The 72,089-nt window shown below is 36.5% G+C and overlaps 1 long non-coding RNA gene across 1 annotated transcript; it reads right to left on the bottom strand.

Moving 5' to 3' along the window:
* Nucleotides 1–19,183: 19,183 nt before the first annotated feature.
* LOC114077501 lies at nucleotides 19,184–30,636 on the bottom strand. The gene is made up of 2 exons (XR_003578739.1): nucleotides 30,462–30,636; nucleotides 19,184–19,467 (listed from the first exon to the last, which is right to left on the bottom strand). It is a non-coding gene; the product is annotated as an uncharacterized LOC114077501 (long non-coding RNA).
* Nucleotides 30,637–72,089: the final 41,453 nt, after the last annotated feature.

Raw genomic sequence — 72,089 nt, 5'->3', positions numbered from 1 at the left:
AGAACAATATAAAGGCTAAGTTATGATTGAGGAAGGAAAAAATGGTACACCACTCAAATCCAAAATAAAAATTTTAAATTTAGTGTTTGGCCGTTACGTGTTTTTGTTCATCATTATTCTTATTAAACTCATTTTCATTGATGGAGTAGTTTTTATAGGGTATTTGACAAGAATTCGTATTGATGAATATGTTGGGATTTTGATTTCTGTTCTTATGCTTGAACTCGTTGTAGGAGTTTGAATTAAATTGCTACTACGTTCATTGTCTTTTTCATACAAAAAAATAGTATCTTATGAATATTGTTGCATACTCTTGTGAGATATTGGATTAATATATTGTCTCTAAAATAATTGAAAGATCCTGTTTTTGATTATTAATTGAATCTAAGAGGAAAAAATAAAAAGGACATTTCTCCCTTAAGAACAATCCATGAAATGTTCTTGAATATTAGTATCACTAGATTATAATAGTATATTCTTTAACTTGGGATCTACTCGGAAGAGAAATCAAAATCTTAAAGATACTCTAATTTACTATCGAATTCGAGAGAATCAACTGAACAATATATGTGATAAATGAATTATCTCAAATTGCACCTAACATTATGCTCTTGTTTCGTCTTTTACCCAATTGTTATTAATATCCAACTTTGTAATTATCAATTGTTCTAATTAATAATTTAGACTATAAATTTGGTTCATAACCACAATAAACTCTCTTATGTAGATGAACTGAATAATATTTAGCAAAACTTCATTGAATTATTATGTACTAATTCCTGTGGTGACGATCGTTATATTATACTATCTCTGACTAGTGAACTATACTTTAAGTGTGTTTGTACTCATCAAATTTTGATGTCGTTGCCGGGAATTAACAACAAGTAGTTATTTATAAAGTTTTGTGTATTAATTCAGATATTCTTTTCTATTATTGTTTTTAGTTAACATCTTAAGTTCCTAGTATTACAGACTACATGTATTCACCACAACTTTAATGTATGACACAATCCACCTCAAAAGAAGATATCGAATACAACCCAGAATTGAAAAATATTTTACGCTTGCGCAAGAAGGAACTTGTTGAGAGGGTTCTAGTGCTGGCTCATAGGCAGAAACAATAATGGATGATGTTGGAAACATGATTTTGAATTGTCATAGATTGTAATGATCTGGTAGGTCATTTTAGGAAAATTTTTTGAATTTATAGGTTTGCCCCTCCCGATTGTGATCCTGAGTTTTTGGTGCTTGAGTTTTGAAAGTTTGTTACGAACTTTGAGTTAAAATTTAGAATTTCGTAAGATTTAAGTTATAAAGTTTAATGTTGTTAAGAAAGTAGTTTTTGAGTTTCAAGTGTATGAATGAAATTTTGTCGATTGAGGATTTGAGCTCATAAGGTAGGAAATTACGGAAATTTGACCTTTGAACTGACTTTTGTAAACATGGAGGGTTCAAATTCTCGGTCTGAAATATTAAGAGTTCAATTGGATTCGGGGGATAGTAGTTTTGACGGATGTATGGTAAATGAGACCTCAGATTTATGTTTCAACGGTCCCATTAAGTCCAGAACTCAATTATAATTTGATTACATATTTGATATTTGTGTACAGGGTTCAAAACGTATTCTGAGAATCCTTTTGATATTTTGAGTATTGGTTGATTTTTTGGTTTTTGTGGTCTAGTGTATCTCGCATTTCGTCGGGTGGCTTACTTTCGCAGGGCCCGTGCTAGTGAGGTTTTGACCACTTATGCAAAGGGTAAATTCCTAAAGACCTTCGCATTCACAAAGAATCTGCCATTCGTGAAGGGTGCATTTGTGATCGCGAAAGTCTTGACATTTGTGAATCCATCATAGAAGGGTTTATGTCAAAAAAAATTCGGGGCTTTAGCTCATTTTCGATTTTTTATCTTGGTAAAACCTTTGGAGGAAATTTTGAAAGGATATCTGGTGCGAAATCATTTGGGTAAGATTTATGATCCTAAACTTCATTTCTCCTTAGTTATTTAAGGATTTTTACATCAAAATGAGGGATTTGATTGGCAAATGAAAAGGCTTTTAAGAAGTCAAGTTCTTAATTAAAATGCAGATTGTGGGATGATTTTGAGTCTCTTGTCAAAATTATTTTCACCAATGAGTTGATTGACCCATTTTCAATGAAGTAAATGTAGATATTGTTGTTTTAAAAAAATTACTTTGAAAACTTGATTAATATATATTATGTGGCTTTGGGTATTGGAAGGGGAAGACTTAACTTTTTAAGTGACTAGTTTGTTGAATTAACACAAGTGATCTCCTAAACCTTTTAATTTAGTAGAATTCATGCATTTTATTTGTTGTTTGTGTTCTAGGGGTAATGGAAATGACGTGAGAGATTTAGTGTTCCACTTGATTAAGCTTGATGAGTATAAACGGGTTAATTAAAAAGGTTATGTGTTTATATTGTTGATTTGTAGATTGCCTTGTTGTGACCGGTATTTAATTGATTAATAAAGTGCTTTTTATGACATGAGAGTGAACTTGAATTGTTGTATCTTCTTTATTGTGTAAATTTGCTTATGTGCATTGATTGTTGTTCACTGTGATGAGACACATGAGATAAAGTCGCTGTTAAATTGTTTCATCTAATGAAATAAAATATATTCGATGGGAAATAATTTGGACTAGTGATTTGATATAAAACAGATGGGAACAGATTATGACTTGTTAAATGTTATAAAGCTTATGGGAAATTGTTTCAGCTTGTGATTTGATAAAAAGCTGATGGAAAATTATTACAAGTAGTGAAATGATATAAATCCAATTTGAATGCTTTCAGCTAGTAATATTGTGCCCATCAGAAACAGTTTTCGCAAGATATTAGTTATGGTGGTTTGATACTTATGTTTGACTTATTTGTTAACTGTGTGATTTATTCTTGTGTTACTTCTGATTGAACAACTTGACATTGAGATTGACTTACTTGATTCATGCTGGCTTATCGCATTGTATTTATTGGATGTGATTATTGAGCCTTATGAGCTATGTTTTGTAGAACTTTTTGTCTGAACTGATTTATACGCAAGTTGTGGTTTGAGGAGTTACAATTGGGATGAAAGGAGTATTCGTTTTCTAGATATGTTACCTTGTTTATAATATTGCTTGTTGGTATTGTGTTGTTGATACTCACTCTTTTCTACACGTGTGTAGGTGTTATTTTTGTTTTGATGATTTGACAAACAATGGAATCTTGTAAGGGGACTTGACCTTTGGTGCTACGCGCAAAAATGACAGTTGGAAAAAGTACAGAAGTTTGGTGCAAAACTCTCGAGCGTGAAAAAATATCTCATCCAATAGCAGGCCTCCAAGGTCTTGACTATTATTTTATAATGTTCCTTCCAACAGACAAAACTTAGTTTTTCCATTCCTGAAATTCTCAATAACTCAAGCAAAACCCACTCTATGGAGAAGTATTTTCCTCAAGAGAAACAGGGACCTATTAGAGCTGCATGTGTCTTAGTTGTCGTTGGATTTGTACTTCAGCACTTATCTTGTAAATTAATTCTTGTGCTATAGAAGAATTAGATCTAGTTTTGTTCCAACAAATGTTTAAGTCAGTTAGGGTTAGCTGGGTTGGTGGGCAACATTGTTGTTGCTTAGTCAAAGTCTAAATTATCTAGAGTTAGGTGGTTTAGTGGAAAAATTTTGTTGTTGCTTATTTTAACCCTAATTCCTAGAAGCTTTCTCCATTTTCATGTGTCAATTTTTTCTACGGATTTCCACAAGCTCTCCATTGAAGCTTCAACTCCCTAATGGAAAAGTTCGAAAGAAATTTAACTCGACATTCAAATTTTCCAAAAAATAAGTTACGTAGAACAGTTACTAACTGTCTCTCACACACATACACAGATTGTGTGACAGAGTGGAGTGAGAAAGATAATAAATCTCAAATTTTGTTAAGACTTGTAAGAAGATGTCCAAACCCTACCTGAAATGTTGTTAGGGATGTAAATTTTTTTGGATGAAGTAATTTGAAGCAGAAATATAACAACTTCAAAACCCAACCTCCTTGTAGGGTTGACATAGAAGATGTCAAAATCCGCCTCGCTGAAGTGTTGGAGAAGAATGTAAAAACTTGTTTTTCCAACCTAATGCCAAAATTGATTAAGGGAAAATGTTTGGAAAGAGGCGTTTTCTTGAGACTTGGAGAGAAAGACGTGTTCTACATACTTGGAGAGAAAAGGTGTGATTTTTTTTCTTATTTGGGGGAAAACAAAGTTTTTATGTTTTATGAATTATATTTTTTGCCCAATAAATATTGCAGGGAGATTTAAAAATGTTGGAGGGGATATAACATTTTAGTGAAAATTTTAAGATCACATTTGTAATGTATTATTTTTACAATTAGAGAAATAGAACACTTCAAAAGTGTGGTCCTACATGTAAATAGTTGTTGTCAATTATATCATATTGTAACAATGCTTATATAGTGTAGTTTATACCATTAAAGAGTACACTTTACAAGTGTTGTCAATATTATTGCAGCCAAAAGTAAAAAACTTGGGCTACTCTTTAAAAGTGTGTTCAGATTTTGTGTGGCCACAACCTAAAATGTTGTAGTGAAGGATGCATGACTTTCTAATAGCTGAGGGCAGTAAGTTGTGGGACATAGTTATGGATGGTCCCTCTATTCTTACTATGGGAGTGAGGATGAAGAAATTATAAGAGTTTTTCTTTTAATATACTTTCTGGAAAAAAATCTTTTGAAACTTATAAATTTGTTTAGTCTTAAGTTTTTCCTAATTAAATTAATAACCAATAAAAATATAGGAAATAAATTGAGAAAGGATTCTGTTTGTTACTATTTTGTCCATTACTTCTCAATGGTATAATAGATATATCTCATGTGTACAAAGGAATATGAGAGGTTGATATCATTTTCTCAGGTACTTCTACAAAAAAAATTATTATTTATCAGTATATAATTATATTTATTTATTTAATTATCGTTACACTAATTATTTTTCTAAGATAAATTATTTTAACCGTATGAATTGTTTTTTTGATATTCCTTCATGATTTTCTTAGTTTTTTCAACATTGTATACGTTTTTTGTTTCAGAAAAAAGTAAATTCTATTCTTGTGTTCTTGTGGAATGTTGTGAACAATGATATCAATTTGAAGAATTCAGGAAATCCTCAATAACTACTTTACCTTAGATTTCATCAAGTGTTAATTACTTGTCTTAATAAGTGGAAAAGTAATATATTACATGTATTCATAATAAAGCGGACAATGATATGAGAGCAGAAAATATCTTTAATCATTTAAAAATTGTTAATATATCTATTCAACAAGAAGAAAGATAATTTAAGCCATATAATACGATACAATATTGTAGTATGTATGTGTGCTCTTTGCTTAAATTTTCTGTACTACTAAGCCAATGATTACTACTCCTTCTGTTTCAAGTTGGGTTTTAAATGGTGTAAATGAAAAATTAAGAGTTTTGACTTTTATGAAGAGTTGTGACTTTTATGAAAAGTTACGACTTTTATGAAAAGTTGAGACTTTTATGAGAGGTTGTGACCTTTCCGGTAAGGAATAATAAGAAACTTTTCACAATACCATTTGTTTTCTATAACTCGAGGGATTTCCTCTCATTTTAGTTGATCCAATTTTCTTCACTTCTTCTACTAACACCGCGGTTTTAGGTACCGATACACAAAACTTTCTTTACAATCTACTAAATATGCTTTTATGGGTTATAGTACTTCACAAAAATGTTTTATTTGCTATGATCCATGTTCTCACAAATTTCGTATTTCTAGAAATGTTGTTTTTTTAGAATCAATATTTATTTCCTATGATTGACGATTCATCTTCTGATTCTCCTGTTCTTCCTACTTTTGAAGATTTATCATCTTATTTTAAGAGGTTCAAACCTGGATTTTTGTATGAACGACGTCGTCCAACTTTATCCTATCCCGACACTGATCCGCCGCCTGAAACTGTACCACAACTAGAATCTTAGAATTCTTCAAGATCTGGTCCTCTTGAGCCTATTCGGCACTCTACAAGAGTATCGCGTACTCCCAATTGGTATGGATTTTCCTCTACTTTATCTAACATTTATGTTCCAACTAGTTACTCACAAGCTTCCAAGCATGACTGTTGGCAGAAAGCAATGGAGGAAGAACTTTTGGCTCTTAAAGAAAATGACACATGGGGCATTGTTTCATGTCTTTCAAATATCCGTCCTATTGGATGTAAATGGGTTTATTCAGTCAAACTCCATTCTGATGAAACTCTTGATCGATACAAAGCTCGATCGGTTTTCTTGGTAACAAGAGTATGGGGTGAACTATTGATGTACCGTGGTTTCACGGTACTTTCAATGCCTTTTCCTTAATTTTAGTGTGTCTCTAAAGGCTTTTTGAATTGATTTTTGATGTAGATTTCTCTTTATTCGCAGGAAATCTTTCCAAAGGAGAACGTAGAGGATTTGAGCAGAAATTACCGAAATGACCACCTATGGAGCATATGACGGTCCGTCATGATTGTGACGGTTCGTAGGTGGCACCGTAGTGAGAAGAAAATGGCTGCTGAAGGAAGTTGGTAAAGTCTGACAAAGTGTGGGACTACGGAAGCTCATGACGGACCGTCATAGCCACGACGGTCCGTCCGGCATATTCATCGTGGTTGTCAGAGAGTAGTTCCTGTACCCAATTTCAAGAATGTTCTAAGTGTTGTGCAACGGAACCCCTCGACGGACCTTCGTTCTTGCAACGGTCCGTCATATCTGTCCGTCGAGGGTAACAGAGAGTTGATGAAGAAAGCTTTAGGAAATTATGCCAAGTATGGAACGACGGAGCCCACGATGGTCCGTCGTGTCCATGACGGTCCGTCGCAGGGATCGTCGATTTAGACGCTTTTTGGACAGATTTTCCTTAAATAGAGTCCTTCTTTTATTAGGTTTTATTTTATTATAAATAGTTCAAAAAACCTCATTTTTGGGGTTAGACTTTTGGATATTTTTGAGTTTTATTATCTAAGTATTGATCTCTTGATTTTGGGGATTTGATATTATTTTTTCGGAATCAATTATTGGTGTTTGTTGATTTATTCAAGTAAATTTATGGATGTTGTTCATTCTCATCAAAGTAAGTGCATGAATTATTATATTATCAATATGAATTGTGTTATTATTAGCATGGGTAGCTAAACTCCATAACTAGGGTTGTGGGAACCATGGTTAAATAACAAGGTAAAATCTAGCTAAATAACAATTCTAGAATAGTGTCTTGAATTATTGCTAATTCTTTCGCTTAGAGGTCTTTTTAACGGATGACCAACGTTAGAACTCGCCTTATTGCTACTTGTCGGACCAAGGAGGTAGATAATAGGAAAAGTATCATCAACATACATTTAGTGTATACTATCTAATAGGCCTGTGTCGGTTGGTACGAAGTAACAACTTAGTCAAATATCAAATATGATTCTTAATATAAGGTAAAGATAAGGTTTAGTAAAGCAACACATGTAGGCGGACCAAGGTGCAGAGTGAAATTATCTAGATGCCGGACCAAGGATTTATAGATACCTGACTTATCACTTTGCACACAAGATACTAGGAAAGGATTGTTATAGCTAGAATTACTGAGATAGGATTTTGTGGGGAACACTTACACCCTGGTTACACTCGTTACTTGATTAAACTCCAATACATGAACCTGGCACTTGATTACTTTAATTTAGCTAATTGTTTTTATTAATCAAAACCCCCTTTAACTATTTGTTTTGGGAAATAATTGACTAAATAGAAGTAACAACAGAATAAAGTCAAGTCTGAACCATTTTCCTCGTGGGAATGATCCCAATCTCACTAGTTGGGTTCTTTACTTGATGCGACCGTTTTTACTTATTTTCGAGAAGTAAATTTGAGTATATCAAATTTTGGCGCCGTTGTCGGGGAAAGTGGCTTTTACTTACTTTTTCTATTATTTTTCGTCTCCTGCAGGTCAAACTTCCTTACATGCCAAACACACGGAGTAGAGGAATACCCGTGATTGAACCTGACCCCGAACTAGAGCATACTTTAAGAAGAATCAATCAGAATTCGGGCATCCAAGGTGATGAGGTCGACCCAAAAATGCCACCATTGGTCGACGCTCGTGACCCTGTATTACCTGATATTCGTGTGGAAGGTGAAATACGGAGATAACCTCCCTCTCCACTCCCTCAAGAGTAATATAGGGGCTATGAAAATATCGCAGACTCTGATGGGACACTCGTCTTGCCCCCTCTACCACACGACCAAACTTTTGTGTTAACTAGTAGTCTGACGCAAATGCTCACTGCCAGAGGTTTGTTTTCAGGGCTACCTTCTGAGGATCCACATGCCCACATCTCTAAGGTAAGGGTAATGTGCAAAAGTTGTGTAGGGAGGTCCGATTTGAATATGGATGTAACCGGCTAAGAGTTTTTCCTCGCTCACTAACGGGAGAGGCTACTATCTTGTTTACTGAGCTCCCCTATAACCCAATCTTTACTTGGAATTAGCTGAGGGATTCTTTCTTAGCACGCTAATACCCGGTGTCTAAGAAACTAAATCACAAAGACAGAGTGAACAACTTTGTTGCACTACCGGGAGAGTCAGTTAGCAGTTCTTAGGATAGGTTAACTTTATTCTTGCGAAGTGTTCCAAATCACTGCATAGATGATAAGTTTCTTAAATAGTATTTCTATCACGGATAAGATAATAATAACAAAGCGGTGTTGGATACAATAGCAGGTGGTTCTTATGGGGAGTGTCCTTATGCCGAGATTGCTGAAAAGTTAGAGAAAATGTCCCAAAATAATAAAGCTTGGAGTACTAGGAAGTCAGATACTAGGAGAAACAATTTTGCAATCCAATCCGCACACAACTTAGTCGCAGATGATCTTCTTGAGGAGATGGTTCAAATGATAACTGAGCTTGGGTTGGTGTTGAAACATGTGACTGGGGGTGCGGAAAAGGTAAATGCAGTGACCTACTTGTCTAAACCACCACTGCCGAATGATGAATATTACTATGAGGAGGACTCCTATGCAGTGAATGATCAGACGGGGGGTTTCTGATCAAACGCCCAAGGCTCCAATCAAGAGAATTGGCGCCAAGGTCAAGGAAACCAATGTCGGGAACTATGGTAATTATAACGGCAAGGGTCATTATGTCCGAGATGGGTATAACAACGCGACAACAAATCGTGAAGTTGCTCCTAGGGATGGTGGAGGTAGTATGGCGCGAGTTGAGGATATGATGCAGATAATGATGAGGAGGTTCGATGCTAGTGATGATCACACTAAAGAGTTAAGGAATGACTTAGCAGGTATAGGGCAGAAAGTTGATACACATGCAATCTCGATTACGCATCTTGAGTTGCAAATGGACCAATTATATGCAACTGTGAACACACGGCAACCGGGCACTCTTCCTAGCAACACTATCAAAAATTCAAAAAATGATGGCCATTGTATGGCAATCACTACTCGGGGTGGTAAGAAAACCATTGATCCACTTAATCCGTCTTGTGTAGAAAAGGTGATAAGATATGATGATATAGTGGTGGAGGTTAGTGTTGAGTTAGAACATAAAACGATAAAGGATGTTGAGGTGCCCCAAAAGATGACCCCCATGCCTAGACCACCACCTCCTTTCCCACAAAGGTTAGTAAAAAAGACTGAGGATGGTAAATACCAGCATTTTATAACGATGTTGAAACAGCTTTCTATCAATGTCCCTTTGGTAGAATCTCTTGAACAAATTCCAAGTTATGCCAAGTTCATGAAAGATTTGGTTACAAAGAAAAGATTACTAACTTTAGAGGATGATGTTAGAATGCAGCACTATATTGCCATTGCTACAAGATCTCTACTGATAAAGAAAAAAGATCTGGGTGCTTTTACTATTCCTTGTACAATCGGGTTATTACATTTTGCGAAAGCATTATGTGATCTTGGGGCAAGTATAAATCTCATGCCCCTCTCGATTTACAAGAAGTTGGGTTTGGGTAACCCAAATCCCACTGCGATGCGTCTACTAATGTCCGATCGAACGGTAAAAAGGACCATTGGTATACTCCACGATGTGCTATTAAAAGTGGAGTCGTTCATATTTCTAGCCAATTTTGTGATTCTTGATTGTGAGGCCGATTTTGAGGTGCCTATTATTCTTGTGAGGCCATTCCTTGCTACGGGTAGAGCCTTGGTTGATATGGAAAAGGGGCAGATGAAATTCCAGTTGAACAATGAAGAAGTGACCTTAAACATTTGTAGGTCCATGAGGCAGAGTGGTGAGCTCCAATCGGTATCTACTATATCCTACACAGTTGAAGAGTCATCTGAGGTACAGATTGAAGAGCGTCTGGGTGTAGAAGCATTGGCGCCAGTGATCATGAATTTTGATAGTGATGGCATTGAAGAGTATGGGTCATTTGTTGCGGCACTTGATCGAGGTAATGTTCGTTTTAAACTAAAGAAATTTGAGTTATATATGCAACATTGCGAATCTCCACCTGCGAAACCGTCTATTGAGGAGGCCCTAAAATTAGAACTTAAGCCTCTACTACCTCATCTGAGGTATGTATTCTTGGGAAAAGATGACACTTTGCCGGTTATTATTGCATCAAATTTGAATGTGCATCAAGTTGAGAGTTTGGTGAAAGTGTTAAAAAAGTTGAAAAGAGCTATTGGGTGGACTATTGCGGATATTATTGGGATCCCGCCCAGTATTTGTTTTCATAAAAGAAAATTCATGCCCGATCATAAGCCAAGTATTGAGCATCAAAGACGTCTAATCCACCTATGCAAGAGGTAGTGAAGCAGAAAATTATTAAGTGGTTGGATGCTGGAGTGATATATCCAATCGCTGATAGTAGTTTGGTATGCCCTGTTCAGTGTGTACCTAAGAAAGGGGAATGATTGTGGTCCCCAATGATAAAAATGAGCTTGTTCCAATGAGATCGGTGACTGTTGGAGGGTGTGTATGGATTACCGAAATTAAACGCATGGACCGAAAAAGACCATTTTCCTATGCCCTTCATGGATCAGATGTGGGATATACTTGCAGGAAAGGGGTGGTACTGTTTTCTTGATGGTCATTCGGGGTATAATCAAATTTCTATTGCAGCAGAAGATCAAGAGAAAACCACCTTTACTTGTCCATATGGGACCTTTGCGTTCAAGAGAATGTCGTTTGAGTTGTGCAATGCACCCGCCACATTTCAGAGATGTATGATGTCGATATTCTCCAATATGGTGGAGGACATTATTGAGGTGTTTATGGATGATTTTTTGTGGTTGGTGACTCATTTGAGCGGTGTTTGAGTCATTTGTCTGAGGTTCTTAAGAGGTGTGATGACTGCAATCTAGTATAAAATTGGGAAAAATGTCACTTCATGTAGAAAGAGGGTATAGTATTGGGTCATCGCATTTCAGAGCAGGGTATAGAGGTTGATCGATCTAAAGTTGAGGTAATAGAGAGGCTTCCCCCACCTATCTCTGTCAAAGGTGTGAGAATCTTTCTTGGGCATGCATGTTTTTACCGGAGGTTCATCAAGGATTTTTCAAAAATTGTGCATCCTTTCTGCAAGTTGCTTGAGAAAGAGTGTCAATTTTATTTTGATGAATCATGTCTTAAGGCATTTGGTGAGTTGAAAGAAAAGTTGGTGTCTGCACCTATCATTATTTCGCTGGATTGGAGCAAGCCATTTAAGGTAATGTGTGATGCTAGTGGAGTTGCTCTTGGTGTGGTATTGGGGCAAAGTAGGGACAAAATCCTTCACCCCAATTACTATGCTAGTAAAGGCCTAAATAAAGCCCAAAAGAACTACACCGTGACTGAGCAAGAGCTCCTTGCAGTAGTCTTTGCTTTTGAGAATTTTTGCTCCTATTTGCTTGGCACAACGGTTATAGTGCATACTGCTCATTCTGCTTTGAGATATTTGATGGCAAAGAAGGATGTGAAACCGATGTTGATTAGTTGGGTATTACTATTGCATGAATTTGACTTTGAGGTGATTGATAGAAAAGGGACCGAAAATCAAGTTGTTGATCACTTGTCCCATTTAGAAGATGAAGCAATGAGAGAGTTGGGGGATAAAACTGAAATTGATGATACTTCCCCCGATGAGCATGTATTGGACGCCTCTCAAGACTTTATTTCATGGTTCTCAGATTTTGAAAATTATCTGGCTAGCGATATCATCCCACCGGACGTGTCCTTTCATCAAAGGAAAAAGTTCATGTATGATGTGAAAAAGTTATGAGTCATACTTGTATAGGAGTTGTGCAGATGGTCTTATTCGGCGTTGTGTGCCAGAAGTTGAGATGTTGAGTGTTTTAGAGGCATGACATTCTTCACCCGTAGGTGGATATCATAGTAGTATTCGGACTGCTCACAAGATCTTACAATGTGTCTACTATTGTCCAACTATTCATCAAGATGCTCATGAGTTCCCCAATGCATGTGATAGATGCCAAAGAGATGGCGACATTTCAAGAAAGAAAGAGCTCCCTTTAAATCTTATTCTTGTGATTGAGTTATTTGAGGTGTGGGGTATTGACTTTATGGGCCCTTCTGTGACTTCTCATGCAATGATATCACACTCGTAAATAATAAAGGGAAGAGTGTCACCACGTTCTTGAAAAAGAATATATTTTCCTCATTTGGCACACCAAGGGATATTATTAGTGATGGGGGATCCCACTTTTGCAACAAATTGTTTAAGGGATTATTGGAGAAATATGGGGTTCTCCATAATGTGGCCACTCCTTACCATCCTCAAACTAGTGGGCAAGTTGAGGTGTCAAATAGGGAGATTAAGCAGATTTTGTCGAAAACGGTGAACGCTAGTAGAACGGATTGGTCAAGGAGACTTGATGATGCTTTTTGGGCCTACTGGACAGCATACAAGTCTCCCATAGGTATGTGCCCATACCAACTTGTATATGGGAAGACTTGTCACTTACCAGTCAAATTAGAGCATAAATCCATGTGGGCAATGAAGAAGTGGGTTGGAATGAGGCTACAGAACAGAGGTTAAATGGGTTGAATGAGCTCGATGAATTTCGCCTAAAAGCTTATGAAAGTTCAGCCTTATCAAAGAAAAGATGAAGAAGTACCATGACCAAAAGATTGAGAAACACGATTTTATGGTTGGGGATTTGGTGCTTCTATGCAATTCTAGGTTGCGCTTGTTTGTGGGCAAACTCAAGTCCAACTGGACTGGCCCTTACTTGATCATCCAACTATTCCCTCACAGAATTGTTGAGTTGGAAAACAAGGAGGGTGTGTGGTTTAAGGTGAACGGACAACGAATCAAAATCTATTTATCGAGGCATACCATCTTGATGAAGTCTGAGTAATCAAGTGTCCTTCGTCGTGCCACGACATTGAATCAAGCACTGGTTGGGAGGCAAACCAATCAGTATCCTCTAAGCCAACTATAGGTTTTTATGACATTCTAGTAATAGTTGCATATTCGTTGCTCTTCTTTTTTCTGTTAGAAGTGTTAGCTAGAGCGTATTTTAGCCAAAAAAAATGTCCAGAAAATAAAAAAAGAATAGCTTCATGGGTGTTAAAATTTGCAAGTAGCAATTCACCATAAAATTCGTCTGCATAACATTGACAGACCGTCACGCCTATGCTAGACCGTCCCAAGCACCCGTCCAGCCCAGGTAAGTTTTTCCATTTTTTCTAAATTAGGGCATTCATGACGGACCCCATGACGGACCATCACACCTGTGAAGGACCGTCAACGGGGACTCATTGCATCAATACCCATAAACGTGACCCGACTCGACCGACGAATATTAAAGTTTTTTAGACCTTATAACTTCCCACCTCTTCATTCTAACCGTTTCTTTCCCTCACTTTCCCCATTTTCTCCCTCTTCAACTCCCTAACATTCTCTTCCTCTCCCCAAAACATCAGATTCCCCACCCCTTCCACAATTTCACTAATCTTCCCTCTTCCAATATCCCTGCTTCTTCAAGTAATGTGCTGGTCGGAGTAAACTATTCTTCTGTTGATCACCAGAGTTGTGTGCCTTACTTTGTTTCCATGTTCTCCAAATATCAGGTATGTGGTTATGATATCTAAATCATCTACATTTCTTTCTTGTTTTCCCATGCTACATGCTTCATTCTGAATGTTGGATCTTCAAAATTTGACCCCTATTGCATGCTACGAACTGACTCCATTAATCATACATGCCTTAAGACCCTTCACATAGTAAACAGAATGGGGGTGTTGTGTTATCTAAATCAAATGGGGGTGTTTTTGATAATTTTTTCTGACCTAGGTTGATAGTGCTCCAAATTGGCATTCTAAAACTCGAGAAATTATTGCCTTAGGATTGCTAGTATGCAGGATAATTGGGTTAGAAATTGTAGGTTCATAGGTATTCTTTCTATTAGAATTTTAGGGGATGATTGAGGCATCGACGGACCATCGTGCCCTCGGCGTACCATCGTGGGTTCCGTCCCACTAATTCCCATTTATTTTCTCTAAGTGTCCGTCGACGACCCCTACGACAGACCGTCGTGCCCTCTACGGTCTGTCTGGTGCAACCATCATGGTTTTAAGAGACCCTATTCCTAAGGGTCTTAAAATTTTCTCCAAGTGTCCAACGACGGACCTCTACGATGGACCGTCGTTCCCTCGACGGTCCGTCCTGCACAACCGTCATGGTTGTCAAAGACCCTATTCCTAAGGGTCTCAAAATCTTTTCTAAGTGTCCAACGACGAACCTCTACGATGGACCGTCGTGCTCTCAACGGTCCATCCTGCAAAACTGTCATGGTTGTCAGAGTCCCTATTCCTAAGGGTCTCAAAATCTTTTCTAAGGGTCCAAAGATGGACCTCTACAACGGACCATCATGCTCTCGACGGTCCGTCCTACACAATCGCCATGATTGTCAGAGACATTCTTTGTCAGAGTCTCCAATAAATTTTTTAAAGTATTTAATGACAGACCATCATGATGGTCCGTCATGCTCACAACGGACCTTCAACTGGTCTGTCGTCCAGTGCAGAAGCTACAGTAATACCATTTCAGTTTTTGTTTTACATTTTTGTTTTCTTCTTTGCATTTCTTGTTTGTTTCTACTGGTACTAATTGTTGTTCTTTGTAGGTACTATCACTTATGGCACAAAATCTAGATCGCGTGTACGCACGAGGGTGCTCAAAGTCCGTCGCCCCATCTGCCCGACTGGTCATTGGCTCTGACGATGAGCGAGACCCCGAATACGTGCCCCTAGACATTGTCACTCCTGTACGGGCTGCACGTACCACAAGAGCAACCCCCACAAAGGTGGCACCCGGCGTAGTCACTACCTCCTAGTCTGAAGAGGAGCGCATACTGACTGGCACACCTTTTGGGTCTGCTACACACTCCAGCGATGCTTCCGGTTTTGAGGACGTATTGGGTTCAGAAGAAGTCTCAAGGTCTGACGAGGCTTCTGCTCCAACCACTGCATCCCAACCCGCCTCGTCTGATGAGGCCGATAGTGCTGATCCACTCCAGCTGATTGGAGTCCCTGCCCCAGTTGCGGACCAGCCCAACCGGTGGTGTGTTGAGGGGACGTTTCAAGTGTACACAGACGCCAAGCTGCCGAATGTTAAAGGGGCTTTGACCCGGACCCTTGGAGAGGCAGGTCCTTACGGGGAGTCTCCCCACCATGCCGGTAATCCATGTCCTCTTTACCAGGCACTCGCCAGAATGGACAGCTCGTGATGTGGGCCGACACAGTGAAAAGTTGGTTAGAGAGTTCTACGCCTCATATGTGGCGACTTTCCGATCCCAGATAGACTGGCGGGCTACCCCCGCCAAACAGGCCCCACTAGAGCACGTCCGAGTCCGCGACAAGCGGGTAGACATCTCCTTGCCAGCCATACGCCGGTATCTATACGACGAGACTATTGATTCCAACTGGACTCTCACTGCCGAGTCCGAATACCGATGGAAACTGGTTAAACATTGAGAGTTCCTGCGTGATCCAGAGTTGAGAGAGACTACTAAGAGGTGGATTGCCCGGTATTTGTCCGTTTATGGAGAGGCTGCTGACTGGGTACTCGAGCCGAAGGAAGACATCAAGAAGGCTAACCTGACCTTCACGACCAAGATTTTGTGGTTGATAGTCCTCCACTGCCTTTCCCCACTGCTGCAACAATATTGTTACATGGGATCGAGTAGTTCAGAATTCAGCGATGATTGCAGGGTTCGAGGTGGACTTCGCTTGGCTTCTTCAGGCGGTCTTGCACGAGAGGGTCTTCAAGGTCACTACTACTTACCCATTTCCGTGCATGGTGTTTGCGTTGTGCTGGTCCGCAAGTGTGCCCATTTGTCACTTAGATCAGATCAAGACCCCGCTGGGCACTGTTGATAAACGCCTTATTACGGATGAGGCCAGTAAGTTGGCTCCACACCCCACCCGGAGGCACCTCCGCTTAGTGAAAACCTGGCGGATACAGTAGAGCAAGACCAAGCGGCTACCCAGGCTACATCTGAGCCTACTGACATCACCCCGATCGAGTCTATCCCGGGTGGTAGGACCACTTCGAGCTCCTCTCGCTCGACTCCCTCCGCCACTCTGGTCCCACTTGCTAGGGTCCAGAAAATTGATGCCTAAATGGCCACTCTTCTGCATCACATCCAGCCTTGGATTCAGAGGTCTATTGCTGAGGCGGAAGAGCGCATGGAGAGGAAGATGGACCAGCACAAGGAGAGGAAGATCATGGAGGTTCATCAGCGCCTGGATGCTTTTGAGTTGCGTGTGCTAGCCCGGCCAGCCCGACCAGTGGAGGCCAGGGTGCCCGAGTCTGTGTCCCCCTCTACAAAGCCCGCCGAGGATACTGTTTTAGAAGCCTTATTCTCCACTGCTGCAGTGCCACCACCTCAACCATGAGAGAGTGCCAAGAGGCATAGAGGTCGAAATGAGAATGAGTCTAGGGCAAATAAGAGAGAGCATCGAGAGTTGGAGGCTGCTAGGAGAGCATCAACTGCTGATGAGGAGGCCCGTAAGTTGAGGGCTATTGAGTTGGCTGCTGGGGTGTCTAGCTCCAGAGTTTTTAAGGCAGAGAAGAGCACTGTTAATTGTGTTGTGATTGTTGAAAGAGGAACTAGTGAGGGTTCTTTTGATGTTGAGAACAATACTGAGGGTTTCCAGACTATAGAGGGAGTGGGTTCCGGTACACCAGACCCACCAGCTTGTTGGTCGACGACGCTTTGCGCCTCAGGTTTGCTTCACTTACCACTCTATTATTTTGGATTCTTTTATGCATTGGGGACAATTGCATATCTTTTTGTTGGGGGTGGGGCAAATGGAGAGTGACTGCTAGGGTGAAGTTTGAGTAGCCCAACTCACGATCCTCTTTTGGGGTTTTCTTGCATGTGTTCTTTTTTCCCAAGAGACTGATTATTTGTATTGTTGAACCAGCATGTCTATATCTTGTGTACATAGTATAAATCTGAAGCATGATGGCTAAAATAGATATGATATCCTGATGTAATGAAAATGATGCATGATTAGGCATAGTAACTGAAAAATGTGTGGCTTTAAGCATGACATAGAGATACACCACTGCATGACCCTCAATCTAAGACTCGAACTAGGTTTCTGATAATCTGGTAGAGTAATGAGATGTCAAGTGAGTGTGAGAAAAATTTGAATAGTCCACTATTTGTACTGAGCTAGAACTTGCCTAGTTAGTCTTTCTAAAAGTAAGTCGTAATAGACAATTAGGGTAGGATCATAGACCTTGTTCAATATAGCCAATCTTTAGCCTAAATAAAATAAAACCGAATGAAATTTATCCCTTTTTGATCCAAATGATTTGAGCTTAAAATAGACCTTTCTTTTTCACCCCAACTAATCTTTTCTGGGAACAATGTGTTGGCCCTGCTCCCTCCTTGGACATGTGCACCTCACCTTATGCCAAAAGCATAAGTTGAGGGTGTCAAATGCAGAAAACAACCTTGTCGTGGCCTGACCCAACTTTGGGTATTGTTTACTTTGACTCGTGGCAAAGCCATGAGTTGAGGGTGGCTATTATGAGGAATGCTCCGGAAAGTGGGGTTGAAAGAACAAAGAGAGAGAAAGAACAAAAGAAAAGTGACTCAAGAAAAGTTGAAAGAAAAGTGAAATAAAAAAATAATAATAAATACAAGTAAGAAAATAAAAGAGTCCCTTATACAAAAGAAGAAAGAATGGCAAATAACAAGGTGAAAGAATATAAGAATATAGGAAAAATGGCGGAAATAAAATGATGAAAAGGTAGGACGCTTAACCGATATGTCAAGGAGGTCAAAAAGTCACTAAAATATACCTAAATATACCCTACCTTACACTGAGCCTATGTTACAAGCTAAGAAAGTCCTATTGTGATCCTAAGAGTTGTTATGGCGAACTTAAAGCAGTGAAAATAAGGGCAAGCGTATGACAACATGTATAAATGAGTTATGAAGTTGTTCTGAGAGCGAGTGTGGAAAAGTAATCCTTATACTCAAACTGAAATCAATATGTGAAAAAATGAGGATGTTATTTGAAGTGAGGACACTAGTTGCAATACCGGAAAAGTTAGCACCTAGGTGAGAGATTGAAGAGGATAGATGTCAAGTTGTGGTGAGTCTGTGTCATAGTCTGATCCACATAATTCAAGCCTAATAGTGATAACATGTATGAACATAATAAGATTAATCAGGATTGATAGCCAAATTATTGCGAAAGATAAAAGACGGATACTCCTGTACAAAAAATTTGTAGTGAGTCATAGTGCGTCCCTTGAAGACAAACAACGAATTTAAGTTGAGGGTGTTGACGTACCGTGGTTTCACGGTACTTTCAATGCCTTTTCCATAAGTTTAGTGTGTTCCTAAAGCCTTTTTGTATTAAATTTTTATGTAGGTTTCTCTTTATTCGCAGGAAATCTGTCCGAAGGAGAACGCGGAGAATTTGAGCAAAAATTGCAGAAGTGACCACCTACGGCCCACGTGTCACGACAGGAATCTAAACTCCAGACGAGACCGGCATCGTTGACCTCTCAGAGGTCGCAGACAATCCTACATACGTCATTCTTACTTCATCTAGGTTAATTTTAGCGGAAAATTTGAACTTTTTGTTTTCTTATTTCATTCTAAACATTTTAAACTTAACATCATGGGTGTTCACAAATCAACCATCTATTATAGAGATAATCAAATGAAAGAAACAGTTCATAATTGCATTAAACATATTTTTGCCAAAACGGCACCAATAGAAAGTCTGAAAAGAAAGTGCAAATTAAATATAATGAAACATGCTCCACTAGCCAAAGCCTACATCTAAGATAGATAATAACGGTAGACATCCTCGAAAGCATGAGGGCCTACCAAGTCCGGATGAAAGCTCCACGTCCGGATAGCTGCAACGTCAACTTGTGAACTCTAGCGTCCATCTGTGCCAGCAGCTAAGAATATAGAGTTTTATGGGACTAGTACATACTTATACTAAGTATGAGTATATGCAAGCACACACCAAGGATATGCATGAGAAAGGATAGCTCTTTCTTAACAACATGATTATGGAAAGTCAAGTCTGTGGACTTGCCAAATTGAGATTAGGAAAGTTAGTGAACCTTCCAAATTTGGATTAGGAAAGTCAGTAAGCTTTCAAAATTTGGATTAGGAAAGTCATGCCATGAGAGTAACATGCATCATCATACTTATCATTTGCACACATCACATAACATCTTACACATAGCACATATCATATAGCATATAGCACATAAAATGTTTTATAACACTCATTCATATGCCATGATACCTTGGAATCATGGACTTGACATTAAGACTTTCCAAAATGAGGGCTCAACATATGGGACCTCAACAAGGGAGTCTTCATTAGCAAACACAGAGTCTGCTTCATTCATTCATACGTACTTCATTTCATTTCGTTCATAGGATAGTGTGAACACCAGTTATACCTAGGATGTAGTTTAAGACTTTCATCGAGTTTGTTGTTCAATGATCAAGAATAACCTAGTGTCATTACTTGAGTCTAGCTCACCTCTTGATTATCCTATCCTAACACCTTTGGTATCGTTCATTTCATTATGTGAATCATTTGAGGCTGGCCTCATTCATCCATTGGGAACTTTAAGTTTAACCGACATAGATCATCTGAGCATCATGAAATTCAGTGTCTCCCCCACACCAAAAAGAGGTGGAATCACAGGCCAAAGTGACCCAAAGCATGCTAGCGTACATGGGAATTTAACCCCGCCAGATCCCTATATTGGCAGTATAGGTTCAAAGACTAGGAAATATAAGGAGACCCATACCTGTCATGTCAGACAGTCTCATCTCATGAGAGTTATGTGAACCTCCGCCCTTCCCGAAAGAAGTCATCACCGCTCATAGCTAGTCTATCGGTGCTCAGCATAAAGTTCCATTACATTCAACTCATACGTCATGGAAGTTGGCTTCTCGTATGAGGACATCATAGCTCAATAGATGATTTCTCATCTCATCATTAGTATTAAGTTTTTTAATCTCAATACTTTCATTAGAGTGTTCATAGAGACTGGTCTCTTTATTAACTTTATACTCTCATAGGTGAGTACGTTCTAGTAACATTTACTTAGGCTCATTTGAGATTGCTCTCGTCTTTCACATTAGCCTCATATCATGTTGTCACCATATTCATTAACATTAGCACATTTTCTCTTCATAATTACTCACCCCTTTTTACGTGAATGTTCATTTCATCATATGCCAATGCACTTGGCCATTTAGTGTGTTTCACACTCTTACTTAACCCTTCTAGGGTTTCATCACTTCATTGTTCATTTCATTATTTCATTGTTCAATTCGTCATATGCCAATGCACTTGGCCATTTAGTGTATCTTACACTCGTACTTAACCCATCTAGGGTTTCATCATTTCATTACATACATCTTAGGTTAACTTATTTTTAATAGTATGCTAGACTTATGGATCTATACATACAACTCATGAGGCTTCATTCATAGTTTGTTAATTGACTCATATCTTCCAAAGGTTATGTAGTAGAAGACTTATTTATCTTGTATGTATGCCAAGATCTCGATTTCGATATAAGTAGGTGGCATTATTCTTGAACATTTAATTCACGTATGATTCATGTATCAATACGGAAATTTGGGCAAGGAAACCAATGTTTGAACCTCTTGGACAATACTTACATTTTTCCTTGTTTTTTTTCTAGTCATCATCACATTGGGACCCTAGATTGAGACCCAACATCAACATACTCTCTTTATTTTTCTCTTTGGATTCTCCTCTTATTTGATCGAAGGGTTGTGGAATCGAACCCCCACAACCCCTTTTATTTTTCATTTAAATTTGTGTTGTCCAATTCGCCTAGACCAAGAGGTTGTGGAATCAAACCCCATCAGCCTCTATTTTACTCTTTATTTCGCTGGGAATTGGGAGGTTGTGGCTTCGAACCCCCACAGCCTCCTTAATTTATTTTTGTTTAAAATCTGCCTTAGCTATGCGTAGGCAGTGAGTTTTTGGATCGAGCCCCCACAGCCTCACTTTATTTTCCTATTTAATTCGCCCATCCTTCCTTCCAGCCTTGAGGTCGTGGGTTCGATTCCCACGCCTCACACTTCCTTTCTTTTACTTTTCTTTCACTTCACTTGCTGCATGGAGGTCGTGGGTTCAATTCCCATGCCTCCCATTTTATTTTATTAATTTTTGCACTCAACTTCTTCAGCCAGCGTACCCCATTTCAATTCCCCATAATCCCATTTCTTTTCTTGCGATTTCAAGGCAGTACACGGGTGAGGTCACAGGTTCGAATTCTGGTGTCCTCATCCCTTTATTCTAAAAAAAAATCCAGATTTATTCCTCTACATTTACCCTCAATTAAACTTGTAAGTTTGCTGGAAATTTAGTCATTTTTTTAGCTTATTTTCACCAACATTTTCACTTGAAATCTTAGAGAAATTTCATAGCTCTTTTAACACTTTTTGGGGTTCATTTTCATAGGTTCGTTTAGCCAAAATATTGAAACTCAAATCAGCCACACTTCCATTTTAATGAACATCACGATTTACATAAGTTTATGCACGTAAAATGACAACCAAAACATTATCAATTTGAAGCCTTATGCCGAGGACTCCAATTACAGTAACATTTTTGCACACGCACATACTTGCACAAAATTTCAAATACATGGTTGTCTTTCATATGATTTCAAGTACACAAACATATTCATATTCATCACAAAAACATAACATACACCTAAATCTACCAGTAATCATATCCAACCTATGATTCATCGGGAGCTCGTGAAAGGGGCATGCAAAAGGAGAAACAATCCTAGTTTTCGAATGAATAATATGAACATTAAGGGTTCTCTTGGGAAAGGTACCAAGAGAGAAGAAAACCAATACTTTTGACGTTAAACCCTTGACTTGCTGCCAAAAAAATCCTCCCAAGAACACGTCTAAGCCTCCTCAATGTCAACTGCACTCGAATGAAAACCTCTCTTAGGCTAGTGTGCGATTAGCGTTTGTTTTCTTGTAATTTCGTGTGAGTTCTTCAAGTGTGAAGAAATTGGTTTATTTTTATGCTTTTGTATATTATTTTGTCAGAGAATTTTTTTATTAAAGAGGAAGAGAGATTGAGCGTGTGAATGGAGAGATAAACGTGAAAGAGAGTTGGAGTTATAGGAGGCTTAGGAGTCTAGTTTTAGGACATAGTCAATAGGGTTTTATTTATTATAAAAATCTGATTTTTATGTTATTTTAAATCATCTAATGAATAATAATGATTAATTAATTACATTAATTCAATAGCTTAAACAAAACTCACTTTAATTCATTGCTTCCACCTAGGTTTGAACTCGGGTGAAGCAAGGCTTCAGTTCAAGAGCTCAATTTCGGCTCTCTCTCCCAAAATTTCCCCTCCACCTTATCAATTGAATAATTAATTATATATTTAGGGTAATTACGATATTACCCTTAGGCTGCAAAAAGCGCATTTTAACCCTAGACCCTTCAAACCTAAGATTTCTTCATTTTAAGTCCGGTAAAGACTCCTTCGAGTAAATCTTCGTATTCGAGAGACCTATATGGTTGGACCCAACCTTTCCAAGCTCGCCTAACTACCCAAGTTAGTTGGATTGGCTGTATTAAGGGTTTCGAGGTCTTGTTATACGTGCATCAATCAGTGTGAACCCTGGTCTAATCATAGGCATTCTTGACACATTAAGCATTTCTTATCTTATTCATTTTAGGGTTGTTACACCACGATGGTCCGTCATGACTGTGACGATCCGTAAGTGGGATCATAGTGAGAAGAAAATGGTTGCTGAAGGAAGTTGGGGAAGTCTTACCAAGTGTGGGACAACGGAAGCTCATGATGACCGTCATAGCCACGACGGTTCGTCCTGCATATTTGTCGTGGTTGTCAGAGAGTAGTTCCAGTACCCAATTTCAAGAAGTTTCTAAGTGTTGTGGAGCGGAACCCCTCGACGGACCGTCTTGCTTGCAACGGTCCGTCATATCTGTCCGTCGAGGGTAGCAAAGAGTTGATGAAAAAAGCAGCAGAAAGTTATGACAAGTATTGAACGACGGAGCCCACGACGGTACGTCGCAGAGATCGTCGATTCAGATGCGTTTTGGACAGATTTGCCTTAAATATAGTCCTTCTTTTATTAGGTTTTATTTTATTATAAATAGTTCAAAAAACCTCGTTTTTGGGGTTAGACTTTCAGGTATTTTTATGTTTTATTGTCTAAGTATTGATCTCTTGATTTTGGGGATTTGAAATTATTTTTCCATAATCAATTAATGGTGTTTGGTGATTTATTCAAGTAAATTTATGGATTTTGTTCATTCTCATCAAAGTAAGTGCAAGTATTCTTATATTGTCAATATGAATTGTGTGATTATTTGTATGGGTAACTAAACTCCATAACTAGGGTTGTGGGAACCATGGGTAAATAACAAGGTAAATCTAGCTAAAATAACTTTCTAGAATAGTGTCTTCCATGTATTGCTAATTCTTTCGGATAAAAGTCTTTTTAACGGATGACCAACTTTTGAACTCACCTTATTGCTACTTATCGGACCAAGGAGGTAGATAATAGGAAAAGAATTATCAACATAGATTTGGTGTATGCTATCTAATAGGCTACTGTCGGTTGGTACGAAGTAACAACTTAGTCAAATATCGAATATGATGCTTAATATGAGGTAAAGATAAGTTTTAGTAAAGCAACACACGTAGTCGGAACAAGGTGCGGAGTGAGATGCTCTAGATGCCGGACTAAGGATTTAGTGATACCTAACTTATGACTTTGCACTCAAGATACTAGGAAAGGATTGTTATAGCTAGAATTACCAAGTTAGGAGCCTGTGGGGAACACTTACGCCCTAGTTACTCTCATTACTTGATTAAACTCCAATACTTGAACCTGTCACTTGTTTACTTTTATTTAGCAAATTGATTTTATTAATCAAAAATCCCTTTAGTTATTTGTTTTCTGGAAATAATTGACTAAATAGAAGTAACAACAGAATAAAGTTAAGTCTGAACCATTTTCCTCGTGGGAACGATCCCAACCTCACTAGTTGGGTTCTTTACTTGATGTGACCGCTTTTACTTTTTTTCGAGAAGTAAATTTGAGAGTATCAACTATGAGGAGACTATTGCACCCGTAGCAAAAATGACTACAGTGCAAATTATTATTGCCATTGGTGCTTCACAAAACTGGTCTCTTTATCAGATGGATGTCAAAAATGCTTTTCTCCAAGGTTATCTCAAAAAAGATATTTATATGAACCTCCACCTGGTTAGTTCTCATCGCCTACATCAGATGTATGCAAGTTGAAGCGGTCTTTGTTTGGATTAAAGCAAGCTCCTTGAGCTTGGTTTGAGATCTTGGTTTGATAAGTTCCGATCTACTTAGCTATAGTTTCTTTTGAGCAGAGCAAATATGACTCATCTTTGTTTCTTTGAAAAACATCTGCAGGTTGTGTTCTTCTTTTGGTGTATGTAGATGACATTATTATCACAGGAACCTATTCTTCACTAATCACTAGCCTCCAACAACAAATTTTAAAGATTCTTTTCATATGAAAGATCTTGGTACTCTTACATATATTTTGGGTTTGGAAGTTCATAATGTTGCTTCAGGTGTGTTTATAAACCATCACAAATATGCGGAGGATCTGATTTCTTTGGCTAGTCTTCAAGATTCCTCCTTCGTAGATACTCCATTGGAATTGAATGTGAAGTATCATCGTGAGAAAGGCGATATTCTTCCTGATCCAACTATGTTTCGAAAATTGGTTGGGAGTCTAAATTACCTTACTATTACTCAGCCTGATATCTGTTTTGCAGTTCAACAAGTTAGTTAGTCAATGCAAGCTCCCCGTCATTTCCACTTGGTGGCTGTTCGTCGCATCATTTGGTATCTTTTTGGAACATCTACTCGTGGATTATTATTTCCAAGTGGTTCTCCTATTCGTCTTTATGATTTTAGTGATTCTGATTGGGAGGGATGTTCGTCGTTCAGTCACTGCTTGGTGCATGTTTGTTAGAGATTGATTGATATCTTGGAAGAGTAAAAAGCAAGATTGTGTGTCAAAATCTTCAAGAGAGGCTGAATATCGATCCATGTCTACTGCTTTATCTCAGGTTGTATGGCTTCGTGGATTACTTGCTGAGATTGGATTTCCTCAATCTTATCCTACTCCTCTCCATGCTGATAGTACAAGTGCTTTTCAGATTACTACTAATCCAGTTATTCATGAGAGGACCAAACACATCAAGTAGATTATCATTATATAAGAGAAGATGTAGATAAAGGAGTCATTACTCTTCCACATCTATCTAATGATCTTCAAATAGCTGATGTGTTTACAATATCTATGGCACGACAACGCCATTAGTTTCTAGTAGGCAAATTGATGCTTCTTGATCCACCGACATCAATTTGAGGGGGGATGTTAGCATGATGGAAATCTAAATAATTGTATATATTAATGTAATTAGATAGTGATATAAATTAGCATGATCATATAGATTTGTTGTAAAATCAAAGGAATAAATATTGTGATAGAATAGCGGGTTTGGAGGGATTGAATAGCATATTTTTAGAGATAGAGTAGCTGATCTTTAGTGATATAAATGACAGATATTTAGGGATGTGTAATCTTTATTCTCTCTATATAATGGATAGACTCTAACTTTGAGAGACATTCAGCAGAAAATTGACAAATTTAGTATTTTGGAGCTGCTGGAAAAAAATGAACACATTTTTTATCTTTGTTGTCTCTAATAATTTGCTGAAAGTTAACAAAGTATGACATGGAAAAATAAGCCACTTCGAAGCTCAATTTTGTATACAATTTGGCAGCAACTAATTGTTGAAAGTAGAGGTGCTACAGATAATTTTCTAATGTTCTTCAAGTAAAAATTTTACTAAGGATTTCTGAAGAAGAAAAAGATTTTCTCTAAGGTATTTAAGCATCTTATACTAATGTTAAAGGAGATTAAACTATCTTGTCCAAGAGATTTGCGAGCCTAATTTATGGGCTGATTTGCGGAGAAAAGAGTAATAAAACAGTAAGAATTATCAACCGTCGTTATAGTTCTTTCTTGAGCTTTAGTTGATATAGCCGGGAACAATTAATTTCTGAAAGTAGAGGATTTACTGTTCATTTTTCTAACGTCTATAAAGTAGAAATTTCACTTAGGAATTCAATGCAACAACTAATTGCAGAAAGTAGAGGGGCTACAGTTCAAATATTAATATGTCAGTAATTAGAGTTTCTCAACTATAGGTAAACAGTTTTTGTCCAACAAAGCAAACAAATTATACAGTCAAACACCTAGAAGAAATCACAAAGGAGGGATAAAAGAAGATAACACCTCTAAATAGAGACACAATCCACACAATAACAAACATCATGTTTATTAATAAAAACTTAACTATTTTCTTAAGTTGTGATCTGTTTTATCTGGTTGTGTGTTTTTTGTAACCTTAAAAATCATCATATTCAAGACTCATAAAAACATAGTAAAATATCCTCACATTGCTTGTGTGCTTGATGTCCTTAAGCTCTACTTGTCTCATCTCTGTTAGCTAAATTTAGTAATATGGAACTACTGGAGAACACGAAAACAATAATAATCCTTGTTTTATCTTTTAACTAAAAGAAATTAAGTATGATATGATTAAAAATTAAGCCACATTAAAGAGCAACCCACTGTTATAGTTCATAATGAATGAACTTCAGGATAAAGAAAAAAATATCCCTTCCCTTTTACTGAACAATGGGGAACTCGATTTCATATATATTGGGCAACATCTAATTGCTGAAACTAGAGGTGCTACAAGTGATTTTTTTAATGTTCTTCAATTAGAAAATTCACTATGGAATTCCGAGGTAGCAAGAAATTTTATCAAAGGTAGCTACCCTTCATAAAATAATGACGAAGGAAAGTAAACTTGTTTTTGCAAGAGATCAACAAGTCTAGTCGTTGAACTTATTTACAGAGAACAGACCAATGGAAGGTAGTCATAAGACTAGCCATTATTACAACTCTTGCTCGAGCTTTAGTAGATTTATTTGGGTAAGTACTAATTGCTCGAGCATTAGTTGATTCATATAGTTGTTTAGACTTTAAGCTTGATTAGATATATATATGTTTAACTATACTTAGATCCAAATATATTGAGAGAACATGCTCTCTGGATTGTTTTTTTGTATCTTAGAATTCGGTAGCTCAACACAATATTTACTATAGTTTAAAATCTATTCATAAAATGAAAAAAATGCATATGATAAAACACCAGAGAGAAGCTCTAAAATTGTAAACTCAAGTCAATAACTATGCGGTATAGAAGCTCATGACCGTATATATAAATTTTAAATTAACTAATAATCTGGTCAGTTAAAAGGAATTGTAGCATAGTGATCTAACTGAATTACGAGTTGCAAAGATTAGCTAGAGGAAATTGTTCTCTGATATGATATCAGCAACTAAATGGTTGTTTATTGTACTATTGGACCTTAGACAGTTGTAATAACAAGATGTTTGTGTCGTATGTTAGGAGATTTGGGAGAACACATGCTTAGCCATATTGGGAGGAGATCAAATGTCCAGTATTAGAATTAATGAGCAAGTCACATGGTTGATGTCTATGATTCTTACTAATCAATTCCAATACATCAAGTGGAAGGTGCTACTCCTACGCTTGATACTAAATTCATTACTGGGCAGAAGCCGCACACAAACATGCTCAAGGTAAACGTGGATGGCTGTTGTATAGGGTAATCCTGGCGAAGCTGCTGGAAAAGGTATTCTAAGGGACCACAATGGTGACATGAGAATGGATTTTTATTCATATTACGGAATCTCAACTAACAATAATGTCGATGTCCATGCCTTGCTTAAAGGGTTACAATGGTGTGTGGAAAACCACTGGACAATGTAATCATTGAAACTGATTGCATGACTCCAGTCAACTGGATAAAAACTACAAGTAAAGGAATTTGGACCATCAAAAGTGAATTGGAGAAGATCATCAATCTCCTGGAGGAAGGGAACTACTAGGTGAAGCATTTCTATAGGGAGGCTGACTGCGTCGAGAAATTATGCCTAATATAGGAGCAAAGGAAAAGAAAGATTTTTTCTTCACTACTTTTACTTTGTTGCCAACACAAGCTAAAGTTGCAGTAAGGATTGACCAGAATCAACTTCCTAATCTTAGAGTTAGAAAAAATAGGAAGCAATTTAACTATAGGAATGAATAACAATCTTTCGAAATTCTTTTGTTGTAGCCTTTTAGCTGTGTACATGTACCAGAAAGGGTCTTTTGGTACTTACTTTTTGTGCACAGTCATACTCAGTAGAGTCCTAGTATTTCTAGGAAACAAAGTATACGAGGAGTACTTATTTATTCTTTTCTCTCCACATAGAGGCAAGGATAAGACTCCTTCTAATTGTATATCTCTCTTTTTAATAGATATACACAAGTTGGGATCTGCCTAACCCCTTTATTATTTTAAAAGAATCTTAACTTTTATCCGAGAGAAGTGTTATCAATGTCTATAGACTGAAGTAGCAAGTTGTGTTAGGTCTTTATAGCCATGAAATTTTTGCGGATAGGTATCTAGAGAGTCTGAAGATCCCTATTGTACAGATCAACTGATGTTATGTTCACTGATATTCAGATTACACAAAAAAATGGAACTACCAACTAAGATCTGGAAAAAAATTTGTTGTTGCCTGATTAATCATTAGGTTGATACTAAGCTTGACTGAATATTCAATCAATTAAAAACTGTTACCATCTTATTAAAAAGAATTGCAACTCTCTCAGTGTCCTTTTTAATTTTCAAGTCTATCCAGCCATACGTCAAAGAGTGTGAACTCGTAATTTTTTCCAACAATAGATCAAAAGAATTTTCAAGTACAAAGTTCATAAAGATACGCAATTAGCATAGGCATGGAACGGTAGTAATAGAACTAGCCATTGTTACAACTCTTGCTTAACCTTTTGTGGACGCAACTGGATTGAAGAGGAATTATAGAGTTTTAATTGTTGCCCGGTTTTATAGTAAAATTACCATCGTTACAACTATTGTTCTAGCTGCTCTATACTCCTAACAAATAGGAAAGGGTGGATGTAGTTAACAAGCTGTAGTTCGGCACTTTATATAATTTAGTATTCTTCATACTGGAATAGAAACAAAAGTGACAAGTGTATGAGAGTTTTCATTATATTATTCTCATCCTCTATCATAAGAAATAAATGCAACACTCAATGATGCAGCACCAGTTACAACAACAATTTACGTATACTTATTTACATATTCACAATGGTACTTTTGAGTGATCATGATACATGTAAATTTATTAATACAACAGTATCTCTGGGAACAGTTAAATCTCTTTTTATTTTGTAAACCAATATATTTTTTAAAGTTAAAAATATTTCTTAACAGTGCAATCATTATTATACTCAGCTCGAGTCTTGATTTGTTGAAGTAAGCAGTAAATAAATTTAAGTTTGTTTCTCTTCAACAACACAATATGATATTGTTTGTTTTGACTAGTCCACACAATTTTTCATTTATACTTATGTAATATTCAGAGGTTTCATTAAAGTTAAATTGGTCATCCATCTACCATAACAATTTTGTTTCTTCAGTTCATAAAATAATAGGCAAATCAGAGGAATCGATTCAATAAATTGCTACCAATTAAATAAAAAACAGAGATCACAAACACGACATAACAAAAACATATTAATGAACAACTATTACTAGATTACTGCAAAGATAGAAACACAAAAGCAATGATACATAGAACATTATAATCTACTTACCTATAGAGAAAGAAAAAGAGGACATTAACACATAAAATAAATTCGGAGAGTAGCGATCTGCTTACCTGAATATATTGTCATGGACGTTGTTGATAGTTGCGTGATCTCGGCGGTCTGATGGAATAAGTCCTAGAGTCCTAGGTTACTAGTGTTTTTCTTATGCGGATGGGACATGGAGAGGTTTTTATATTCAAAAGGTGAGAATTTTCCATATAAAAAGGGGAAAATAATTTTGGCAGAAGTGTGAGTTTTCCTTATTAGAAGGGGAAAAGGTTGGAAAAGTGAGACTTTTATTTTTTAGAAAAACCAATTTAAAGATTTTCCGGCCATTCTGTTTAATTGTTACTAGAAATGTACTTTATTGCTGGCCATTATACATTAGCCGTTGATATTCAGTGTGTTATGAATATATTAGCGGCAATTAGATTTGTGTCACAAACAAATTGTCGCTAAATCCCATTTTTGTAGTAATGCGCAGCGCGCCAGAGCCTGACGGATCCTAAGGGGATCTGGTTGGCGCGGCGCCTCAGGGTCTGTCAGACAGGCGTTTGCGCTTTTCATCTCTAAAACCTTTAAACTTTCATGGATCTCACCCAACATGGATAACCTGCTTAATATATCAGCAACCACATTAGCTTTACCTTAGTGACAAAGAATCCTCGTGTCATAATTCTTACCTTAGTGGCAAAGAATCCTCGTGTCATAATTCTTGAGTAGTTCTAACCACCTTCTCTGTCTGATATTTAGCTCTTTCTGGGTGAACACATATTGTAAGCTCTTGTAATCAGTTAATATGTCAATATGAACTACATACAAGTAATGACACCATAATTTCAAGGAGAAAACTACAACAGCCAACTCTAAGTCGTGGGTTGAATAATTCTTCTCATGGACCTTCAATTGTCTGGAGGCATATGCTATAACCTTGTCATTCGCGTTAACACACAACCCAAACCAACTCTTGATAAATCACAGTACAACACAAAACTTTAACTACCCTCTGGTAAGGTCAAAACTGGAGCAGTACTCGACCTCTTTTTTAACTCCTGAGAATGATTGTTGGTCCCCAAGCAAACTCTCATCATGGTTGACTACAAGCAGAAGACTAAGAGCCCGTTTGGATGAGCTTAAAAAAGTAGCTTTTAGAAAGTACTTTTGAAAGTGTTGAAACTTATTTTTAAAATAAGTAGTTATGTGTTTGGATAAAAGTGTTGAAGTTAAAAAAAAGTTGTTGATGTGTTTGGCAAATAAGTGATGGTAAACACTTTTTAATCAAAATGTCTGAAATACCTTTAAAAGTTGTTAACATGATAAAAGTTGATTAATTTAATAATAATAATAATAATAATATATAATATATAATAATAATAAAATAATAATGTGAAAAAAACTAATAATATATAATATATAATAGTAATATATAATAATAATAAAGAATAATAAAATAAATAATAATATATATAATATAATAATAATAATAATATATAATAATAATAAAGAATTATATATATATATATATATATAATATAATAAATATATATAATAATAATAAATAGTAATAAAACAAATAATAATAATAATGATAAAATAATAAAAAATTAATAAAAATAATAATAATAAGAATAATAAATAATAAAATAATAATAATAATAGTAATAATAATAATAATAATTAAATATAAGCAATAATATTAATAATTAAAATTAATAATAATATAACAATAAAAAATAATAATAATAGTAAATAATAATAAAATAAATAATAATAATATATAAAATATTAAATAATAATAATATATAAAATATTAATAGTAATAAATAATAATAATAATAATAATATATAATAATAACAATAACAAATAATAATAATAAAATAATATGAAAATAATGATAATAATAATATAATAATAATTATATATAATAATAATGATAAAGAATAATAAACTAAATAATAAAAAGAATAAAAATTAAATAATAATAATAACGATAATAATAATATAATAATAATAAAATATAATAATAATAATAATAATAATAATAATAATAAAGAGTAATAATAATAAAATAATAAAATATTAATAATAATACAAATAATAATAATAATAATAATAAAATATTAATAATAATACAAATAATAATAATAATAATAATAATAATAAAAAATAAAAATAATAAAAATAAAAATAAAAGAAATAAGGGCAAAAAGGTAAAATATTTGGTCAACTTAAAAGAGCTTTTAAGCTAAAAAAAAAAAGCACCCCTTCCCCAGATTTTAACTTTTGGCTTAAAATAAATTTTTTTTTAAAACTTAAAATAAGTCACTTTGGGAATTGTCAAACACTTAAATAAGTCAAAAACCAACTTTTAAGTCAGTTTGACCTGCTTTTAAGCTAATCCAAACAAGCTCTAACTTAAGCATGCAACTGAAATGTAAAACTTTAACTCAAAACAAAACTCCGAACAATATATTATGTTCAATTCACCATAAAATAGTCAACTTAAGACTTTAAAACATTTAATAAAATAAATGATTAATACATACTCCTCAACTATATTGACTACCTATGAAGCCTCTAACTGTTAAAGATGGAAGTCGATACAAGATATACGACATCCTGACTAAACTGAAAGTAAATGAAATCCTTCGGAAGCAAGGAGGCTCACCATAGCTAACTCGAACTCTCGGATGTATCAACGAAGATCCTATTGATGATCTTGAATACCTATGTATGCATCATCAAAAGATGCAGGTCAAATTGCTCATTATGTGGAATGTATGAGCATGTAAGGGTGAAATACCGTGGTTTCACGGTATTATTAATACTTTTTCCTTAAGTTTAGTTTGTCCAAAAGCCTTTTTGTGCTAATTTTTTTATAAGTTTCTCTTTATTTGCAGGAAATCTGTCTAAAAGATGAATGTGGAGGTTTTTGAGCAAGAAATACAGAAAAGTACCACCTACGGAGCTTGTGACGGTCCATCATGCTCGTGACGGTCCGTAGGTGGCATCGTAGTGAAGCTGCCGAAGGAAGATGGGGAAGTCTGACCAAGTGTGGGGTTACAGAAAGCGTGACGGACCGTCGTAGCCATGACTGTCTGTCCTGCTGGTTCGTCATGAAGATCAGAGAAGTTGTCCAGTACCCAAATTCCAAGAGTTCAAGTGTTTTGGAACGGAGACCCTCGACGGACCGTTGTGCCTGTGACGATCCGTCATACCTGCCGTCGAGGGTAATGACGAGAGCAGCAGAAGAAATTGCACAAGTATGGGACGACGGAGTCCATGACGGTCCGTCGTGACCACGACGATCCGTCGCGAGGTCCGTCGATCCAGCCGCGTTTTGACAGATTTCCAGCAAATAGAGTCCTTATTTAATTAGGTTTTATTTTTTTATAAATTGTTCAAAAAACCTCGTTTTTGAGGTTAGACTCTCGAATATTTTTAGACTCTTGAATATTTTTAGACTCTTTGTTAGACTTTTGGTGATTATTATTACACTTTTGAAGAATCTTTAATCTTCAATTAATTTTAGCAATTGATTGTTTGTGATTTTGGTTTATTAATCAAGTGAACTTTTGGATTTTACTCTTTCTCATTGAAGTAAGTGCATGAATGCTTATATCATATATTTGAATATTGTGATTATGAATATGGGTAACTAAACTCCATAACTAGGGTTGTGGGAACCATAGGCGAATATGAGGTAAAACTTAACTAAAATAACAATTCTAGAATAGTGTTTTGCATGTATTGATCATTCTTTCGCTTCGAAGTCTTTTTAACGGATGGCCAATGTTAGAACTCGCCTTAATGCTACTTGCCGGACCAAGGAGGTAGATAATAGGAAAAGAATTATCAACATATATTCAGTGTATACTATCTAATAGGGTAGTATTGATTGGTACGAGGTAATAACTGAGTCAAATATCGAATATGATGCTTAATATGAGGTAAAGGTAAGGGTTAGTATAGCAACACACGTAGCCGGACCAAGGTGCGGAGTGAAATTTTCTAGATGCCGGACCAAGAATTTAGAAATACATAACTTATCACTTTGCATGCAAGATACTAGGAAAGAATTGTTATAGTTAGAATTATCAAGTTATGAACCTGTGGGGAACACGTAAACCCTAGTTACCTTTATTAATTGATTAAACTCCAACATTTGAAGCCGTTAATTGTCTCTTTTAATTTCGCTAGTTATTTTCATTTTTTTAGAAATAGAAACCCCCCCTTTTATCATTTTTGCTTTCCAAGGAAGTAATTGACTGAACAATAGTAATAATAGATTGAAGTTAAGTCTAAACTATTTTTCTCGTGGGAACGATCCCAACCTTACTAGTTGTGTTATTTACTTGACACGACCGCTTTACTTCTTATTTGAGATGTAAGTTTGAGTGTATCAAATTTTGGCGCCGCTGCCGGGGAAAGTAGCTGTTAGATTAACTTAAACTTATTACTATAGTTTAGTTGATATTTTCTTGATATTACTTTGTTTTATTGTTTTTGATTATTGCAGAATCATCCTCCTTGTATGCCAAATACACGGAGAGGAAGAGAACTGTTGTCTCCCAACGATCACAAATTAGCGCGTACACTACACAACATGAATCGAAACATGGGAATTAATGATAATGATCCAAACCAGAACATCCCAGCTTCGGTTGATGTTCATGGTCAGTTGTTACCCGATGCTCCGGGTGAACATCAACAGAGGGGACAAAATCCCGCTCCACGGCCCCAAGAGTACTACAGAGGCTATGACAATATAGCAGACTCCGATGGGCCACTTGTCTTGCCCCCTCTACCACCAGGCCACACTTTTGTGGTAACTAGTAGCCTGATGCAAATCCTCACTGCCAGATGTTTGTTTTCAGGGCTACCTTCTGAGGATCCACATGCCCATATAGCTAAGGTTAGGGCAGTGTATAAAAGTTGTGTAGGGAGGCCTGACTTGGACTTGGATGTAATAGGGCTAAGAGTGTTTCTTCTCTCATTAACGGGAGAGGCTACTATATGGTTCACTGAGCTCCCTTACAACTCAATTTTCACTTGGAACCAACTAAGGGACGTTTTCTTAGCACGCTACTACCCGGTCTCCGAGAAACTAAACCACAAAGACAGACTGAACAACTTTGTGGCACTACCAGGAGAGTCAGTTAGTAGTTCTTGGGATAGATTCACCTCGTTCTTGAGAAGTGTCCCAAATCACCGTATAGATGATGAGTCACTGAAGGAATACTTCTATCGGGGACAGGATGATAATAATAAAGCGGTGTTGGACACTATAGCAGGTGGATCTTATGGGGAGTGTCCTTATGCTGAGATTGCTGAAAAATTAGAGAAAATCTCCCGGAATAATAAAGCTTGGAGTACTAGGAAGTCAGATACCGGGAGAAATACCTTCGCCTCCAGTCCACTCAAAACCTAGCCACAGATGAGATTCGTGAAGAAATGGCTCAGATGAGAACTGAGCTTGGGTTGATACTAAAACATATCACTGTGGGTGCAGAAAAGATAAATGCAGTTAACTACTTGTCTAAACCACCACCACCTAATGATGAATCCTATTATGTGGAGGATTCCTATGCGGTAAATGAGCAGACGGGGGGTTTCCGACCAAGTGCCCACGGCTCTAATCAGGAGAATTGGCGCCAAGATCAAGGGAACCAAGGTCGGAACTATTGTAACTATAATCGTGAGGGTCATTATGTCAGAGATGGAAACTGCAACTGCGACAACAACTTCAACAGGGGTAACTACGGTAACGGAAATGATAGGAATGGGCTCTATGTTACTCCTCAAAATCGTGATGTTACTCCTAGGGATGGTGGAGATAGTATGGCGTGAGTTGAGGATATGTTGCACAAAATGATGAGGAGGTTCGAGATTAGTGATGAGCACATTAAAGAGTTAAGGAGTGATTTTGCGAGTATTTGGCAAAAAGTTGATACACATGCAATATCGATTAAGCAGATTGAGTTGCAAATGGCCCAATTATCTGCGACTGTGAACATACGGCAACCAGGCACTCTTCCTAGCAACACTGTCCAAAATCCAAAATATGATGGACATTGTATGACAATCACTACTCGGGGTGGTAAGCAAACCATTGACCCACCTATGCCGTCTAATGAGGAAAAGGTGAGAAAGCATAATGATAAGGTAGTAGAGGGTAGTGGTGAAGCAGAAGATAGCATTGGAAAAGATGCAGAAGTCCCTATAAAGGTAATTCCCATGCCTAGACCACCCCATTTCCTCAGAGATTAGTGAAAAAGACCGAGGATGGTAAATATCGGCGTTTTATAACAATGCTGAAGCAGCTTTCTATCCATGTCCCTTTGGTAGAAGCTCTAGAACAAATGCCCGGTTATGCCAAGTTTATGAAAGATCTGGTTACAAAGAAAAGATTGGTCACTTTCGAGGATGATGATCGAATGCAGCATTATAGTGCTATTGCTACAAGATCTCTCGTACAAAAGAATAAAGATCCGGGTGCGTTCAGTATTCCTTGTACAGTCGGGTCATTACATTTTGCGAAAGCATTATGTGATCTGGGGGCAAGCATAAATCTCATGCCCCTCTCGATTTACAAGAAGTTTGGTTTAGGTGACCCAAAGCCCACTGCGATGCGGCTACTGATGGCTGATCGAACAGTGAAAAGGCATATAGGGATACTCCATGATGTGCTAGTAAAAGTGGAGTTGTTCATATTTCCGGCAGATTTTGTTATTCTAGATTGTGAAGTCGATTTTGAAGTGCCTATTATTCTTGGGAGGCCATTCCTTGCTACGGGTAGAGCCTTAGTTGATATGGAAAAGGGGCAGATGAAATTCCGGTTGACCAATGAAGAAGCGACCTTGAACATTTGTAGGTTCATGAGGGTAGTGAGCTCCAATCGGTATCAGCTATATCCCACAAAGAAAAGATGAAGAAGGATAATGACCTAAAAAGTGAAAAACGAGAGTTTATGGTTGGGGATTTGGTGCTGTTAGACAGTTCAAGGTTGCATTGGCTTCCGGGCAAGCTCAATTCCTAACGGACTGGCCCTTACTTGATTACCCAAGTATTCCCTCATGGAGCAGTTGAGTTAAAAACAAAGGAGGGAGTGCTATTTAAGATGAATAGAGAATGAATTAAATTTTATTTTGGGCATACTGCATCGGTGAATGAAGTGATAGAGGCATACCATCTTGATGAAGGATGAGTAATCAAGTGTCCTCAGTCGTGCCGCGACGTTAAATCAGGCGCTTGGTGGGAGGCAACCCAATACTTATAGTTTTTCTTTCTAGTAATGGTAGCATTTTCTACTAATGGGTTTTAAATTTGCAGGCACAGCACCAGGAAATTCTGCAGAAAATCACTCTGCAGCAGTCACTGACGGATACATTGACGCCGTTGTTCCTGTGACGGACCGTCGCAAGAATCCGTCGTGCCAGGTACGTGTTTCTGTTATTTTCAAACTAGGGCACACGCGGTGGAACCGACGACGTACTGTCACATCTGTGACGGACCGTCGTCGGGGAATCGTCGCGTCATTAATGAAGCGTACCCGACACAACCCGGCTGGGTTTTTTTTAAAATTCAACATTTAAAACCCCCACCCCTTCATTTCACCTCATTCCTTCACTCTTTCTCCCATTTCCCTCCTTTTTCAACTTCCAAAGATCATAACCCCTCTCTCTTAAAACCGATCATTTCCCCCAAATTCTCCAAATTCCTAAAATTCATCATCTACTAGTCGGAGCTGCTGCTGTGGGTCTCTACTTGATCACCAAGTACCTTTCTCTCTTGTTTTTCTCAAATTCTCAGGTATGTGTCTCTAATTTCTACTCATTTATATTGCATTTTTGTTTATCAATTAGTATTAGCCTAGTTCTTCTTGATATGGTCATTCTTTAACAAAATTCTGTCTGACGTAGGTTTAAAATCCTCGAAATTGCCATGTTAAAACTCTAGAAATAGATGCTTTAGCATTGCTAGTTTACTAGGTATTTGGGTTAGACAAATGTAGGTTAAAACACTACTAATTTGATTTGGGTCATAGGGGATGAATGGAGCATCCCCAGTTCTGTCACTGAGTTACAGAGCGAGACCTCGATGACGGACCGTCGTACCCACGACGGACCGTCATTGGGTCCGTTCCAACAGCCCTAACACCCCAATGTCCAATTTTCTCCAAGTTTCCACCAGCGGCCACATGCGACGGACCATCGTTCCCACGACGGTCCGTCCTGCACAACCGTTCTAGTTGTCAGAGACCCTATTCCTAAAAGTCTCTCACTTTTTCTAAGTGTCCTCCAAAGGACACATGCAACGGACCGTCATTCCCACGACGGTCCGTCCTACACAACCGTTCTGGTTGTCAGAGACCATGTTCCTAAGGGTCTCTCTCTATTTTTCCAAGTGTCCTCAAACGGACAGCTACGACGGACCGTCATACCCTCGACGGTCCGTCCTGCATAACCGTTATGACGGTCATAGACCCCTCTCTTAAGGGTGTCCATACTTTTTCTAAGTGTCCTCTTACGGACAACTATGACGGACCGTCATACCCTCGACTGTCCGTCCTGCATGACCGTTATGATGGTCAGAGACCCCTCTGCTAAGGGTCTACATATATTTTTCAAGTGTCTTCTGACGGACACCTACGACGGACCGTCGTACTTGTGACGGTCCGTCCTGCATATACCGTCATACTTGTCAGAGACTCTCCTTCAGGGTTCTCCATATAAACAAAGTCTAAGTAAGACACGACGGACCCCATGACAATCCGTCATACTCATGACGAGCCGTCACCTGGCCCATCGTGTTCCACTGTTACTATAGAAATGTCATTACATCTTAACTCTTTTATTTATTTTGTGTGGTTTTGCTAGTCTTGTCTGCTCCTTTTAGTACTAATATTGATTCTTTACAGGTACTATCTATTATGACACCAAAACAAGATCAAGTATACGCACGCGGCCGATCAAAGTCTGTCGCCCCGTCTGCCCGCCTGGTCATTGGCTCTAATGATGAGCGTGACCCCGAGTACTTGCCCCCAGGCACTTTCACCCCATCCCGAGCTGCACGTGCTGCCAGAGCCACACCCAAAAAGGTGGCGTCCGGCTGATGAGGAGCGCACACTGACCGGCACACCTTCTGGGTCAGCTACTAATGAAGAAGGAGCGTCTGGCTCCTTAGGAGTTTCGTAGTCGGAGGAAGCTACCGGATCTGCTGAGGTTCCCGCACCCGCCACCGCTGCAGAGTCTGCCTCGTCTGATGAGGCTGATAGTTCGTAATCCACACCCGGTTCACCAACTCGTGCTCTCACCCCGGTTACCGACCAGCCCAACCGGTGGTGTGTCGACGGGCAGTATCAAGTCTATTCCGATGCAAAGTTCCTGAATGAAAAACGAGTCATGACTCAAACACTTACAGTGGAGCGGCGGGTCCTTACGAGAAGTCTCCTGACGATGCCTGAGATCCACAATCTCTTCACTAGACATCGACTGTAGTGGACAGCACGTCCGTTGGGACGTTATTGTGATGAGTTGGTCTGAGAGTTCTACGCCTCCTACGTATCGACTCTCAGATCATAGATTGATAGGCAGGCTGCCCCCGTGAAACAGGCCCCACTGGAGCAGGTCCGAGTACGTGGCATTCAGGTTGATATCTCCCTGCCTGCCATCCGCCGGTATCAATACGACGATAATGGTGATGCCTACCGGACCCCTCTCACCGCCGAGTTTGACTACCGATGGCAGATTGTCAAAGATGGCCAATTCCTGTGTGAGCCATTGCTGAGAGAGACCACCAAGAGGTGGATGGAACTGCATTTGTCCATTGATGGAGAGGGTGCTGAATGGGTGACCGAGCCGAAGGGAGCCATCAAGAAGGCCAACCTGACCTTCACGGTGAAGTTTTTGTGGTTGATTGTCCGCCACTGCCTTTCCCCACAGCTGCTGATAATATAGTCACATGGGATCGAGCAGTACTGATGGCGGCGATGATAGCCGGGTTTGAGGTTGATTTTACTTGGATTCTACAGGAAGTCATGCACGAGAGGGCTTTTAAGGTCACAACTACCTACCCTTTCCCGCGCATGACATTTCCTCTATGCAGGTCCGCAGGTGTGCCTATATGGCACGTTGATCAGCTCAAGACCCTACTGGGCACTGTTGATATCGGCCTCATCAGGGATGAGGCCTATGAGTTGGCTCCACGCAGAGAGCCCCGTCCAGAGTTGCCTCCACTTGTTTACAATCAGGCTGATACGGTAGCACAGGCCCGCACGGCTACGCAGACGGCTTCTACTGACACTACCCTGGTCGAGTCTATCCCGGGTAGTAGCACTGCCCTAAGCTTTTCTCGCTCAGCCCCTTTCCCCGCTCTGGTCCCGGTTGCTAGGGTCCAGAAATTAGAGGCACAGATGGCTACACTTCTTCATCACATCCAGCCTTGGATGCAGAGGTCTATTGCTGAGGCAGAAGAGCGCTTGGAGCGGAGAATGGTCCAGCACACATAGCGGAATATCGCTGAGGTTCATCAGCGCTTGGACGCTTTTGAGTTGCGGGTGTTATCCCGACCAGCCCCTCAGGTGGATGTGTCGATCCTTCAGTCTGCGGTCGACAGTCTTTGCAAAGACATCGCCATGATCTTAGAGGCTAGGGTGCCTGATTCTGAGGCCCCTTCTGCCGAGCCTGCTGAAGACACAGTGATGGCGGCCTTATTCGCCACTTCAGAGATTCCACCACCTCCCCCTCGACAGCATGCCAAGAGGCGTAGGGGTCCATAGGAGGATGAGGCGCGAGCACGAAAGAAGGAGCGCCATGAGATGGAGGCTGCGAGGAGAGCCTCGCTTGCTGATGAGGAGGCGCGTCAGATGAGAACAGTAGAGTTAGGTGCTGGGACGTCTAGCTCCAGAAATGTGGAGATAGCGGGAGGCACTGCTGATAGTGCTGTTGATGCTGAGGACACTACTGAGGGTGTCTAGATTACAGAGGTAGTGGGTTCCGGGGAACCGGACCCACCGACTTGCTGATCGTTGGCGCTTTGCGCCCCAGGTTTGCTTCACCTACCACTCTTGTATTTAAATTTTTATGCATTGCGGACAATTGCATGTCTTTTTGTTGGGGGTGGGGTAAATGGAAAGTGAGTGCTAGGGTGAAGTCTGAGTAGCCCAATTCACTATCCTCTTTTGAGTTTTCTTTCCTGTGTTCTTTTTCCCCAAAAGACTGATTATTTTTTCTGTTGAACCGGCATGTCTATATCTTGTGTACATAGTTTAATTCTGGAGCATGATGGCTCAAATGATATCCTGATAAAATGAAAATGATGCATGACTAGGCATAGTAATTGATAAATGTTTGGCTCTAAGCATGACATAGAGGTACACCACTGCATGACCCTAGATCTAAAATTCGAACTAGGTGTCTCATAATCTGGTAGAGTAATAAGATGTCAAGTGAGTTTGAGGAAGATTTTGATAGTCCATTATTTGTACTGAGCTAGAACTTGCCTGGTTAGTCCTGCTAAAAGTAAGCTGTAATAGACAATTAAGAAAGGATCATAGGCCCTTATTCAATATAGCCCATTTTTAGCCTAAATAAAAGAAAACCAAATGAAATTTATCCCTCTTTTATCCAAATGATTTGATCTTAAACTAGACCTTTCTTTTTCACCCTAACTGATCTTTTCTGAGAATAATGTGTTGGCCCTGGTCCCTCCTTGGACATGTGCACCTCAGCTTATGCCAAAGCATAAGTTGAGGGTGGCTAATGCAGTAAACAACCCTTTTTATGATTCTGACCCAACTTTAGGTATTGTGTACTTTGACTTATGGCAAAGCCATGAGTTGAGGGTGGCTATTATGAGGAATTCTCTTGAAAGTGGGGTTGAAAAAACAAAAAGAGAGAAAGAACAAACGTAAAGTGACTCAAGAATTAGTTGAAAGAAAAGTAAAGAAAAAAAATATACAAGAAATACAAGCAAGAAAAGAAGAGAGTCACTTACACAAATGAAGAAAAAAGGGAAAATAGCAAGGTGAAAGAATACGAGAAACTGGGCAAAATAAAATGATAGAAAATGGTATGTTTAGCCAATATGTCAAGGAGGGAAAAAAGTCACTAAAGTATACCTAAATATACCCTACCTGACCCTAAGCCTATGTTACAAGATAAGAAAGTCCTATCGTGATCCTATGAGTTGTATAGCGAACTTAAAACAGTGAAAATAAGGGCAAGCTTATGGCAATATGTATGAATGAGTGTGAATTTGTTCTGAGAGTGAGTGTTGAAAAGTAATCCTTATACTCAAACTGAAATCATTGTGTGAAAAATAAGGATTTTGTTTTGAAGTGAAGACACTAGTTGCAGTACCAAAAATATTAGCACCTCGGTGAGAAATTGAAGAGGATAGGTGTTCGTGCATGGTGAGTCAGTGTCATGGTCTGATTCCACATAATTCAAGCCTAATAGTGATAGCATGCATAAATATGATGAGATTTATCGGGATTGATAGCCAAATGATTGCGAAGGATAAAACATGGATACTATTGTACAAAGATTTTGTATTGAGTCATAGTGCGTCGCTTGAGGACAAACAACGAATTTTAGTCGAGGGTGTTGATATACCGTGGTTTCACGGTATTTTTAATAAATTTTCCTTAAGTTTAGTGTGTCAAAAAGCCTTTTTGTGCTAATTTTTATGTAAGTTTCTCTTTATTTGCAGGAAATCTGTCTAAAAGATGAATGGGGAGGTTTTTGAGCAAGAAATACAGAAAAGTACCACCTACGGAGCTTGTGACGGTCCGTCATGCTCATGACGGTCCATAGGTGGCATCGTAGTGCAGCTGCTGAAGGAAGATGGGGAAGTCTGACCAAGTGTGGGGTTACGGAAAGCGTGACGGACCGTCGTAACCATGACGGTCCGTCCTGCTGGTTCGTCATGAAGATCAGAGAAGTAGTCCCAGTACCCAAATTCCAAGAGTTCAAGTGTTTTGGAACGGAGACCCTCGATGGACCGTTGTGCCTGTGACGATCCGTCATACCTACCGTCGGGGGTAATGAAGAGAGCAGCAGAAGAAATTGCACAAGTATGGGACGACGGAGTCAATGACGGTCCGTCGTGACCACGACGATCCGTCGCGAGGTCCGTCAATCCAGTCGCGTTTTGACAGATTTCCAGCAAATAGAGTCCTTATTTAATTAGGTTTTATTTTTTTTATAAATAGTTCGAAAAACCTCGTTTTTGAGGTTAGACTCTTGAATATTTTTAGACTCTTTGTCAGACTCTTGAATATTTTTAGACTCTTTGATAGACTTTTGGTGATTACTATTACACTTTTGAAGAATCTTTAATCTAAATTAATTTTAGCAATTGATTGTTGGTGATTTTGGTTGATTAATCAAGTGAACTTATGGATTTTACTCTTTCTCATTGAAGTAAGTGCATGAATTCTTATATAACATATTTGAATATTGTGATTATGAATATGGGTAACTAAACTCCATAACTAGGGTTGTGGGAACCATAGGCGAATAATGAGGTAAAACCTAGCTAAAATAACAATTCTAGAATAGTGTCTTGCATGTATTGATATTCTTTTGCTTAGAAGTCTTTTTAACGGATGGCCAATGTTAGAACTCGCCTTAATGATACTTGCCGGACCAAGGGGGTAGATAATAGGAAAAGAATTATCAACATAGATTTAGTGTATACTATCTAATAGGCTAGTATTGATTGGTACGAGGTAATAACTTAGTCAAATATCGAATATGATGCTTAATATGAGGTAAAGGTAAGGGTTAGTATAGCAACACACGTAGCTGGACCAAGATGCGGAGTGAAATTTTCTAGATGCCGGACCAAGGATTTAGAAACACATAACTTATCACTTTGCATGCAAGATACTATGAAAGAATTGTTATAGTTAGAATTATAAAGTTATGAACCTACGGGGAACACGTAAACCCTAGTTACCTTTATTAATTGATTAAAATCCAACATTTGAAGCCATTAGTTGTCTCTTTTAATTTTGCTAGTTATTTTCATTTATTTAGAAATAGAAAACCCCGCTTTTATCATTTTTGCTTTCCAAGGAAGTAATTGACTGAACAATAGTAATAATAGATTGAAGTTAAGTCTAAACTATTTTCCTCGTGGGAACGATCCCAACCTCACTAGTTGGGTTATTTACTTGACACGACCGCTTTACTTCTTATTTGAGAAGTAAGTTTGAGCGTATCAAAGGGGAACTCTAAAGAATACATAATCTTGAACTTGATTAAAATGGAAACATACTTACCCTTTTTCAACTTACTCAACTGAAGGAGTACACAAGGATACTCAAAACTACTAATTTACTCAACTTAGAAGTACTCAAGGATTAAATAATCAACTTAGAGATTAGATACTCAACTTAGATATTAGATACTCAACTCAAGATTTGATACTTAACTTCAAAGAGTTGATGCACAGCTTCATAGATATGATACTGGAGTGAATGAATCATAGATCTACTCAAGATACTCAACTTAAGGTACTCAACTCGAAATACTTAACTGAACTCATTTAAATATACAGAAGTTTAAAAAAGTGCAATATAAAGAAAATATTATCTGAAATTATGATGTCAAATCATAATCGTAATATCATAAAGGACATACTATGCTCCTTTTCGAAGTGTACTTGTGAAATGCATGAATGAAATTCCATACTCCCATTCATACTAAGAAGAGCCTTTTGAGGAACCGTGCAATTACTACTATGGAGTTTCTCTAACGGAAAACCACCACTATGAGCCTATGTGGTGATACAACGTGTTGCCCACGCTGCCAGAACTATCTTGTACTTTGTCGTCATATAGAATGCTTAAGTTAAGTGATCATCTAAAAAGTATGACCCTTTGATACCTATGATGTCTACATGGTTTATGGAGACTTTACTTAATGTGAACTTTCATTCCCATATCTATGATCAATACTACTCAAAAAAATATACTTAGTTCATATGTTTTTAAAACAACATCTTTCTTGGTTTGATATAATCACATAAAATTAGCTTATAAGCTCTCTTTTGGAATCAATGTTCTCTTTCTTTATCAAATGTGAAAACATTTTAAAATTCTTTGGGAATACACAGTCCTCATATACTTCTTTGAAGAAATGATTTCAATCTTACATCAATACTTTTTAATCAACTTGAACTTCAAGTCTTTAAATCAAAGTGAAATCATTTATGAAAGACTATTGAAAACTTTATAATCTTTCCTTTGACTTGATCTTAACTTCTCTTGACTTTGATCTTAAGTTTCCTTAAATTGGATTATGAATTCTAGGTTTATGATCTGATTTTTATGGATAATTTCATGATGTTCAACTTGGAGGGTTCATGCAGAAATATGAGCATGAACTACTCAACTCAAGGACTGAAAGATACTTCTCATCTCAAGGTGTTTTGACTCATAGGGTTCATGCGTAGGGCATGAATAATTCAACTCAAGGAGTCCATGGGTAACATGTTATAGTCCCATGATTAGAACTATAAACTCAAATATGTTAGAAACTTATTACTCAAGAATTAGAACTTGGAGATGCTACTCCTCTCAAAGATACTCAATATGTGGAGTATATTCGGAATTTATGGGCATAAATGACTCGACTCAAAGGTATACATACTACATGGAACTCATGTATACAACTCTTCTCATTCCCTTACTTACTTTCTCTAAACTTACTTCAAACATATAGTTGATCACAAGGATTTACAATTGAACTTAACGACTTTCTTGAACTCAACTCTTAATTGTCTCTTCAATGTGAATTATGAATTCAAGAGTTATGGTTCATGATATGAAGGATCTCAATAACAGTATAGTAATTTGATAATTAGGAATAAATCTTTTAAAAGAAACATGAACTCAAGAACTCAAAATCAACTTATCTCAACAATACTCAAATTTAGGGGTCGAATCCTAAATTACTCTTTTACTGATCTGAAAGTAGATGTAGGGTGTGGGGACAAAATAGTCCAACACTATGATAGACTCACATAAAAAATCTTGAAGAATAACTTCATTAAAAGCCTTGAAACCCCAGCTTGAAGGTAAACAATCAACAAAACCTTTCTTGTGATTCTTGAATTAATTTATTGAAATCTCAATGACCAAGGATTATGATTTTCATTAGTGAACATGAAAATATGATTGTTTTTAGAATTTTATTAGTCTATAAATTCATTTATGGTTCTATTGTAGGTAAAAAGACAAGAATAACTATTTTAAATATTTTCCCCTTGGCTAATTCGTAGCAGCAATGTATAGGTTACTAAAATTGTCATAACTTTTTACTCAGAAATTGGATTGACGCAAAATTGGAGTAGTTGGAAAGTAAGTTCAAATAATTTTAACTGGATAGGTTATGGATCATGAAGCTCTTTAAATTCCAAGAGATATGGTCATTTAAATTTTAACCAAGTAGAATCTTACATCAAAACTTAAGCTTAAGTTGAAGAATACTTATCAAGAACTTAAATCCTTAAATTTTAAGAACGAGATTAAGTTGAAAATAACATATTTGGAGTGTGAGTGAACTAACCCAACACTATGGAAGCTTACATACCTCAAAGAACTAGGTTCTTTGCGAAATCTTGAATTTCTTGAACGAACGCTTTGATCCTTTCCTCCTCTTTTTTCTTCTTGAACTGTCTGTATCAGTATTATAAAAGTGAACCTAATACGATTATATCCATAAAATGTTACTAAAACCCAAAATATCCACTATTTTCGGCTAACTTTCCTTAACTAGACAACGTAACTTCAAAAGGTCATATCTTACTCATTCAAACTCAAAACTTAGCAAACTTTGTGGAGTTGGAAAGATAATTCAAAGATCATTACTAAGGTATCTTTTAGAACACCTTACTCTTCATTTTGTAGAAGTTATGGAAATATAAAGTTGACTCAAAACTCATAATTAGCTTAACTCTCGAAATTTTAGATTTTTGTTATTTCCAAATTAGTTCTTTTTTGTACTCAAGGTGATATATTTGGTCGCCTGACATTAATATTTAATAAATTTATAATTCTTTGGTAAAATCTCACTCACTACGTGGAACAGTTTGAATCTTAGCTCAAAAATTTCAGGGGTGTTACAACCTAAGACTACGGACTGTAAAATTAGACTTGAGTAGTCTAGTGAAAGGTCTAAACGACATTGAAGGAACAAAAGTAGAATATACTTAATAAATATATTTAGAGGCATAGTAAATGTCAAAGGACATATACCTCATTCGAATATGATTTTGTAACATTTCTTGTGTCTTCTGTAGATTCATCCTTTTGGACAAATGATGTCAATAGAGAGATTGGTTCAATCTTGAGCAATCCCAGTGGAAGTTGGTTGATCTTCCTGTAGGAAATAAACTTTTGGGTTCCAAGTGTATCCTTAAAAAGAAAATAAAATTCAATGAGACATTGAAAAATATGAAGCAAGACAAAAACAAGGTCTTGTTCTTTTCGACACATACTCGCCCGTAACTAGAATTACATTTATTTAGACGTTAATTATGTTAGATGTGGTATATGACCTCCAAATTTATCAAATGAATGTGAAAAAGACTACTAAACATAGAATTGGAGGAAGAAATTTATATGGAACAACTCGAGAGTTTTATGATTCCTGGTAAAGAAAAGAAAGTGTGCAAACTTGTTTAGTCACTTTATGAACTAAAACAAACACCCAAACAATGACATAACAAATTTGACCAAACCATATTGACAAATGGATTTAAAAATGATGATGGAAGTGATAAATGTTTTTACATTAAAATCACAAGATTATTGTTTGTTTATATATTGATGACATGTTGATCATCAGTATACACATTAATGAAATAAAGGCTACTAAATGTATGCTAGAAAGCAAGTTTGATATGAAAGTTTTTGGAGTTGCTGATGCAATCATTGTTATAAGAATCCTTACAACTCCATAATGTTTAGCATTGTCATGGTCTCATTGCATTGAAAAGGTAATTGACTTGTTTAAATATTTAGATTTCGATATTGTTAAAACTCCAATAATTGTGACCTTTGCATTTCAATGAGTAAAGGTGAAAGTGACAATTTAATTGTGCTAGAGCATATGGAAGTATTATGTATATCAAGAAGTGTACGCGATCAGATATAACATGTGCTTTTACTAAATTGAGTCAGTTCACGAGTAAACTCATTCAAACTCATTGGATGGAAATGAAAAGAGTTTTGAGGTATTTGAAACATACATCAAAATATTCTTTGCATTATAAAAAAATATCCAACTCTATTGAAAGTATATAGTGATGCAAATTGGATAACCGGAATAAAGAAGTAAAATACACGAGTTAATATGTATTTATTCTTGGTACATGAGACAAGTATCTCTAGCTCTACAAGGATCTCTGAGCTATGTGCTCTAGATAAGGTCGGTGAATAAATGGAAAGACTGAAATTTCTTGATAGATATTATTTTGTTGGACCAAGCCATTGGCATCGATATGCGTACACTTTGATAGTCAAGATGAAATAGGTAGATCATGGAGCATGATGTATATCGAAAAGTCTCGTCATATAAGACATAGACATAATATTTGTTAGAAAACTACACTCTAGTTGAATTATCAGAATTGACTGTATAAAGTCAAAGGATAATATGTCGGATTCACTTACAAAATGGATTAACTAGAGATGACTTTGAAAGATCATCTAAGATAATGGGTTTACGGTCTAGGACAAGTCATCATGGTGGTAACTCTATCTAGCAACTGGAGATCCAAGAGCTATATTCAAGGATAAAAATAATGTTACATTGCCAACCAACTCAATCTATTGTCATGTTGAAGACAATCCTCGGGAACAAGGATACAACATTGATGCTTGTTAATGGGTTAATAAAGCTTAATGATTTTAAAGATATGCTATGTTTGACAGAGTTAACTAAATAGTGTGTCAATGTGATAACATAGTTAAAAATCACCTATGTCAGTGTCAAGTGTAAGCCGCTTCAAATAGGATGATTGTCAAAAGCCTATCTCTCTATGCACTCATGGAACCAAGAGGTGCTCATGGTTGAAACGAACACAACCATAAGAACCATAAACTTTTAATGTTAATTGTGTGACATTTTGTTGTTTAGGTATACACTAAAGCTCGATGCACTAATAAAAAGCTAGGAAAAAATGACGGACTGAAAAGCGACGAACTACGTCGTTCAAAATAACGATGGTTTTTGAGACGATGTCCGTCGCTTTTTAGTAAAAAAATTTTTTTTAAAAATTATTTTACTGAAAGCGACGGACATCATCTCTTACTCCGTCTCTTTTTAGTGGATTTTTACGCCAAATATATATATATATATATACACACACACACACACACATACTTATTTAATAGAAATAGCGACCCCGTCCATCTCTTTTGTTAAATACAATTATATATAAATTAAAATATTATACACGCTGTCCTTCACTTCTAATTTATTTTAGGATATTAATTTCTTTAAAAAAATAGGGACGGACAACATTTTATGTCCGTCTCTTATTGGTCAAAATACTTTGTCAACAGTCCGTCGCTTTTTAGTCAAAATATTAGTTAACTATATTTTAAAAAGCAACGGACATAGAGATGTCGTTCGTCGCTTTTCATTAAATATGTAAAACACTGGTCGTGATTTTTCCCCATTTCCCCATTTCTGAAATTTCGCCACTCCTCACCACATCCACTGTCGTTGACCCGCCGGACCGCCACTCGTAGACTGCGTCGTCATTGCTGTTGACACCGTCGCTGCCTCCATTACTTGATGCTGACTCGCCGACCTGCCTCTCCTCTCTCTTCAACATCTCCTTTTCCTTTGAGGTTATGGTTAAATATTGTTTTAATATTTTTCAAATTGAATATATTTTTATTTTTTTAGCTATTTAATTTTAATTAGTTTATTGAATTTCTGTTATTAATTGTTAGTTTGAATTAGGATTATTAGTTAGTTAGTGAATTGAAATTTTTATTGTTAGGGTTAGTATGAATTAGGGCATGATCTTAGGATTTGTTTGAACTTGTGTATTTTTTAGTTAATTTGTTTTGTTTTGGGATTGTAAGATTAGTTTTAATTACGGTTTGTTTAAGGAGTTGTTTGAATTTGGGTATTATTTGAGTTAGTTGGATTTTCGGATTTTTAGGACTAACTAGAGTTTATGTTACTATTGAGATTTTAGAACAAATAGTTTGAATTGGGGATTAGCAATAGCTAGCTAGTTTGAATTTAGGATTTTAGCACGAGGTAGATTTTGGGATTTTAGGACTTGTTTTAAATTGTGATTTGAAGAGTAGTTTGAATTTGAAATTTTAACACTAGCTATAGTTTGATTTTTGAATTCTAGGATTACTTTGAATTTGATATTTTAAGTCTAGTAGTTTGAATTTCGAATTTAGGACTAGTTTGAATTTAGGATCTTAGCTCTAGTTTGATTGTTCAATTCTAGGAGTACTTTAAATTTGTGATTTTAAGACTTGTTTGAATTTGAAAGTTATTAGGACTAGTTTGAATTGTATTTGATATTTTAGGACTAATAGTTTGAATTTGGGACACTACCTAGCTAGTTTTAATTTGGAATTTTAGGGATTCAAATTACAACTTAATTTGAACTTATAATTAATTATAACTCTAATTTACTATAAATCAAACTTAACAAGGAATATGAACTTGAAATGTCGTTGACTTTAATTTATTGTAACTTATTTTTTATTCTTATAAGAACTTGGATTTTGTTTGAACATAATTAGAATTTTGGAGTGATTGAAAATCTTATTGACCTTAAATAATTCGAACACAATATAAATTGATTAGAACTTTATTAAACCTAATTAATTTATAATAACTTGAAAACATAATTAAGAATTAGTATAAACTTAATTCTGATCAACTTAACTAGAATTTAGAACTTGAAATTAGTATTGATTAATTAATGATGCTTTAACTTTGTAGATCTTGAACTTATTGAACTTAATTACACAAAAAAAGCATATTATTGGAACTTAATAAGACTAAATGAAGCATATTTTGAAGTTGAACTTAGACTTGAACTTGAAATTAGAACTTGAATTTAGAATTTGAACTTAAACTTGAAAATTTGAATTTGAACTTGAACTAAGAACATGAACTTGAACTTGATCTTGGAAATTGAATTTGGACTTAGAACTTAAACTTGAAATTAGAACTTGAACTTGAAATTAGAAGTTGAACTTAGAATTTGAAAGTTGACCTTAGACTTGAACTTGAAATTTGAACGTAAGTTAAACGTGGAACTAATTAATTATCTTTAATATATAACTAATGAATACTTGAATATATATATATATATGTATACACACACACACACACACACACAATATTATCTTATATACAAGATTACGCGATAACACACATTAATAATGTAAAGGAAAATGAAACTTATTACGTATTATCTTTTTTTTAGATAAGGGTAACATATCTTATCATTTATCCTCAATATCATAAGTATATATTAATGACTTTAAAAATAAGTAACAAGATCTGTACACGAACCAAGTACACAAATATTTAGTTGATAAAGGTGATTCATCTTATCATTTATCCTTAATAAACTGTGTAGAAATTAATGACTGTAAAAATACATGCCAAGGTCTATAACATAAACAATGGTGTTAGCGATCCACTCAACACAAACCAAGTACACAAATATTTAGTTGATAAAGGTAATTCATCTTATCATTTATCCTTAATAATATATGAGAAATTAATGACTGTAAAAATACATAGCAAGATATGTAACTTAAGCATGGTGTCAGTGAGTCACTCAACAAGAACCAAGTGCACAAATATTTAGTTGTGAAGAAGAAAAGGAAAAGAAGAAGAAAAGTTTAGGATTTCGTTGTTTTAAAATGAGATGAAATCCCTTTATTTATTGACAACAAGGGGTAGCCTGGACAAATGTTTATTGTGCCTTATCGGAAAGCTAACAACTATTTGGAAAAGTTGCAAACCTTCGTAAAGGTCACAACCTTTAATAAAAGTCACAACTTTTCATAAAAGTTGCAACTCTTCATCAAAGTCTCAACTTTTCACGAAAGTCAGAACTCTTCATTAAAGTCGCAACTCTTCATAAAAGTCGCAACTTTTCGTAAAAGTCACAACTTTACATTAAAGTCACAACTTTATATAAAAGTCACAACTTTACATAAAAGTCGCAACTCTTCATAAAAATCACAACTTTTCATGAGAGGGGAAGACTAGTTTTGGAAAAAAATTAATTTAAAAGGAAATTCTTGTTTGTGGGATGCCACGTAGGCAGACCTAAGATTTTCTTTTATATATATACTAGGTAAATTTATTGCACTTCCCGCAGTGGTGAACTACGTCAATAATGTATTTACGAACATTTGAGAATATATAAGTGTTTTTGAGTGGCTACAACCCTACAATAAATTGTCAAGAATGTTTTATCCAAAGATGAAATGAATTTATTTTAATCTTAAAACCAAAAAGATTTGATTCTAATTTTTTGTGTATTTTGTTATTAATTTATCATTTTATTGTAGATACTCATCACCAATATCTTTAGAAAATGTATATAATTGTTTCATGTTCTGTACTATATTTGTATTTTAAAAAATTTCTTACAAACATTTTATTCATCAGTTGCAATAGTTTTTGTCCTATTAAATGCCTCTACATATAAAATATAAATATTATATATCTTATATAAGTAGTTGTATACTTGATAAGTTAATTAATATTTAAAAGGAAATCTCTTGGAGTTCAATGAAATAACATATTTCTCTCAAATAATTTAGATTAAATGATATCTTGGCAAGTCCCTTATTAAAAATCATTCAGTCGATGACACTACTTAGAAATCCAAAAGGCATATTTTTTTGTTTATGTTTCGATCAATATGGTTAAAACTTTATTTTTGCCGACTTTAATCAAATATCTATAAGAATATAATTATTTACTTAATATTTCATTATTATGGTTCCATCCTACTTTGAGGACTAATTCATTGACTCTAATCAACCATTTGAAAGTAAAATGTTGATTAAGGTTGAGTACAATACTTACCATCCCACTAAATTCCTTTGTTTTTTAAATGTCATTAATCGATTGAATTCCTTGATAATATAGAAGCTGAATAACTAAAACTCTAAGGTAGTGTGGAATCACCATAACCTTGAACACTCAAAAGTCCATTCTTGGACACTCCTTTGTCTTTTAGCCATTGAAAACATTAAAGACATTTATTTTAAAAGTTAAAGAATTATAATCTACATTACACCAATAGTTTAATGATTACATAAAACTCTTGATTAACCTATTTCAACATAATGAACAAAAGCATAAATATAAACAACAAGGATTAAAACATGTTCTCAAAAATAGAAATTAATAACGTAAGCATAAACTAATGATTGTAAAAAATATACCAAGTTCTGTAATAATAGAATAAATGCTTATTTATAAACAAATTGAATATCTATACTTTTGTACATTGATCATCGTTTGTGGATGTATAATATGCATTATGAAGCTGGAGCTAGTTTGAAACATGAGTTTATTGACGGTGTTAGGAAATTTATTGAACATACAATGACAGTTGACATTTTCAAGAATAATGGATTGGTTAGGTGTCCTTGTAGTGCATGTAAGTGCGGAATTTTTGTAAATTAGATACACTTATGGTTCATTTGTACTGTAATGGATTTAATCCTATATATTTTGTGTGGATTGATCATGGAGAAGGTTATGAATAGGATTGTATGTTTTATAATTGGACGCCTTAAGATTTATATAATATGATTGCACCACATGGTAAAATTAGGGTTGGACAGGTTAGGGTTGAACATAATAGGGTTCATGAAGTGATCAATGATTTTTTCGGGGTTCAAGGTGGGATGGAACCGGAACAACATTTTGATGAAGATCTTAATGAAGACACAAGACGCTTCTATGATCAATTAGAAGAGCCTAGTCGTCCACTCTGTGATGGGAGTCTGCATTCGGCCTTGCCAGTCACGGTAAGATAAATGAATATTAAATCAAATTGCAATGTTCATAATGCATCTATGGACTCAATGGTTGATCTTTACGGCGAATTAGTTAATTTAGAGTTTAACATACCGAAGAACTTCTATCAGGCAAAGCGTTTGGTGTTCAACATTGACATATAATAGGATTCATTGTTGTGTTAATGGATGTATATTGTTTTACAAGAATGATAGTGAATTAGAAATTATAACTTTTGTGGACATGCTTGTTATACAAGTACTCTGGCTGGAAAGATGGTCCAAGTTTAAGTGATGCATTATCTACCTCTCATTCATAGGTTAAAGAGGTAGTATGCATCGATTAGGTCTGCCTCACATATGAGATGGCATTGTGAATATAGAAGGCTGCTGGGTGTCTTATCTAATACATCTAATGGTGAAGCATGGAAACATTTTGATGCTGTATATCCTAATTTTGCTAGTGGACCAAGAAATGCTAGATTGGAATTGTGTTCAGATGGATTTACACCATTCTCTAATGCAGCTTCGCCTTACTCATGCTGGCCGGTATTTCTTACTATGTATAATCTTCCTCCTGAAATGTGCACGACATGTCCCTACATTTTTCAAAGTTATGTTATTCCAGGTCCCCGTAATCCAAAAAGTTTGATTGATGTGTATCTACAATGATTGATAGATGATCTAAAACAACTATGCTTTGAAGGCGTTTTGACTTGTGATATATTAATTAAGCAGAATTTTGTTATGTGTGTTTCTTTAATGTGGAATATTTATGATTTTCCTACATATGGGATGTTGTCAGGTTGGATAACGGCTGAAAAGATATCATGTCCGTATTACATGGAAAATAGTAAGGCATTTACTTTAAAGCATGACAGAAAAAATACATGTTTTGATTATCATCGCCAATTCATGCCAATGGACAATGAGTTTAAAAATATGAAAAATGCATTTAGCAAAAATAAGGTTAGAAGTGACCCCTCACCTCCATTACTCACAAGGCATCAAATTTGGGAGAGAGTTTCTCAATTGCCAAAAGTTACAGAGCCTTCACCTTCTAGACTTCCTGGATATGGTGCTGAACATAATTGGACCAAAAAAAACATATTTTTTGATTTTCCATATTGGAAAGTGTAACATCCATTAGCCAAAACAGACCAAAAATCATTTTTTCAGAAAAATCTACAGGTGCAACCGACGTGACCATCGACGGACCGTAGCCTGACCCACGATCCATCCTGTACAACCGTCGATGGGATCAGAAACTCCCAAAAATTTCAGCCAGAAAAATTGGTTAAGTCTTGGAGGACAGACGGACTTACTGTTCGTGGGTCAGACAACGGTCCGTAGTCCGTGACCGTTGATCGAGACCCCCATTCACCCACTCTCTGACAAGAGCTACAGATGACCAACACGGTCCGTAGGTGGAAAATTTGCAAATAGTTAAGGGGAAATGCAGTTGGGTCAACTTAAAATGGTCTTAACTCTTAGTACAAAATGAATTAGGTGTCCCATGACCTATCCACAGATATATAATTGAGTTATATTTCCATAGCCACCAACCTTGCTAAAATCAGACCTCCAAGTAAAAAGTTATGCCCATTTTAGTAAAGGCCTACCAAACAGGCCCGTTCGATGGACCAAACGATAGGGCGTCGGTCAGACGATAGACCGTCAGTCCTGGCTATCATTTTGTCCAACAGCAACTTATCCAGGGGTCTTTTGGTCTTTTCCCACGTTGTTTAAACCTTAAGTTACATCGTTTTGACCCTTAATAGTCATATTTTAGTCAGTTTAAGCCTAGAAACATAATTAAAACATATCTAAATCAAATCATTAGATCAAAAGTTAGAAAATTAGAAGCAAGAAAGGAGAAAAAGCTCAAGAACCCTAGTTCAAGAACGCAATAAGTTCCAGCAGTTCCAGCCCCGAAACCCAAGTATTTTTTCGTGGATTTCGTTACCAGGTATGTGGGATTTCACTAGTGCATTCCTTTCTCCCATTGGGTCCCTAGTTTTCAGTCAGATTCTTGATTCTCTTATCATGATTAAACCTAGAGTTTCTAGAAGTTTTAAAGAACTTCATAAACTTATTAGTTATATGTTCCAAATAGGATTATCATGTTATTAGATTTTCGCATGAATTTCAGAACCCTAGCTTTGTATTTCTTTAGTTCTTGAATTACACATGCTAGGTCAGATATTTCAGACACTTCAGATATACATGTCTTTGTTATAAATGCATAATTACCAGATTAATTGTTGCATTCTATGTTTGCATGTTCAGTTTCGAGCTATCCAGTATATACAAAAACTCAGAAATAATCAGTAAATTTTTCAAAATTCATTGGGAATAGCATAATACTGAGTTGGACTAGGGTTTAGCGTACCCAATAGTCCCAGAACTACTAGCCAAGTAGGTTGTAAGTCCCCTCTGTGGACAATCAGTTTAGTGATCACGCCATCATGCCTTTATACCTTTGGCAGGGTATATTTGATCCTCTCGATGGGGTGTATACATCGGACTCCACATTTAGATCATGTGGTTTAATTATCGGTTATTAGTAGCTCCCACAAATAAGACACACTCTCTGCATTGACCATTTATCAATATATTCAGTATTCAGTTTCGGCATGTTATAAATTTGTCATTGCATCCACTTAGCTCAGAATTCATTTTTAGCATGTTATATTATTATACTTGCTTTTATGCTTGTTCAGTTATATTTTATTTCAGCTTTACTCTATCCTACATGCTCAATACCTTTCAAGTACTGAAGCATACGTGCGCTACATCTTCTCGTGATGTAGGTTTAGGTTCTCAGCATCAAGGTCACGCATAGATCGATTTACGATCTCCAGTTTAGCAGATTCAATGGTGAGTCCTTATTATCGAAGGACAATAGTTATGAGTTTTATATCAGTCTTTAGTCATTTAGTTTTAGTTTTTGGTAGATTTAGCTGGGGCTCGTCCCAGTATGTCACGTATAGTTTAGAGGCTTATTTCATAAATAGTTAGATTCATCTAGGATTGAGTTAATATTTCCTTTGTATTAAACTCATTGTTTTCAAATATCTCAGTTATAGAATATGGCTATTCCGCTTGTTTTCAGATTTAAATTATGATTTAGCTTCTGAATTAGTTTATTATATTTAGTTTGCTCATGATCATGCCAGCAGGGTTAGCTTCGCATCACTTGTGGTCCTAGGTTTCGTGTCTGCGTCTCGGGGGTAGCTCGGGGCGTGACACAATTTGTTATTATAGCACTAGGTTTAAGTGTCATACGATGTCTGAAAAGCCTCACTTAGTAGAGTCCTTTTCATGGGAGTGAAGTGCACCACATCTAATGAGAGGGGGACTATGAAGTGTTTTAGGAAGAACTTCACTTTCTTGGTATTCTTATCGTGCATGAGGTATGATCTTATTTCATTCTAACTTGACGTTCTACGTTTCAGATCATGCCTCCTCGTAGAGCTAATGCTAGGAATGCGAACGCCAGAAATGCAAACGCAACTCCTCCAGCCCTAGATCAGGAAGTCTCCAATGTTAAGTTTAGGAATGCCATACAGATGTTGGTTTAGAGTATTACTAACCAAAACAATCTGATTCATGATCCAATGAAAATGGTGGATAAGAAGCAGCAAGGGTTCGTGACTTTGTTAGGATGAATCCACATGAGTTCTTAGGATCACAGACTAATGAGGATCCTCAGAATTTCTTGGATGAGATCAAGAAGATCTTTGAGGTAATGCAAGTCACTGGGAATGATCGGGTTGAGTTAGCATCATACCAGTTGAAGGATGTTGCTCATATCTGGTACACTCAGTGGAAGGAAAATAGGGGTGCAAATGCGGCTCCTATCACTTGGGATTACTTTAGTAAGAATTTTTTTGATAGGTTTTTCCTAATAGAGTTGAGTGAAGCAAAAGACCAAGAATTCATGAACTTAAGGCAGGGTAACATGACATACCAAGAGTATGAACTCAAGTTTAACCAACTCTCCAGGTATGCTCCTCACATGGTTTCGGACTCTATGGCTCAGATGAATATGTTTTTGTATGGAGTGTCAGATTTGGTGAAAACTGAGTGCAGAAATGTGATGTTACTTGGAGATATGAACATTTCTAGACTTATGAGTCATGCTCAACAGGTTGAGGGTGATAAGCTTAGGGAACATGTTAAGGAAAATAAGAAGGCTAAGACTGGAAAGTATGACTTTTCTCAATAGAAATCGGGTGGTAGATATCACTCGCAGGGTCAACAGAAGTTTTCGGCTCCAACCCCTTCATCAGCTAGTGTTCCATCCTCCAAAAACAGGTATGACCTGAAGGGTAGAGCACCAGGCTCTAAATCTTAGGAAAGTGTTTCAAGCACCAAGACTTACCCCACTTTCTCTAAGTGTGGTAAGAACCATCCGGGCGAGTGTCTTGCAGGAAAAGAGGGATGTTTTGGGTGCGGTCAGTCTGGTCACATATTGAGGGATTGTCCTTCTAGACAAGGTCAAAGAGGTGGTAATGGTAGAGCTCAGTCTACAACTTAAGCAGCACCAGCAGGTCGCCCAACTCAGCAAGGTAACTCATCTGGCGGTCAGCGCTAGAACAGGTTGTATGCTCTTCAAGCTCGCAAAGATCAAGAAGGTTCTCCTGATGTCATCACTGGTACGTCACGTGTCTTTTACCTTGATATTTTTGGATTTTTAGATCTAGGGGCTACTCTTTCTTTTGTAACTCCTTACATAGCAGTCCAATTCAATATTAGTCCAGAAACTCTCACAATCTTACTTAGTCTCTGCTCCAGTCGGTGACCCAGTTCTAGCTAGACGGGTATACAGAAATTACCCTGTCACAGTATCATAAAGTCACATCAGCAGATCTAGTAGATTTAGAAATGGTAGACTTTGATGTCATTCTAGCCATGGATGAGTTACATTCATGTTATGCCTCAGTCGATTGTAGAACTAGGACTATTTGTTTTCAGTTTCCAAATGAACCAATCTTAGAATGGAAGGGTAGTAGTTTAGTGCCTATGGATCGATTCGTCTCTTACCTTAAGGCTAGAAAGATGATCTCTAATGATTATCTCTATCATCTAGTTTGGTTAAGTATTATAGCTCTGAAACCCCAACTACTTAGTCAGTTCCAGTAGTCATTGAGATTCTAGAAGTGTTTCTAAAATATCTTTCTAGTGTCCCTCCCTAAAGGGAAATTGACTTTGGAATTGATATCGTTCCTGATACCCACCCTATTTGTATTCCTTAAAGAATGGCTCCAGCAAAGCTTAAGGAATTGAAAGAGCAGTTGAAAGACCTTCAAGATAAGGGCTTCATCAGACCTAGTATTTCACTATGGGGTGCACTAGTGTTGTTCGTAGGGAAGAGAGATGGTTCTTTCAGAATGTGAATTGACTATAGGAAGTTGAACAAGGTCACAATCAAGAATAAGTATCTTATCCCCAGGATTGATGACTTGTTTGACCAACTTTAGGGTGCTAGTCACTTCTCAAAGATAGGCCTCAGATCGGGTTATCATCTGTTTTTTGAGTCAGAGATAGTGATATTCCAAAAATAGCCTTCAGAACTCGGTATGGCTATTACAATTTTGTAGTTATGTCGTTTTTACTAACCAATGCTCCTGCAGCTTTCATGGTTTTGATGAAGAGAGTGTTCAAACAACACTTGGACTTATTCGTTATCATCTTGATTGATTATATCCTCATTTACTCTAGAAATGAGGAAGAACATGCGAGTCATTTGAGAATTGTTTTACTGACTCTCAAGGATCGCTAGTTATTCGCTAAGTTTAGCAAATGTGAGTTCTAGTTGCAATCCATTGCCTTCCTTGGTTTCATTGTATCTAGCGAAAGGATACGAGTGTATTCACAGAAGATAGAAGCAGTGAAACAATGGCCCAGACCTACCTCTACTGCATATATCAGAAGTTTCTTAGATCTAGCGGGTTATTATAGAAGGTTCGTGGAAGGATTCTCCTCCATAGCCTCACCATAGACTAGTTTGACTCAGAATATGGTCAAGCTTCAATGGTCAGATGATTGTGAGAAAAGTTTTGCATAGTTAAAAACAAGATTGACTACAACTCTTGTATTGACTCTACCAGAGGGTTCAGATGGTTATGTGATCTATTGTGATGCATCCATAGTTAGTGTAGGTTGTGTGTTGATGCAGCGAGGTAAGGTGATAGCTTATGCCTCTAGACAACTTAAGGTTCATGAGAATAATTATCCAACTCATGACCTCGAGCTTGCAACAGTGGTGTTTGCACTCAAGATCTGGAGACACTACATGTATGGTGTTCATGTAGATGTGTTAACTTACCATAAGAGCCTTCAGTATATATTCACCCAAAAAGAGTTGAATCTTCGCTAGAGGAGATGTCTAGAGTTCCTTAAGGATTATGATATGAGCGTGCATTATCATCCGGGTAAGTCTAATGTAGTAGAAAATGAAATTAGTAGATTATTTATGGGTAGTGTAGCCCATGTTGAGGAAGAATGGAAGGAGCTAGTGAAGGATGTTCACAGGCTTGCTCGCTTGGGAGTTCGCCATATGAGCATATCAGACAATGGTGTACCAGTTCAAAATGGGGCAGAATCGTCTTTGGTAGTGGTGGTTAAGTAAAAGCAAGACAGTGATCCAAAATTGCTTGAACTTAAGCATGCAGTCCATAATAAGAGAGTGAAGGTTTTCTCCTAATGGGGAGATGGTGTACTTCACTACCAGGGTAGATTGTGTATTCGTGATGTGGGCGAGTTGAGACACCATATTTTTGCAGAAGACCATAACTCTAGGTATTCTATTCATCCCGGTGCCACTAAGATGTACCGCGATCTGCAGGAATTCTATTAATCGAATGGCATGAAGAGGGATATAGCAGACTTTGTGAGTAAGTTCCCCGTTTGCCAGCAAGTCAAGGTAGAACATCAGAAACCAGGAGGTATGACTCAAGAGATCGATATTCCTACTTGGAAGTGGGATGTGATCAATATGGACTTTATCACAGGATTACCGCGTACTCGCAGACAACATGTCTCCATTTGGGTGATAGTTGATAGGATGACTAAGTCTTCTCGCTTCTTTGCGGTCAAGACTGCATATTCGGCAGAAGACTATTCAAGGCTTTACATTAATGAGATTGTGAGGTTACATGGGGTTCCTCTGTCTTTTATCTCAGATAGAGGTCCTCAGTTTAAATCTCATTTCTAGAAGTCAATTCTGAAAGGTCTTGGTACTTAAGTTTAACCTTAGTACAACATTTCATCCACAGACGGATGGGCAGGCAGAGCGTACCATTCAAACCTTAGAGGATATGTTGAGAGCTTATGTGAACGATTTCAAAGGTAGTTGGGATGATCACCTGCCTCTTATTGAGTTTGCCTACAATAATAGCTACCATTACAACATTAGATGACCCCTTGTGAGGCTTTATATGTGCGTAGATGTAGATCTCCTGTTTGTTGGTGTGAAGTAGGTGAAGCAGCTTTGATAGGGCAAGATTCAGTCCTTTATGCAATGAAGAAAGTGCAAATCATTAGATATAGACTTAAGACAGCCCGAAGTCGTCTGAAATCTTATGCAGATGTAAGGAGAAGAGAACTAGGCTTCAAAGTTTATGATTGGGTTTTCCTGAAAGTCTCACTTATGAAGGGGGTGATGAGATTTGGAAATAAAGGGAAGCTCAGTCCTAGATATTAGTCCCTTACAAGATCTTGAAAAGGGTTGGAAAGGTGGTATATGAGTTAGAGTTGCCAGCAAAATTAGAAGCAGTGCATCCAATCTTCCACATCTCACTCTTGAAGAAGTGTGTGGGTGATCCAGCCTCTATTGTGCCATTGGAGAGTGTGGCGGTGAAAGATAGTCAATCTTATGAGGATGTACCAGTTGAGATTCTTGACCTTCAAGTTAGAAGGTTAAGAAACAAAGAAGTCGGTTCAGCCAAGGTTTTGTGGAGGAGTCAGTCCATAGCGGGAGCTAATTAAGAAGCAGAAGCAGCCATGAAAGCCAAGTATCCTGTCCTTTTTCCTTCCGATTCCACTCCAGCTTAAGGTAATAGTTCCTCTTTAGTTTTCCAGTCATTCATGAGTGAATTCAGTCTTAGAATCATGTTTCCTTAGTCTGTACTTGCATTTTTAGCGTATTTGCATTTTGTCGAAACTCAATTAAGTCAGAAACTCAGTTCTCAGTGTTTAGTAGTAGGGTTTGCAACCCTCTCCCTCTATTCAGCTAGTTAGTCTTCATTTGAGGATGAATGTTCCCAAGGGGGAGAAAATGTAACACCCCGTAGCCAAAACATAACAAAAATAAGTTTTTTAGAAAAATCTACAGATGCAACCGACATTACCATCGACACACCGTAGCCTGACCCATGGTCTGTTTCGCACAACCGTCGATGGGATCACAAACTCGCAAAATTTTTAGCCCAAAAAAATTAGTTAAGCCTTGGACGACAGATGAAATTACAGTCCGTAGGTCAGACGACATTCCGTAGTCCGTTACCGTCGATCGGGACCCCTATTCACCCACTCTCTAACAAGAGCTACGGATGACCAGCACGGTCCGTGGTGGAAAATGTGCAGATAGTTAAGGGGAAATGCAGTTGGTTCAAGTTCAAATGGTCATAACTCTTAGCAAAAAATGAATTAGGTGTCCCATGACCTACGCACAGATAGATATTTGAATTATCTTTCCATATCCACCAACCTTGCTAAAATCAGACCTCCGCGTAAACATTTATGCCTATTTTAGTAAAGGCTTGTCAAAAAGGCGCAGTCGATGGACCCAACGACGGGGCATCGGTCATACGACGGATCGTCAGTCCTGGCCGTCGTTTGATCCGACATCAACTTACTCAGGGTTCTTTTGGTCTTTTTCCACTTCGTTTAACCCATAAGTTGCGTCGTTTTTACCCTATATAATCAGATTTTAGTCAGTTTAAGCCTAGAAACAAAATTAAAACATGTCTAAGTCAAATCGTTAAATCAAAAGTTAGAAAATTATAAGCAATAAAGGATAAAAAGATCAAGAACCCTAGTTCAAGAACGCAACAAGCTCCAGCAGTTCCTTCCCCGAAACCTAAGTATTTTTCTGTGGATTTCCTCACCAGGTATGTGGGATTTCACTAGTGGGTTCCTTTCACCCATTGGGTCCCTAGTTTTTAGTCAGATTCTTGATTCTCTTATCATGATTATAGAACTTCATGAACTTATTAGTTAGATGTTCCAAATCCGATTATCATGTTATTACTCAGATTATCGCATTAATTTAAGTACCCTTGCTTTGTATTTCTTTAGTTCTTTAATTACACATGCTAAGTCAGATATTTCAGACACTTCAGATATACATGTCTTGGTTATAAATGCATAATTACCAGATTAATTGTTGCATTCTCAGTTTGCATGTTCAGTTTCGAGCTATCTAGTATATACAGAAACTCAGACATAATCATTGAAATTTACTTCATTGGGAGCACCATAATACCGAGTTGGAGTAGGGTTGAGCGTACCCAATAGTCCCAGAACTACTAGCGTACCCAAGTAGGTTGTAAGTCCCTTCTTTGGGCAATCAGTCTAGTGATCACGCTAGCATGCCTTAATACCTTTGGCAGGTTATATTGGATCCTCTCGATGGGGCGTATACATCGGACTCCACATTTAGCTCATGTGGTTTTATTATCCGTTATTAGTAGCTTCCACAGATAAGTAAGACTCTCTACATTGCCCATTTATCAGTATATTCAGCATTCAGTTTCAACATGTTAGAAATTGTTCATTCCATCCAGTTAGCTCAGAATTCAGTTTATCATGTCATATTATTATACTTGCTTTTATGCTTGTTCAGTTATGTTTTATTTCAGCTTTACTCTATCCTACATGCTCAGTACCTTTCAAGTACTGACACATATGTGTGTTATAGCTTCTTGTGATGAAGGTTCAGGCTCAGCATCCTGATCACGCATAGATCAATTTCCGATCTCCAGTTCAGCAGATTCAGTGGTGAGTCCTCATTCTTCGAGGACAACAGTTATGAGTTTCATTTCAGTCTTAAGTCATTTAGTTTCAGTTTTTGCTAGATTTAGTTGTGGCTCATCCCAGTATTTATAGTCCAGTTTAGAGGCTTATTTTAGACATAGTTAGATTCAGCTTAGTATTGAGTTAATATTTCCTTTGTATTATACTCATTGTTTTCAAATATCTCAGTTATAGAATATGGGTATTCCCCATCTTTTAAGATTTAAATTATGATTTAGCTTCCACATCAGTTTATTATCTTTAGTATGCTCATGATCATGCAAGCAGGGTAAGCTTGGGATAACTTGTGGTCCTAGGTTCCGTGTCCGCGTCTTGGGGGTCGCTCGGGACGTGACAGAAAGACAATCCACTACGACATAATCTTGATGTGATGCAAATTGAATTTTCTTTTTTTTGTTGATAATCTGCTTAACACAGTGGTGGATGTTAAGGGTAAGACATAAGACAATTCAAAAGCAAGAATGAACTTAAAGGAATATTGTAGGAGAAAAGAGTTATGGCTACATGAATTACCTAATGGTAGAATAGTTAATTCAAAAGGCAGCTTTTCATTCACAATGGATGCGAAACGTGAAATTTTTGAGTGGGTTAAAAATTTGAGGATACTGGAGGGCTATGCTTTGAATGAAGGAAACGAGCAATATGAATGAAGGAAAAATGATAGGTATGAAAAGTTATGATTGTTGGGTGTTCATGGAAACATTAATTCCTATTTCTTTTAGTCATCTACCAGAATGGATATGGAAACCAATCACAGAGGTAAGTCTTTTTTTTTAAAGACTTGTGTTCTGGAAAGTTGTTGGAGCGTAGTTTAGATCTAATGGAGGAAAATATTGTTGTTATTACTACTAAGTTAGAGAAGATATTTCCATGTGGTTTCTTTGATGTGATGGAGCATCTTCATATTTACCTTGTACAAGAGGCCCGACTCGAAGGTCCGGTTCAAACAAGATGGATGTATTTATTTCAGAGGTATCTATTTGAAATTTTCAATAAGTTATATATATTCGCCAAGTCTTTTATTAATTAACATCTCTCTCTCTCTCTCTCTCTATATATATATATATATATATATATATATATATATATTTATATATATATGCAGAAATTGGTAGATCCAAGCAAACAATTAAGCAAAGGGGAAAGATCGAAAAATCATTTGTTCAAGATCATATTGGAAGAAAAACTAGTGATTTTTATTCTTATTACTCTGGTGATTATGTGGCATGTAGGAGAAATAGGATCAATCGCAATGATGAAGGAGATATTGATCCTTCATTTCCACCGATGAATTTTTAATCAAAATGGTCGAGGATCTAAAAAACGTGGAAAGCGAGGCTTCACTGATATTGAAATGCAATTAGCTGTGACACATATTTTGCTTAATTGTCCAGAGATTAGACCATATCTCAAGTAAGTGTGGAAAATATGTTATCGAATTACATACTAATAAGTGTTCATTAACTAACAAAATACTTGAATGTAAAATGATCAACAAGTTCGTAAACATATGAGGTAATGAAGCCATTATACATAATTTTCCAAATGGCTATACAACTATGTAAGTGTGCAATCACTAATTATTTAGTAATATGTTCATGTTATACTAAATTATATTAATTCAAATAACAATCACATAGGTTGACAATGAATACTCAAGTGTCCAAAATTTACAATTAGTGAAAGAGTAACACTTGGACCGAGACCTCTAGTATGACAATGTCACGACCCAAAATGAGTCGTGAGTGGCACCCGCACTTAACTACCTAGGTGGGCGAACAAATGTATCCAACCCCAACTTATATTTATAATTCAGTTTACAAATACTGACCATAATGCGGATACTTAAATCTCATTAGTATAAAAACACAAACCCATACCCAAAACCTGAAAATCATCACAACAAGGACATCTAATCTCCAATTACTAAGTCTAATAGTATCAAAGACACCAAAATAAATGAAATAAAGTAATATATGTCCGAAAACTAAGTACATCATGTAATGACCGAGAGAATCCAACCCAAGCTCGAATAAATAGCTCAGCCTTGAACCTGATATGCCTAGACTTGCTATAGCTGAGGGCGAATCAAATTTGTCGGTACACATGTTGCACTCCATAAAAGGAAAACAAAGGAAAATACAAGTAGGGATCAGTACGAGGTAACATGTACTTAGTAGGTATCATCGGCCAACCCATAATAGAAACTAATATACAATGAATAATAGTATGAATTCAATTATGAGACTTAACAGGCGGTAAGCAACAAACAACATGAACAAGTGACTAAGTAATCAATCACAATATCAAGAAACACCCATGAGGACTCAAGCCTCCACGCCACGATTATTTAGAAAGTGGGTTCTTTGAGATTAAGTACCTTATGTTAATCCAATGTTTTTCCTGTAATATTATTGTATCGGAACGTGACCCTCCAATCCAAAAATACTGTGTCGTAATGTGACACTCCAATCCAAGAATACCGTGTAGGAATGTGACACTCCAATCAAAGAATACCGTGTCAGAACGTGACAATCTGATCCAAGAATATCGTATTGGAACGTGACACTACTATCCAATTATATCATGTCGGAACGTGACATTCTGATCAAATTATATCGTGATGGAACGTGACACTCCGATCCAATTATACCGTGTCGGGACGTGACAGTCCGATTCAATTATTCCTTATTTTTCATTTATTATCACCACATTCAAGTCATTGATAATATTTAATCAAACCATCATTATCCATGACATCAATATGATAAAGACGGTTCAAGAATATAAATTCCACGGTCTTACGATTTCATACCAGTCACAAAACACACAACCAAGCCACACAATCAAGTACATAGAAAACTTTACAATATCATTCAATGCATATCAATCACTATTAAGTTAATAGTTTATTATCAAGTAACATAAACCATAACCTACCTCCACCGAAGAACCAAATCAAGCAAGCTAAGCCACGATGATTTTCCCTTCGTTAATGTTTTGAAACATTTCAATCTATCAAGTATACAGTATTACTAACTTAACGGGTTTATAAACACTCATATTATTCTATGTCTAGCCTAGACCAAGGCTCACCTAATTCTATGATAAATTTCCTAACGTTCAAACTTATGGGTAAGTCTTAACCCCTCCACTTAGCATAATTTTGATAGAATTTAAATAATTCAATACATCGAATATTTAATTACCTATCTTAATATATCAAAATATAATCTATAATGCAAAAACAAAATATTAATATATAAAGATGGAACCCAATGGTTACGAAACCTGTGGCCGACTAAAAACAACCCAACACCCAATTTGTTTACATCAGAATTTCTGCCACGAACTTTCATGGAAATTAATTCCTCTACAAGACAAAATCCATACCTTACATTTAAAAAATGGAACCTGACAACTTCTTATGCCAACACCTCATTAAACAAAGGCTTGTACTCTTTATTATCTGTAAAAAGAAATATCTCCAATATATAAAAATGAAAATCATGTGTAGCATATCAATATATATCCTCTAAATCTCATTTAAATCCCCAATGATTTCCCCTAATTATTGTACACTGATTGCATGCACTAACCATAACCTTATATTGTATTTCAAAATTCAAAATATTATCTTTTTCAAAATCATTTTTTAATTCTCTTTCCCATCCAACATCTTAACAATACTGATATTATAACTACTAATCAAATAGGGAAGATATAATCAATTACAGTAAATTACGATTAGAACCATTACCTGGGCAATTGTTCTCGTCGGCGGCTCCATATCCCCGTAAGGATGAGTTTACGTTTATACTCTTTGTTTCTTTTTTTCCTTTCCTTTTCTTAAATAAATAACTGGGTATTAAAAGTGATTAACTAACTTATATTATATATGGACTTAACCAATTAACCATCAATTAATAAAATTAATCATTTAAAGCTATCCCACTAACATCATAATTGTAGTTTCGAGTAGCAAAATATCCTTTTAAAATCTATCGAGAGAGTTTTTGTTTGAAATAAAAATTTCTAGTACCCAAAACGACCTAACAAGTCATTATAATAGATAACAATTTACCCATCGTTCGTCCTCGAACGATCAATGGAAGTTGAGGTTTAGGAAGGATAGTTGTTTCAAGAATTCCTTCAAAATATTAGTACCCAAGGTCTCATATGAAAAGTATCAAGCCAACCAATTGAAGATCTAAACCTCCTCCTATACATTGCCTAAAATGTGTCGATCACACTACTACAGTGATAATTGATGTTGTATGTAAACTCAACTAACAACAAAACTATTCTCAAGTAGACTTTTCAACTAACTTATTGTCCAACTAGATCTCGACACAACCTTCAGAATAATATCCCACATAACTATGATAAAATCCTTAATCAATATTGGTTATAATCAAAAGTGAACTTGAACCATCAACCACACACTTATGATGCACAAAACCATCATAGATCTTATAAATATTTCACTCTCACAACATAAACTTTCCACGAGCTTAAGTTATATATATATATATATATATATATATATCTTTAGACATTAGGTACTCATCAAGGAACCAATTAAACTTATCTAACCTCAAGAAGAAAATGATTAAGTAACCATCCATCGAGCAATACACACAAGCATATAAAACCCTAACAACCCTATCAAAATGCAAAATTAGTGGCTATTATAGACAAACTTAATGGTCCTTATATTCAATCACACATAGCCAAAACATGATACCGATGATGAGATAAATCTTAAGTCTATCAAACAACTGTACAGTTTCATTGTAGCTCTCCTATAAATTTTTATAAGCAAAGTGGTACACCGAGACAACACTAAATATATCATATCGAAAATAACTAAGGTGGAATTACTCTAAATACTATTTTCATTGTGTCCATTTCAAAGATTTTCATTCAACTGACTCTATCTCTTTGATTTTCTAGCAACCCACATTCACCAATTTAGTCCGTGTTATAATTGCACACACACTTGGCTTATCGAACCCCACATCCACTGAAGTCAACACTGTTAATACTAACAAAACATCATAACCACATCGATCATCTACTTTACTTCTAAACCATCATTAGTATCAAAGTACTTTTATCAAATACATATTCAAACAATAGCTATCTCTCTTCTATTTAAGCATTTCATGACAAATACGAATCCCACACAAGGATAATAACACTAATTTAGAATTTAATGGTACCTTTTTATCGATATAAAACTATTAAATCACACCCAAAGTAAACTTCACAGACCATGCTTTAGCTACCATTCTAAACATCACATACCTTATGCCAACACTTAGGGAAATTCATGGTCACTCAAAATATTTTGCATAGTATAACATCATAACAGCCATTCACCATCAAATGTCTATATAACACACTATAACATTCTACATAATCCCATCAATAGAGTAGTATTAATCCAACTCTATATTCTTAATAACCACGTAGAATTGTATATCACCTTGTGCATCATTCTTAAGTTATCTATCTTAATTTGAGCAATCTAACCCCCCGTAAACCTCTAAATTTGTTTATACCTCAGTGCTTTTCACCCAAATCAAAAATAAATCTTTAATAAAGTTGATGATAAAATCCTAGTTTATCTGTACCTGACTAGTTCAGATCTTAAAGTCATATCTAAACACATAGGCGAAAATCAAAACAACCTTTAACTACACCCCAAGGGTTTATACGAGAGGTCTTATTCCTTCACTTTTCTCAAATTTTTCCCATGGTGCAAAATTCTAAATATCTCGGCCCTTTAATATATAAGAACCTTATTTATCTAGATTGCTTACCGATCTCATCCTCTTACCAACAACGCATGACGTTTTTACTTCACACTTTAAGTAAAAACTCCAAGGGAAATCCTTTCTTAGATACTTAAACAACAAAAAGTAACAAAATTTATGGTCCAAAATATCCATAAGTTCATTCACTTGCTCAATACCGATGCAATCAACCATTTCTTATCTTGCCAATTTATATCATAACAAAAAATATCACCATAAATGTAGACATACAATTAAAAAAATTGAACTGTAAATTCAACTAAATAACTCAATTATCTTATCTTTCAATATTAGCTCATACCTTGAATATTTTTAGGAATTCATATATCTTAGATTATCATTGATCGTCTCTTCATGTATCTTACCATATCCCTCACTAAAATTTAAAAGTACTCATTATTGAACTCAAATCCACAAAAGAACTTATCTTCACTATTGAGTTAAACGTATGTACACCCCTTTTCAAGTCTTATTCAATAGCTTTTAACTAATCTGATTAACCTGTTATGCTATTACCTTAACAAAAACAAAATAGATAAAATCACGCGTTTCTGAACCCAATTCTCAACCCTTTGAAGATATATTTTAGTCCTTACAATCACAGAAAATACTCGCGCTCTCACTTATTTATAGAAGGCTACACATCCCACACGTTTTATCCTATTTTAATTATGATTCCAGCTCCTTTAAATTCTATTCGAGTAGTGACCAAATATATCCTAAAACTTGTCATATAACCACATTACTCACTACATAGTAGAAAATCACAATCTTAGGTACTCACAAGACTTTATTACTATACAAAGTTTATTTAACCACCAAATCCTAATTATATAATTTTATCCCAATCACAATCCCTTACGAATTTATTTTACCATCATGCTCAATTAGCCTTTGTGATCACCACAAAGTGAACCTTTTTCCTCGACCTAACACCTTAAACTCAGGTATACCAATCAAATTCAAGGAACTAACCCAATTTTATATGCACTTTCTTACTAAAATCTTCAATTTACTTCACCCAAACTATACTCACTGGGACTTTCTTTTTCTATAAGTTTGTCAATTCTAGTAGAAGCGTAAGATAAAATCACCATTACTCCTTTAGAATCCTCAAGATACACTTCACTACCTAATTGCATTAATACCATATCAAATATCTACCACTAAAATCTTTCTTAAAAATAAAGTTTAACTCAAGCGTCTATAGTAACAATCTATTTGGCTTCTCGAAGGAGAATGCAACACAAAATCTCATTATCTGAATACATCCTATAACTGAAAACTACTGAAATAGTTAGTATTCACATTTGACAATTGACGTATTCATTTTTCATAACACTATTATCACACCTTAAAAGTTTGTTATATCCGTCATTAGAACACATCTTACCATCGAGAAGATCGTACATCAATAGCTAACACATTTCTATCAATTGAATAGACCCAAAATATTATTAAATTCATTCTTAGATCAAATCGATAACAAAACTAAAACACATCATAACTTTAACCAAGTAACATCCATGTTATTGTGGTAGTGGTATTGTGACTTTTTTTTATACCTAATCTATGAAATCATCATAGAGATTATGACCTCACTTGCCTTAACATATTTTCATCATTAGCTAGGCAACACATAATTATAATTTTACTAACTGTATTTTTTAAAATTAATGGTGTATATTACCTATCCATCTCGTACGAAACTTCTTGCATGTTCAGACATTGGCAAGGTCATCTAACTTACCCCCCCCCCTCTACCTCCAATCCTTCA

The sequence above is a fragment of the Solanum pennellii genome, chromosome 6 (genome assembly GCF_001406875.1).
Source record: "Solanum pennellii chromosome 6, SPENNV200".
Classification (NCBI taxonomy): domain Eukaryota; kingdom Viridiplantae; phylum Streptophyta; class Magnoliopsida; order Solanales; family Solanaceae; genus Solanum; species Solanum pennellii.
Note: the sequence above shows the minus strand (reverse complement) of the source record. Positions and strands in the feature narration are given on the sequence as shown.